This window comes from Salvelinus sp. IW2-2015, linkage group LG8, assembly GCF_002910315.2.
Source record: "Salvelinus sp. IW2-2015 linkage group LG8, ASM291031v2, whole genome shotgun sequence".
NCBI lineage: Eukaryota > Metazoa > Chordata > Actinopteri > Salmoniformes > Salmonidae > Salvelinus > Salvelinus sp. IW2-2015.
In genome coordinates, this window is record NC_036848.1 from 45,050,240 (window position 1) to 45,122,328 (window position 72,089).

The following is a 72,089-nucleotide window of genomic DNA, read 5'->3' on the forward strand; positions in this document are numbered from 1 at the left end:
TACAACTTTCAGATGAGACTGAATAAGATGACGATTAATGTTGACTGTCTTTAAGAGTTTATTCGGAAGATAACAAGCTCTATAAATATTATTTTTGTGGTGTCCCTCTCTAGTTATTACATTTACATGATTATCAATCAGGTAATATTAATTACGAAAATTATTTTATAGAATAGTATGTCATAGCAATTAATCTGGCATAGCCAAAGACACGACAGTACTATTCTGTAAGTACGACCTAACTGTTTAGTTGTTAGTAACACACACACACACACACACACACACACACACACACACACCACACACACACACACACACACACACACACACACACACACACACACACACACACACCACACACAACACACACACAACACACACACCACACACACACACACACACACAGTTCTGCTTCTTGCATCCTGTGAACTCTTCCCCTCTCATCTCTCTCCTGTTCTCCCCAGTTAAGACAGGGCTATAAACAACAGTTGTAGATCTGGACCTGACAAGGGTGTCGCTGCACTGCGCTATGTTTTGTGTGTGTGTGTGCGCTCGCGTGATTGTGTGGATAACACGTGCATAGCACAGTGGTTTTGTCGCAGCCTCTTATTTCTCCCTTTAAAACGGAGCCTACAACACAAGCATACACAGATGTTTTTGGTGTACCAGCCATATTAAAACCAACTATCACCAAGTTTTGTCACGTCTGCTCCCGCTCCCCCTCTCTGGCGCTCGAGGTCGCCTGGCTGCCTATCATTACGCACACCTGTCACCATCGTTACGCYCATCAGCGCTTCATTGGACTCACCTGGACTCATRACGTTATTAATTACCTCCCCTATATCTGTCACTTCCTCAGTTTCTTTGCCGAGTCAGCATTAATGTCGTTATGTGTTCCTTGTCCAGACGCTGTTCGTGTTTTGTTTCTTGTCTGTTTATTCCTTAAATATTCACTCCCTTTACTTGCTTCTTGTCTCCCAGCGTCTGTCATTACAAGTTTACCATTGCAGACATCCGTTTCCCTTCACACCAATACACATAAGKTGTTCATGTGATGTGACCATATTTATTCAATTTCATTTTTTTATCTCCTAGGAATCCTCTTTTATGCAGTGCTGGTGAAATGGGCAATCAAACATGTCAGCTGTTGCTTCATTGGATAATAACATTTCCATGCAATCTTATATCTTGTGCAATCTGTCCATATTTTTTAAAGAATGTGGATTGTTCTACATGAAATTCTCTGAAGGATGAGGAAGGAATCTAGCAGGTTGTGCTACAGGAAAATGGCCCTTGAATATGGGATATTATGCAGGATATATATTCTGCAGGATTCCTGCAGGATTGTTTTCCTGAAGGACTACCTGCATGATTCCTACAGGACCCTGCAGGAATTGTCCTACAGGAAAGTTGCCCCGGAAATCTTGTGGGATATCCTGCAGTTCTTCCTATTTCCTATACGGACACAACAGARCGCAAATAAGGGAAAGAGAAAGGGGGGATACCTAGTCAGTTGTACAACTGCATGCCTTCAACTGAAATGGGTCTAAAGGAATCCTGCAGGATATATATCATGCAGGATTCCTTTAGAATTTTTTGGTGCAGGATTCCTGTAGGACTTTTTTTYTAAGGGGATAACCCCATCAGTGAGGGCTTTGCGACCTCTGCATTTGAAAGCATCATATACGGTGCACTTCCAGAAGGACTTATTTGCGGTCTGTTGTTCCTGTCTGTAGGTGTAGTCTTCATGCGCCAGGATTTAAAAAAAACTTCTTATGGCTGCGATCCCGTTAACGGGATCGATATGACAACAGCCAGTGAAAGTGCAGGGCGCCAAATTCAAACAACAGAAATCTCATAATTAAAATTCCTCAAACATACAAGTATCTTATACCATTTTAAAGGTAATCTTGTTGTTAATCCCACCACAGTGTACGATTTCAAAAAGGCTTTACAGCGAAAGCACCACAAACGATTATGTTAGGTCCACCGCGCAAATCACAGAAAACACAGCCATTTTTCCAGCAAAGACAGGAGTCACAAAAAGCAGAAACTAGAGATAAATGAATACTAACCTTTGAAATGATCTTGCATCAGATGACACTCATAGGACTTCCATGTTACACAATAACAGTGTATGTTTTGTTTCGGTAAAGTTCATATTTATATCAACAAAATCTCAGTAATACATTAGCGCGTTATGTTCAGTAGTTTCCAAAAACATCCCGGTGATTTTAGACAGCCACATCAATTTCCAGAAATACTCATAATAAACGTTGATCAAAGATACAAGTGTTATTACATGGAATTTTAGATCCACTTCTCCTTAATGCAACCGCTGTGTCAGATTTCAAAAAAGCTTTACGGAAAAAGCAAACCATGCAATAATCTGAGGTCGGCGCTCAGAGCCCAATCAAGACAAAAAGATATCCGCCATATTGTGCAGTCAACAGAAGTCAGAAATAACATTATAAATATTGACTTACCTTTGATGATCTTCATCAGAATGCACTCCCAGGAATCCCAGTTCCACAATAAATGCTTGATTTGTTCGATAATGTCCATCATTTATGTKCAAATAGCTACTTTTGTTAGCCCGTTTGGGGAACAAATCAAAACTCACGAAGCGCATTCACTAGTTGCAGTCGAAATGTCAAAAAGTTCCGTTACAGTCCGTAGAAACATGTCAAACGATGTATAGAATCAATCTTTTGGATGTTTTTAACATAAATCTTCAATAGAATTCCTTTGTCTTCAGAAAAAGCTAATGGAACGGGAGCTACCTCTCATGTGAATGCGCGTGACCAGCTCCTGGCACTCTGCCAGACCTCTGACTCAATCCCCTCTCATTCAGCCCCCCTTTACAGTAGAAGCCTCAAACAAGTTTCTAAAGACGGTTGACATCTAGTGGAAGCCTTAGGAAGTGCAACATGACCAATATCCCACTGTATCTTCAATAGGGGCTGAGTTGAAAATCGACCAACCTCAGATTTCCCAGCTCCTGGTTGGATTTTTTCTCAGGTTTTTGCCTGCCATAGGAGTTCTGTTATACTCACAGACATCATTCAAACAGTTTTAGAAACTTCAGAGTGTTTTCTATCCAAATATACTAATACTATGCATATATTAGCAACTGGGACTGAGGCGCAGGCAGTTTACTCTGGGCACCTTATTCATCCAAGCTACTCAATACTGCCCCCAGCACAGAGAGGATAAATTAGGGTTCCATTGCAGCTTGTTCCGACCTTCTCTATGAATAATGAATGCTGAGGGTAGCAGTGCAAGATCTTTTTAAGCAGAATATTTAGATTATTACATATGAACGACTTGCAATTTGATTGCTGGACAATCAAAGCCACCCATCCAACCCATTTATTCAGATCCGGCAGTTCAAAGAGGATAGTTTCAAAAGTAATGAATTGGACCTAGTTATTGTCCATTAGCAGCATACATTTGCATTCATTCTCTTAAATACTGTATCTTAAAACAGCCTATAGTCTTCTTGTGCAATGTATAGCCTACTGTACTGTTTGTCTGTCTGGACTGTGTGCCTGTCTTGGTGACAATCTTAAGTTAATAAAATACTCAAATAGATTTCTTTAGTTTGTGTGCCTATTATTATTTTACATCTAAATATGTATTCCTAAAACTAGAACAGTCTTTTGGGCATCATGGAAATTTAACATTTTAATACATTATAATAACATTTTACATTTTACAAAATCATGTGACATAAAACACTTCCTTGTATACATGGCAGTGTTCTTTGTCTTCCAATATAATAAGCATGTATCTTTGAAATTAGACATTGAACTTGAACCCTGTATCAACAATCATCAGCTGATTCAGATTTTTTTTTCTCTGAATGACAGTGAAGTGATCAGCGGTTGTGATATATAGCACGCAAAGTTTTTCTAAAATGTTTTTATGTTTCATATGTTACGAAAAGGATAGTCCAAACTATACAGGCAACAAACGTAGGCTTATAGCATTTTAAAAGCAGGTTCAAAAGCTAAATTTTTTTATTTTCTTGTCATTTATTCTATTCTGTCCTTGCCAGGCAGGGTAGGGTAGCACTTTACAACATTCCAATGTTATATTATTTTTATTGAAAATGGGAACAATGGGAAGAGATAGACAAATACGGGTTTCGAAACAAAATGGACTACATTCTCATTCATATTATCAAGACGATGTGAGTATCAAAATGGTTTAAAAAGATGCCCTTGCCTTAGAAACCGTTTACTGCAGTGGGCTAGGCTAAATCAGGGTCACACAGAGTGATTCTTGGTCTTAAACAAATCTATTTTTAAACAAAAGTATACACCTCACACACATGATTATGGGCTTAAAAAAATGGAGACACCTGTACCATGTCAGATATTGTCACGGTCGTCGTAAAGAGGAGACCAAGGCGCAGCGTGATAAGAGTACATAACTCTTTTAATGAACGAAGAATACTTAACAAACTAAGAAAACAACAAAACGAACCGTGACGCAAATATGTCTAGTGCAAAACAGGCAACTAAACATAGAATAACAACCCACAACACCAAAATGGAAAATGGCAACCTAAATAGGATCCCCAATCAGAGACAACGATAAACAGCTGCCTCTGATTGGGAACCAATTCAGGCCACCATAGACCTACATATACCTAGACATACAAAAAACCCATAGATATACAAAAACCCTAGACAYGGCCAAAACACCTTGACAATACAAAAACTAAACCAACCACCCTTGTCACACCCTGACCTAACCAAAATAATAAAGAAAACAAAGATAACTAAGGTCAGGGCGTGACAGATATAGAGTTYAAATGTATTCAATATTGAGGTTGCATTCCAATATTACATGTTATATACATGACAGAAGACTGAAATATAACAAAACTGTTTGACATAGAAACACCTGATTTTRGTTGAGGTAATAAATTATCTTTATTAATGAGGAAATTAAGAAAAATATTGATAACAGTCCCCCCTTGAGGCCAAAGGGGGTGCTTTTTTGACTGCAGGAAAGGGCTACAGTTGAAGCTAGGTCTGTAGTATAATAGCTTATACAGTCAACTCAAATATGGTACTCTGTTCTTTTGAAATAGCCAACCATTTCTGGATCATAACGATTCCAAATGAAACAACATAGGCCAAATTGACATAGTCCTATTTTAAATTGACTTATTACACGTTTTATTTAAACATTGGATTCTGTGGTCCAAATGTCAAAATCCTTTTAGTTTTTCAGGTGTTTTCTGTTGGTAGGCCTAGCCAWGTCTCTCCTCACTTGGAAAGCCTGCTCATTGATGTCAATATGAAGGCTGATAATTGTGACTTGATTGAATTAGAATGATTGGAATGATGTGAATAATGATAATGATGATGATGGTTACTTTGTGCCTCTAAAATCTCAAATCACAATGTTTCCATTTTATAGTCATGTGACAGGGTGTTTTTTAATTGAAACGTCCAAATGTCGGCCTTTTTCCGCATGATAATGATATTCTGCCCATACGAACACATGTACATATGAACACATTTATTTCAGGTCATATAAAGAACAGCTATGCATGATTTAATGAAAAGCAGCAAACAGACACAACATTGTTTCACATTCTTTAATAAAAGATTCAAGGAAATTCGACGTATCTCGARGACGTTGAGTGCGCGAGGGGGTCTGTGRACTGCATAGCACCTTCCACAAAAAGTTTCTCGACAAAAAGAGACATACGCCTGGGGCCCAGAACCCACTGTGGTAACTGTGTATATGACTAATAAACTTTGATTTGAGGAAAACAGTTGGACTCTCAACTGATGGTTGGGAGTTTGAACTGAAGAATACCTAAGGTGCAATCTCGAAAATCTGTATTTTAATTTTTTATTTAGTTGTGATAATTCTGTGGTCAGCAATAATAAAATAATAAAAAATTAGAAAGCTCAGCAGCTGACTGTTCACTGACAGTTTGTTTCATGAACAGTGCCTTGATATTATTTTGGCGGCAAGAGGGGAGGCCCCCAACAAATCTTGCGTAGGACCCGCAAAAGGCTAGACATTGCATAAACCATGGAAACATTTCTAGAATAGCAGGAAGWAAGCTTTTTGCTTCTCCACCGCCATGAGGGTGCCCCAAAATGTTTTTGCCCAGGGCCCATGATGTGGTTAGTCCGGCCATGTTCATAAGTGAATTACAAACTCRACTGAAGTGTACTTGCCTTGGGGTCAATGCAACCTGGATCTCTCATGCTAAAGACGTTTCTGTGTGAAAAATGCAATTTCATTTTCCAGCGTTGTCTCTGTCGTTTACTGTAATGTAGTCCTTTCTTAAAAAACAGGGCTTGCAAACAAGTGAGAGAGAAGAATCTGATGGAGTGGTGTATGTGAAGGTTGTGTCTTAAGACAATGGAAAAGCATCATCATTGGCTGTCAGAGGATGGTTGGGGTCATGTCAGTGGGGAACACCTTACCAAAAGTTGTGCTGTGGATGACGAACATCTGTATTCTTACTGAACAAGTTCAGGTGGTAGTACYTCTGAATAAGACTGAACTCGACCCAGGACTCTTAGACTACTGTATGTCATCAGCAGAGATCAGTTGGTCATCARKTCCTCTTATTGATCAAAGAATAAATGAAGCAGGCGAATGCTTATGTACTACTAATCCTACTACAAACACCCCCGGCTGAGGAAYACATTTCTGAGTAACAGCATTGATTTACGGTTGACTTTGAGCATCTTTCAATCCCAGTGTGGGATTTTGGCTGGTGAATCGAGATGCTCCAATAATTCAAGGCTTTAGGCTCTCAACTGCTTCGGTATAATATCAAGGACATTAGTGAAGCTGTTTAATAAAAAATAAATATAAAAAGTAACATGTTACCATGTAAAGCTATCAGCAGTCTCATGGCCAATCCATCCTCTCAATGTCTACATGCAGGCCAGTCTGCTGCTCAGTCTCACAAGGGCAGATCAAGGGCTCCTCTTGCAATACATTTATCTTGAGCCATTACCCTATAATTATTATTCTGTGAAAGGGTATAGGCCAGGGTATGGCCTGTCTCTTATACACATCTAGACAGGGTATGGCCTACACCAAGTCCTTCTTGAGTGGTGAGGTCTGACTGTACCTGTGACCCTAATACCTACAGTTGAAGAGTCGGAGGTTTACATACACCTTAGCCAAATACATTTAAACTCAGTTTTTCACAATTCCTGACATTATATCAGAGTAAAAATTCCCTGTCTTAGGTCAGTTGGATCACCACTTTATTTTAAGAAATTGAAATGTCCGATAATAGTAGAGAGAATGATTTATTTCAGCTTTCATTTCTTTCATCACATTCCAATGGGTCAGAAGTTTACACACTCAATTAGTATTTGGTAGCATTGCCTTTAAATTGTTTAACTTGGGTCAACGTGTCGGGTAGCCTTCTCACCATCCACAATAATTTGGGGAATTTTGGCCGATTCCTCCTGACAGAGCTGGTGTAACTGAGTTAGGTTTTTTAGGCCTCCTTGCTCGCACACGCTTTTTCAGTGCTGCCCACACATTTTATATAGGACTGAGGTCAAGGCTTTGTGATGGACACTCCAATACCTTGACTTTGTCCCTAAGCCATTTTCCCACAACTTTGGAAGTATGCTTGGGGTCATTGTCCATTGGAAGACACTTTGTGACCAAGCTTTAACTTCTGACTGATGTCTTGAGATGTTCAATATATCCATATAATTTCCCCTATGATGCCATCTATTTTGTGAAGTGCACCGTCCTCCTGCAGCAAAGCCCCCAACAACATGATGCTGCACCCCCGTGCTTCACGGTTGGGATGGTGTTCTTCGGCTTGCACCTCCTCCTTTTCCTCCAAACATAATGATGGTCATTATGGCAAAACAGTTTATTATTGTTTCATCAGACAGAGGCATTTCTCCAAAAAGTACGATCTTTGTCCCCATGTGCAGTTGCAAACGTAGTCTGGCTTTTTTATGGCGGTTTTGGAGCAGTGGCTTTTACCTTGCTGAGCGGCCGTTCAGGTTATGTTATATAGGACTCGTTTTACTGTGGATATAGATACCTTTGTACCTGTTCCCTCCAGCATCTTCACAAGGTCCTTTGCTGTTGTTCTGGGATTGATTTGCACTTTTCGCATCAAAGTACGTTATCTCTAGGGAGACAGAATGTCTCGCCTTCCTGAGCGTATGATGGCTGCGTGGTCCATGGTGTTTAGTAAGGATGACGTGTACCTTCAGGCGTTGGAATTGCTCCCAAGGATAACCAGACTTGTGGAGGTCTACAATTGCTGATTTCTTTGATTTTCCATTGTCAAGCAAAGAGGCACTGAGCTTGAAGGTAGCCTTGAAATACATCCACAGGTACACTCCAATTGACCAAATGTGTCATTAGCCTATCAGAAGCTTCTAAAGCCATGACAATTTCGGAATTTTCCAAGCTGTTTAAACTTCTCACGAGTCACCAACCCTGATCCGGGAGCCCCCCACCACCCCCACTGGTAGCATAGCTAGCTAGCGTCACAGTAACTTGTAGCATCTAAATATCATTAAATCACAAGTCCAAGACACCGATGAAAGATACAGGTCTTGTGAATAAGCCACCATTTCAGATTTTTTAAATGTTTTTACAAGGAAGACACAATATGTAAATCTATTAGCTAACAGTTAGCAAAGACACGATTTTTTTACTCCCACGTTTTTCCTGCTCAGTAGCATCTCTAATTCGACTAATAAAAATATATATAGCCACTAACCAAGAACAACTTCATAAGATGACAGTCTGAAACATATTTATGCTATGCATAGTTTTTTTTGAAAATGTGATTTTCAGGTATAAATCACAGTTCTACATTGCAGCTGCAATCTGAAATAGTGCTGACCCAGCCAGAACAATTACAGAGACCAGTCATATAACGATACTCATCTTAAAATTTCAGAAAAATACACAGCGTACGATATTGGAAGCCCAATCTGGTGAATCAAACAATGTTGGATTTATTAAATGTTATAACGAAAACAAAGTGAGCGCTAAATTAGCAGCCTTACCAGGCAGATTCGGCTAGGCGCCACGGCAGTTCACATGCACAAACAGATATATAACATCGTAAATTGGTCTACTATGGCTGATCTTCACTCAGAATGTTGACAAAGTGTCCTTTGTCAAGATGAGTCGTTGGTTACGTTCGAATTGTTCCTTTCCCACTCCATTTAGCCAGTACTGGTCGAGTGCACGGATCTCTCAAACGTAATAAAATCAGACAACGAACACCACAAAACTCCCGAAAAATTCAATAATTGATTAAACTATATTGAAAAACATACATTACGATGATATGGCACATGTATCAAACAAAATTCGACACGAGATAGTTTCTTCCATACGCCAGCAAACAGTACACAATCGCATCTCCAACTCGTGCGATCAGAAACCGGAAGGTGTGCGTCACGCCAAAGAATAGGTCTTATTTCACGTCAGTACCAGATAAACAAGAATTTCTCTCTGACGTCCTCTTGACACCAGAGGAAGGCGAATGAAGTGTGTTCTGGTCAGGGTCTGACTATAGGCAGAGCGTTGAAGCGAGCATAGACTTCTTGCATTCTACTTCTTGTCTAGGGAAGTGCTGTCAATGACTTGTGTTCACTCAGAGACAAAATTGAACGGTTTTTAGAAACTAGAGATTGTTTTCTTTCCATGGTATTATTTATATGATATAGTAAGAGCAATAATTAATAAGAGGCAGTTTATCTGTAGAGCAAATTATGCTAATGGGAAATAGACCCCCTGCTATTTCCAAGAAGTTAAGAAAGTCAACTTAGTATATGTAAACTTCTGACCCACTGGAATTGTGATACAGTGAATTATAAGTGAAGAAATCTGTCCGTAAACAATTGTTGGAAAATGTATTGTGCCATGCTCAAAGTAGATGTCCTAACCGACTTGCCAAAACTATAGTTTGTTTACAAGAAATTTGTGGAGTTGTTGAAAAATGAGTTTTAATGACTCCAACCTAAGTGTATGTAAACTTCTGACTTCAACTGTATTTACTAACATACAGCCAGGTTCAGTGTAATAACAATGTAAGTATACTGTAGTAGCAGGCTACAGTTGTTGCGAAATAACAGTACTTTTTGACATACATTTTGGGGGTGGGGCATATGCTCCTTAAAATATCTCTCTATGTTCTCAAAGTAAAGTGTTTATGAGAGTTAAATACCAATACTGACAAATGATGTCAAACTTCTATGTAGCCAATTGCTTCCTACTGTGCCACATCAATGGTTTATTTGACAGTTAATGTTATGATGGTGACTCCACATGGGTCTGGAAATCCGTTGCATTATAGCCGAATCCAAATCCGTTAGTTTCGGATCGTCCATCTCACGTTTTTCTTGGAATTTTGATGGCATGTAATTGCCTGACTGACATGTGATTGCAATAAAATGCTCTCTTTTGCAGCAGTCCGTTGTGACTAGGCTAAATGAAATTACACACGGTACACACGGAAATTACACACTGATAGCCTATTKAAAAAAATTGCAATATAATATTGTAATTTTTAAGAATGGCCTTCAGCATATAGTTGTAATATATTCCCTAATGAATTACACAGGCTGAATAATGTAGCCATTTACAGATCAATATCATGACTTACGTGCTCCTAACTCACGGTGCCATTCCTTCACATGCTCTCTTTAGAATAATTATTGAAAGTGTTGCCATATTAGTCTATCAACAACCTGTTTCTTTACATTTACAGCATAATGTTCTACATTATCTAAAAGGCAACAGGTTCCTCTTMGTATCCCCTTTTATGGCGGGTTACTGTCAGTTGATTTTCCTATTAGCCTATCATGGAATTTACAAAGACTAACCTAACGGTAGGCTAGGCCACTYACCATCAGGACCATCAGGACACTTGTCTGGGAGCTGTAGGTTATAACAACCTGGGACTTGTTCTCAACTGGCCTACCTGGTTAAATAAAGGTGAAATACACTGCTCAAAAAAATGAAGGGAACACTAAAATAACACATCTTTGATCTGAATGAATGATATATTCTTATTAAATACTTTTTTCTTTACATAGTTAAATGTGCTGACAACAAAATCACACCAAAATTATCAATGGAAATCAAATGTATCAACCCATGGAGGTCTGGATTTGTAGCCACACTACAGGCTGATCCAACTTTGATGTAATGTCCTTAAAACAAGTCAAAATGAGGCTCAGTAGTGTGTGTGGCCTCCACGTGCCTGTATGACCTCCCTACAACGCCTGGGAATGCTCCTGATGAGGTGGCGGATGGTCTCCTGAGGGATCTCCCCCCAGACCTGGACTAAAGCATCCGCCAACTCCTGGACAGTCTGTGGTGCAACGTGCGTTGGTGTTGGCAGCGAGACATCGATGTCCCAGATGTGCTAATTGGATTCAGGTCTGGGGAACGGGCGGCCAGTCCATAGCATCAATGCTTCCTCTTGCAGAACTGCTAACAACTCCAGCCACATGAGGTCTAGCATTGTCTTGCATTAGGAGGAACACCAGGGCTTACCGCACCACATGATGGTCTCAAAGGGGTCTTGAGGATCGTCTCTCGTGTACCCAATGGCAGTCAGGCCTACCTTGGCGAGCACATGGAGGGCTGTGCGGCCCCCAAAGAAATGCCACCCCACACCATGAGACCCACCGCCAAACCGGTCATGTTGGAGGATGTTGCAGGCTGGCAGAACTTCTCCACGGCATCTCAGACTCTGTCACGTCTCAGTGTGAACCTGCTTTCATCTGTGAAGAGCACAGGGCAAGTGGGAATTTGCCAATCTTGTGTTCTCTGGCAAATGCCAAACGTCCTGCACGTGTTGGCTGTGAGCACAACCCCCACCTGTGCATCGCCCTCATCCACCCTCATGGAGTCTGTTTCTGACCGTTTGAAGCGACACATGCACATTTGTGGCCTGCTGGAGGTCATTTTGCAGGCTCTGCAGTGTCCTCCTGCTCCGCCTTGCACAAAGGCGGAGGTAGCGGTCCTGCTGCTGGGTTGTTGCCCTTCTACGGCCTCCTCCACGTCTCCTGATGTACTGGCCTGTCTCCTGGTAGCGCCTCCATGCTCTGGACACTACGCTGACAGACACAGCAAAGCTTCTTGCCACAGCTCGCATTGATGTGCCATCCTGGATGAGCTGCATACCTGAGCCACTTGTGTGGGTGTAGACTCCGTCTCATGCTACCACTAGAGGTGAAAGCACCGCCAGCATTCAAAAGTGACCAAAAATCAGCCAGGAAGCATAGACTGAGAAGTGGTCTGTGGTCACCACCTGCAGAACCACTCCTTTATTGGGGGTGTCTTGCTAATTGCCTATAATTTCCACCTGTTGTCTATTCCATTTGCACAACAGCATGTGAAATTTATTGTCAATCAGTGTTGCTTTCTAAGTGGACAGTTTGATTTCACAGAAGTGTGATTGACTTGGAGTTACATTGTGTTGTTTAAGTGTTCCCTTTATTTTTTTGAGCAMTGTATATATTTTTAACATGCTTGTTCCCTTGCAAACTTAACATGGCTTAGTGATTCTGTCTTTCATAATTTACAGAACTGTTGTCTGTATGCCTCTGGGACCAACTCGTATGACCGAAGGATAACAGTTTTAACAGTGTCATAATCTYAACTCTGGTCAAGATATAAAAGCAGGATACACTTTCGGAGCTTTTCCCACAAGAACACAGTGACCAAATGTCTCGCGGACATTTTAGGGATGTGGCAATCTGCTCAAACAGAGTGAAATATACAGAACATCCACCACCTTTTCATTTAAAGGCGGTATAAGCCGYCTGTTCCAAGATCAAACTCTTTTGAGGGTGCAGGATGGTCTGACTTGATTCGGAGTACTTCCGGATCTATCTCCCTTTGTCGCGCTTCCAGCTCCGTSTCTTTTAATCGAATGGCATGTGCACATTCTTCTTGTTCTTGTTCTAGTCTAGCTGTTATCTTTCTTATTATTGTTGCTGGGCTGCACGCTCATCTTGTCTTTCCCTGTGCTCCAACTCTAATTTCTGTTGCTCCCATTTTGCCTTTAGTTCTACCCTTCGCAGTTGCACCTCTATGGGGTGTACTCAACCACCCATAGGACCCTTTTCATCATCCTCCTTCTCCGGAAGGATTTCCTCCTCCACCTAAGCAGTATAGACTAACTCTTTGACTACTGCTTTTGAATCAGCATGTGCATCTTTGATGTCATAATGCTTTGCAATGATGAGCAGAATTGCCTTCGTACATTTATCTAGAATCTGCCATGTAGGCTTTTCCACAAATGCTTTCAACTTAAAGTCCATGGCTTTTTTTTATTAGCCTGTGTTTTTATGCAACTTTCTAAATTACTTAACAATCTTATAACCTCTGAGGGTGGATGTCAGTGACAGAAACTATACCACAAAAGTGTATTTTGAACACTCAAATATCTGGGCACAGCAGCTTCAGAGTAGGTGACTAGAGCGACTACCATACTCATGGGAAACAAGATTCCGGACGAGCCCCCCATTTTGTTACATTCCCCAGCAAGAGAACCAGAAATTGTCACTCAAKCCAGAAGMGGTTTTAGGAGGTGTTCTGAAAGACACTCATGGGGTGTCCACTGAAAGTTGGCCAGCCCAGGTGAAACACCTTCTCACTAACGAGATGACAAACCAACACATACTGATTAATGAGGTGACACCAATCCGTGTGCCCCACATGCTAACGTGCTAACGTCCAACCTCGAAATATAAATGGAAAACCAAACCCTGTAACATTATCTTACCTGATAATGACACACATGGCAAGCACATTCCCCACCAGACCAAGCACACACACGATAGAGTGAAGAGTCATGAGTATAATCGTGATGATCACTGGTGTCGAGTCTTTGGCTGGGTTATCYCTGAGATTCCGACAAAAWACACTATTGTTCATCATGGGTACATTTGAGAAATCACCTGTTGCATGAAGCTGTCCGGCTGAGGCGCTCAAGACAGGAATGATTTTCTCACCTTGCAGGCTGCACAGTGTGAGTTTGAAGGTGTTTTTGTCTCGCACTAAGTACCCTTATGCACGAGTTATGGGACCTGGATGAAACCAGCCTTGTCTCATAGACTAGACATAACATAGTAAGCGTAAATCCGGGACACTCAAATTAGTATGTTATGTTACCTTTGGTATGGTTACATAAGACAGGTTACTTAAATGACACCGGAGGGGTGGCTGTCATTTTACGGGCTCCAAACCAATTGTGCTATTTAGTTTTTTTTTTCTCGCATTCGTAACTTATTTTGTACATAGTGTTGATGCTACTGTCTCTTATGACCAAAAAGAGCTTCTGGATATCAGAACAGTGATTACTCACCTCGAACTGGACAAAGATTTGTTTTAATGAGTCTGATGCGAAGGACATAATGCTGCTCCCAGACAAGGCCCAAATCTTTGTCATTCGCATGAAGAAAAGAAGGAAATACAGCGGGCGCAGATCAGTGTACCTTGTGAGAATTCGTCTGCGAGTGAGTAACCCGCCTCTACCATCTGTTCTATTGGGCAATGTGCAATATCTGGATAATAAACTGGATGAGCTCCGTTCGAGACTATCCTACCAACAGGACATATAAAAATMTAATATCTTATGTTGGCTAAACYACYACACGGATAATATACAGTTGGCTGGGTTTTCCGTGCATCAGCAGGACAAAACAGCTACGTCCGGTAAGACGAGGAGTGGGGGAAATGAAAAGGAACGCAGCTCGCTCTCACGGCCGCGCGCCTGACTTAGCTCATTGCATTCTGCCAGACCCCTTAGTCAAACAGCTCTTATTCGCTCCCCCTTCACAGTAGAAGCCTGAAACAAGGTTATAAAGACTGTTGACATCTAGTGGAAGCCTTAGGAAGTGCAATATGACCCCATAGACATTGTATATTCGAAAGGCAATGACTTGAAAAACTACAAACCTCAGATTTCCCACTTCCTGGTTGGATTTCTCTCAGGTTTTTACCTGCCATATGAGTTCTGTTATACTCACAGACATCATTCAAACAGTTTTAGAAACTTCAGAGTGTTTTCTATCCAAATCTACTAATAATATGCATATATTAGCTTCTGGGCCTGAGTAGCAGGCAGTTTACTCTGAGCATGTTTTTCATCCGAACGTGAAAATGCTGCCCCCTATCCCAAACAGGTTATTAAGGTAGACTCAAGGTATTGCTCGCCTGAGGTAGAGTACCTCATAATAAGCTGTAGACCACACTATCTACGAAGAGAGTTTTCCTCTATAATTTTCATAGCCGTCYATTTACCACCACAAACCGACGCTGGCACTAAGAACGCAAACAAGAAATTGCTCATCCAGAAGCGGCGCTACTAGTGGCCGGGGACTTTAATGCAGGCGAACTTAAATCAATTTTACRTAATTTCTARCAGCATTTCACATGTGCAACCAGCTWCTTGGCATTGGCATTGAGGAGTACACCACATCAGTCACTGGCTTTATCAATAATTGCATCAAGGACGTCMTTCCCACAGTGACTGTACGTACATACCCCAASCAGAAGCCATGGATTACAGGCAACATTCGCACTGAGCTAAAGGYTAGAGGTGCCYCTTTCAAGGTGCGGGACTCTTATAAGCTTATAAGAAATCCTGCTATGCCCTCCGACGATCCATCAAACAGACAAAGCGCCAATACAGGACTAAGATTGAATCGTACTACACCGGCTCCGACYCTCGTTGGATGTGGCAGGGCCTGCAAACTATTACAGACTACAAAGGGAAGCACAGCCGCYASCTGCCGAGTGACARGAGCCTACCAGAAGAGCTAAATTACTTCTATGCTCGTTTCGAGATAAGCAACACTGAGGCATGCACGAGAGCATCAGCTGTTCCGGACGACTGTYTGATCACGCTCTCCGTAGCCGACGTGAGTAAGACTTTTAAACAGGTCAACATACACAAAGCCGCTGGGCCAGACGGATTACCAGGAGGTGWGCTCCGGGRATGTGCTGACCAACTGGCAYGMGTCTTRACTGACATTTTCAACATGCCCCTGATTGAGTCTGTAATACCAACATKTTTCAAGCAGACRACCATAGTCCCTGTGCCRAAGAACACTAAGGTAACCTGCCTAAATGACTACCGACCTGTAGCACTCACGTCCGTAGCCATGAAGTGCTTTGAAAGGCTGGTAATGGCTCACATTAACACCATTATCCCATAAACCCTAGACCCACTCCAATTTGCATACCGCTCAAACAGATCCACAGATGAAGCAATCTCTATTGCACTCCACAGTGCCCTTTCACACCTGGACAAAAGYAACACCTACGTGAGAATGCTATTCGTTGACTACAGCTCAGGGTTCAACACRATAGTGCCCTCAAAGCTCATCACWTAGCTAAGGATCCTGGGACTAAACACCTCCCTCTGCAAATGGATCCTGGACTTCCTGATGGGCCGCCCCCAGGTGGTGAGGGTAGGTAGCAACTAGGGCTGGGCGATAAATCAATATCAATAATTAGAGGTAATTACTTCCCTCAATAACGATATAAAAACGTTTAGATTCATTTTCGATAATGTCGATATAGAATAATTAGGTACAGCAGTCCATTTTACCTCTGTGACGCAGCAGGAACGTGCGGAGAAGTGACGATATGCAGGTGGAGAGGTATACGCCCACTAAAAACCACTTAGCACCTCGAGTGATGGAGTAGCCACTATTAACCAATGAAAAATGAGTGATGTAGGTGAAAACAGTGGCAGTGATAGCCATGGAGAAGGAGCAACTTCCAATGAAGAAATTATTGATAAAAAGGGTTAAACTGTTTCAGTAATTTGGAAGTGGTTTGGTTTTTTGAAGTCCGACAAAGAGCAGAGCAATGTTRGGTACAAATTGTGGRTACGACAGGTGGCTACGAAGTCTGGTAATACAACAAACCTTTTTCAACATCTGAAGCAAAATCACTTCTTTGGAACATGCAGGAAGTTTGAGTTTGTGCCACGGTATTGATAAARGTCCATCAAGCACCAGCCAATCTAGGGATGTTTGCCCGAAGCAGTCAACACTGACAGCGTTTATGCCCTACAAGCAAACATCGAAAAGACAAAGACATCACAAATGCTATTATGCATTGCATTGCTAAGGACATGCTACCAATTAGCACAGTCGAAAAGGAAGGTTTCAAGAGGCGTATCAATTTAATTGACCCCAGGTACGTGCTCCCTGGCCGCGAACATGGAAACATTTTCCTTCAAGTATAATTTTATGTGTAGCTCACATAATAAAAAAAAAAGTTACCTTTATTTAACTAGGCAAGTCWGTTAAGAACAACTTCTTATTTACAATGACGGCCTATCGGGGAACAGTGGGTTAACTGCCTTGTTCAGGGGTAGAACGACAGATTTTTACCTTGTTAGCTCGGGGATTCGATCTAGCAACCTTTCAGTTACTGGCCCAATGCTCTAACCACGGTTTTCTTGAGTTTGAAACAGATATTCACCCTTTAAACATTATTTGATTAATATCGTGATAATTATTCGATAATTATGATAATAGTTCGCTACACCCGCAATAATGTCTGCTAAACACGTGTATGTGACRAATAAAATGTGATTTGATTTGAAGCACACAGCCAAGACAACGTAGGAGTGGCTTCGGGACAAATCTCTGAATGTCCTTGAGTGACCCAGCCAGAGCCCGGACTTGAACCCGATCGAACATCTGTGGAGAGACTMTGGAGAGAAAATAGCTGTGCAGCAATGCTCCCCATCCAACCTGACAGAGTTTGAGAGGATCTGCAGAGAAGAATGCGGGAAATTCCCCAAATACATGTTTACCAAGCTTGTAGCGTCATACCCAAAAAAACACAAGGCTGTAATCGCTGCCAAAGGTGCATCATGAGTAAAGGGTCTGAATACATATGTAAATGTGATATTTCAGTTTTTTATTGTTTTTCCTTTTCATTATGGGGTATTGTGTGTAGATTGATGAGGGAAAAAACAATTTAATCACTTTTTTTAAGGCTGTAACGTAAAAAAATGTGGAAAAATTCATAAACATGACATGAATCGGAAAAAAAGATAAGCCATGAATGCTTATCTGAAAATAGACTTTCCAATTACAATGGGAGAGAGGGTCCTGTGTTGCTCATTTAATGTGTTTTTTGGGTAAGTGGTCATGTTTTTGGGATTCTCACAGTGTGCAGTTTTGTGATGGGACTGTGTTGCCATAGTWATGAAATATATGAAGCTGAGAGCAAGACAAATAATGTCAGAACTCCCGCCCCATTACATTTCACTCTGTTGTATTTGCCCAGACTAAGAGTTTCTTCGTCTCCAAGGGCACATGGAAGCAAAGGATGCATGTGTTGATTTTTGGAGAAACCTGACAACTTGTATTCATATACAGTATGCTCACACACTTCCGAGAAGAGATTTCAAGCCATTTGGGTCAATATTAGCCTACCCTGGTTGTCAGAATAAAATATTCTTAACATATTTCACAGTTTTATAGCTTTGTTTTATGCAAATGTATTTTATACTTGCAATAAAGACTAAATGATGTATACTTAATTGATAGAAATTGATGCAATTGGCAAGAAACAGTCATGTGGTCTTTATCAGAGGCAAACAGGTTCCTTGGCAACAACTAGAATGCTTAATATAGTGCATCTCTAACATAGTGCCGTTCTTCCAAGCTACTCCGTAACACAAGTATCTCTGGCTAAGTGCAGGACTAAATGCTGGACTAAGTGTGTGTGTGTGTGTGTGTGTGTGCATGCGTGTGTGTGCGAGCGAGTGTTGTGTGTGTGCATGAGTGAGTGTTGTGTCCCAAAACCACCACCAAGCCTACTAAAACTGCTGCTTCATCAGACAGAGAAAAGGCTAGATCTCTTACCATTCAGTTGCTTGTATTGTCCCAGAATCTTCAAAAAATAGTAATCATTGCCACCCACTGGCATAGGTAAAACAATAAAAACAAATGACCATGAATTATGAATGTGCTATCATGTCGTGTCTGCAGTGCTGCAGTGGTTGAGCGATGTTCCTAAAACAAGGTGGTTTCTTCAGCCGGCAGGCATGGAGCCAGTAAGAGGTATTATTGCAGTACCCTGCTATGACATACTGCTGCCTGTGACTTACTCCTTATTCAGCAGGTCCTCCATTTCAGCAGCGAAACAATGTACTGGATAATGAGATAGATACATATTCTGGACAGTTTTTCCCCAGGAATAAATGTTTGTTATTTGATGTTATTTAACTGTTTTACCCATCTCATATGAATATACTGTATTCCAGTCAAAGCTCATCCTATATAACTACTGCTGSACACACCTTTTCTATTCATATACTGTCTATAACGTCTATACAAACCATGATATACATATACATTTATATTCCTGACTCTGACATTACTCGTTCTAATATTTCTATATTTAAAAAAAAAAAATTGTGTGGGGGGTATGTGCGTGTATTGTTTAAAATTGTTAGGTATTACTGCACTGTTGGGGCTAGGAACATAAGCATTTTGATACACAAGCGATAACATCTGTAGAATATGTGTATGTGACCAATAAAATGAAGATAAGGCAGGGATCTAGCACAGAATTCCATCCAGGACCTTGTTATTTTCAACCTAGAAATAATGCCGGAACTATTACCTACCTTTTCTCAGAGTGATTGAGCAATGTTGGTCAAACAAGATGGTTTCTTCAGCCAGCTGGCACGTTGCCCCTTGGCTTCTTTAAAGGTACAATCTGCAATACTGCTGTTCAATGGTCATTGGAATTAGGCTAGTCGTACTGTATACCCATTGATCCTTGAAGAATTTAACAAAAAAATGCCTTAGAACATTTGTCTTACCCCATTATAACACAAAATATAAAGCCYCTTTTCTCCACAGTTATTTGTTGTCTTTTGGGGATTTATTTAGAATACAGCTTTAAAACTTTGTAACTATCAAATTGATGTCATGGACTGTCAGTCAATGGATCCATAGGATCCATCAAATTTGGAAGTGGTTACATTTRTCAATCSCCATCCTTCAGCTTTATAACAAGCCAGGTGGCTATACTAATTGGCATGAGGTTTTCCATGAACGAAATCCAACAAAGAACAGAATAGGTTGATGTGAGCCAAAACCTGGATGGTAACTTCCAGCCTCCAGACATCAATGGACAGACAAACAAACTGAAGCCTGTTGTCTGACACATTCTTTGAGGAACCAAAGGGATTACACTACTCACAAATCTTCAGAATAAACACTTAATTCATAAAGGTTGAGAAAATCCTATTTCAATCACTTGCAACCATTTTTWATTTCTTCTCTTTTCTTTGAGCCACTACAACAGCTTGATAGTCAACTGAAATGATCACTCATATCACCTACCACACAGCTCCCAACTCCACAGAGTCTATCTTCTCCCCGTCACACAGGCATTGGCATCCTAATGAAATAGGAGCCCACCTCTTTGATTCTGTTAAAACTTGACAGAGTTGGCATTCTGGGATAAGGTCTGCAGCAGACCATGTCATATTAATGYAAGGGCAAGCGTAACAACCTTCATTATCATTCAACTCGACAAGGCTATTCAGACTGACAAGTGACAACTAATAGAATCCAATATTTAGGCCTAATTCAGTCACTTCCTCTAGTCTGATGGCATTACACTCCTGTGTAATAATGTATTGGTAAACTGCCATGGTGGTGTATTTGTAAATTGTAAATACATATACCTCTCATAAATAGTCATAACCATGCATTATTCAGATTATCAGATTTCATTTTTCATTTGCTAACTTTTTATGGCCACTACAAAAGTCTAAGGAATGCATGGCAAATCAATTAGCACTGCAAATGACTGTAAAGAAATGCATTGATTTTACTTTAACGATGGATCTATATCTTTTCTTAATCCAAACACAAAAGCTGACTCAAATTTAATTTCCCTTAGGTAACACTGCAGAGAACAGTGTACAATGGGCATGAAATATTTGATTTCAAAGTATTACAGAATCAAATTATAGCCCCTCTACAGCCGGTGGTCCCATGTCGGGTAATAAACAGCCTGGCAATAACTGAAAACAGCTGCTGCTTTCCGGGGTTAATTTTGTTCCCAGGCTAGCTCTCCTGTAATGGAAGAGAAGAGGAGAGACTGACATCACACACAATGCTATACTCTGAATCAATAATTCTTACCTTATAAAATGCTGTCTCAAATTGTGGCCTTTACACATAAAACATGCATGACACATTGGCCTGTTGATACCGAATGTGATGCCAAGTCACAATGTCAAATGGTTTTACAACTTTGACATGACAAGTGGATCAGATGGGGAAAACTGATTTTTCAGTCATATGAAATCTAAAGTGCTTGATGCAGTCCATCTCAACCAAAACCTTTTTTGCTGCATTACAGAGAGAGAAGGTGTGGAGGTCTATTGAACATTTGTTGGATAAAATGGTAGCAACAAATAGGCTACACATAGATTCAATATTGTGGTAAAGGTAATATTSATTACAGTGTTTGATAGATAATGGTTTATTTGACTACTTACAAAAACATTCAAAATTCAGAATTGAAGTATATTTAGAAAAACAACATTTGCTGATTAACAACTTTATGTAAAATGTAGTATCATGCATATTTATCKTTTTAGATATTTGAGTGAAAATCACATACGCAGTTTCAAATTTACAACAATCATTTAGAAAGTACAATGTTCACCATGGTAACAATAAAAGCATCCACTGTTATAAGACAAATCAGAGATTTTGTAAAATACAAAGTCACATGTACATGTTAGTCTATGGTACAGTATATTGTCTTATCCCTGAAAAGATACACAGGCATAATGATACCATCATATACAACTTGAAAATAATACCATAATATACAGCTGACAAAGCCCGACGGCATCCCTATCTACACATACTTTCTAAAATCATTGAACGGACTGACATATATATATATATATTTTAATAATATATAAATATATCAAGCAAGTACAAGCAAGTTCCAACCTGGGTCCAAATGCTATTTAAGGGATTTAAATTACTTTCACATACATTTCAAAGTAAACATTTATTGTTTTTACAAATATAAGTAGTTGATTCAGTCCCATTATTTAAAAATACTGAAATACACCGAAAATATACTGTACAAAAATATAAACGRGACATGCAACAATTTTAAAGATTTGGCTGAGTTACAGTTCATATAATGAAATCAGGAAATTGAAATTAATTAATTAGGCCATAACCTATGGATTTCACATGACTGGGAATACAAATATGCATCTGTTGGTCACAGTTACCTTTAAAAATAAGGTAGGGGCATGGATCAGAAAACCAGTCAGTATCTGTTGTGACCATGATTTGCCTCATGCAGCGTGACATATCTCCTTCGCATAGACTTGATCAGGCTGTTGATTGTGGCCTGTGGATTGTTGTCCCACTCCTCTTCAAATCAAATCAAATTGTATTGGTCACARACACGTGTTTAGCAGAMGCTATTGCGGGTGTAGCGAAATGCTTGTGTTTCAAATGGCTGTGCGAAGTTTCTGGATATTGGAGTGAACTGGAYCACGCTGTCGTACAAGTTYATCCAGAACATCCCAAACATGCTCAATGAGTGACATGACTGGTGAGTATGCAGGTCATGGAAGAACTGGGACATTTTCAGCTTCCGGGTATTGTGTATAGATCCTTGCGATATGGTGCTGTGCATTATCATGCTGAAACATGAGGTGATGGCGGCGGATGAATGGGCCTCATTGTCTCGTCACGGTATCTCTTTYCATTCAAATTTCCATCAATAAAATGTAATTGTGTTAGTTGTCTGTAGCTTATGCCTGCCCATACCATAACCTCACCGCCACCATGGGGCACTTTTTTCACAACGTTGACATCAGCAAACTGCTCGCCCACACGACACCATACATGTGGTCTGCGGTTCTCAGGCCGGTTGGACKTACTGCCAAATTCTCTAAAATGAAGTTGGAGGCGGCTTATGGTAGAGAAATGAATATTCAATTCTCTGGCAAKAGCTTTGGTGGACATTCCTGCAGGCAGCATGCCAATTGCAAACTCCCTCAAAACTTGAGACATCTGTGGCATTGTGGTGTTTGACAAAATTGCAAATGTTAGAGTGGCCTTTTATTTTCCCCAGCACAAGGTGCACCTGTGTACTGAGTATGCTATTTTAGCTTCTTGATATGCCYCACCTGTCAGGTGGATGGATCATCTTGGCAAAGGAGAAATGCTCACTAACAGGGATGTAAACACATTTTTGCACAACATTTTAGAGAAATACGTTTTTTGTGCATATGGAACATTTCTGGGATCACCACTTTACGTGTTGCGTTTATATTTTTATTCAGTGTACTGTAAGTATTTAAAATAAAAATACTTAAAGAGATTCTCCAGTACTTTTCTATACTTTTTAGCCAGTACTTCTGAAAGTAGCGCTCACGAGCCAAAATAGTTTTCCTGAAAATTCTGCACTATGTCACATATGTGCAAATATGTGCACGACGTCATTGCTGTTTCCCTCTGCTCTGCTGTGGGTGAATCACATGCGTCTTGCTAGCTGTCACTCATATGGTGAGGGGTTGAAGCTCATTGGCTGAAACTTGAAATGCTAGGGGGCWGGCCCACGCGGGTGAAAATGTAGGGAACAAGGCGAAGCACAGCTTTCAGAAAATAGCCCCTTTCAAACTAAGGATTTCGTGGCTAACTGACGTAAAACAGTACTTCTGCTCATAGATMATGGATTATGCATTTATGAACTACACATTTGCAAATCCAGCCCAAACTGAGAYGTTTAAAAAATAGTAGTCACCAAAGTTCTGGAGCATGTCTTTAATTAAGCATGTATTTGAACCCAGGTCTGCCACAACCCAATGGTTAGGACTTCATCTCCGTAAACTCCGCACTGTAATATATCCGTTTTAAATATCAATAAATATTTCAGTTACTTGACGTTGATAAAGCAGCATTATCATGTTGATGGAACATTTTGCAGGTGAGCAAGTTGTCTGCCAAGCCCTGTTAAAAATGARAAACAGTATTCAATACAATATCTGATAATAACTAAATGTAATCTTCTTTRTTTWTTTTTTWWKTCTCTTTCAGTTTGGATATTTTGCAGGGCTACATTAAAGGCAATTCACATACACATACAATACATAACAATTTAGCACAGATCATATAGTATATAAAAGCAGCTATACACAGCTTTAAAGCTGCAGTCTGTGATTGGTAGGCTACATCCATTTTCTGACTTTTAAATTAATGATATATAGCCATTGACTCTTGAAACAAACAATAATGTAATTGTAAACAAACAACGTACAACTTCAAAACATGGCCAATTTATAATTTTCAGTAAGTTCAGTATGCCAGTCTAAAAGGATAGCCTACTGTATACATAACAGCTGATGTTGGTTCATTTCAGTGTTCAGCCCAAAGTTCAACATTTTAATAATGCTACCTGACAGAAAGCCTTACGCTGAGCGCTATTCTACATTCAAATATTTGTCAGCCTTGCCAGAAAGAGGCGACAGTAACATTGATGCTCATGCCACGTTGCATTTCAGCATCTTGGCGCATTACGTGTCAGAGCTTTGTGTCAGAGCACCGTGGTTACCTGGGTGACTTCCGAGCTCATGTCGTCGTTGGGCTGGCAGCGCGAGTCTAACGACAACATCTCCATACCTAGTCATACCTGTTGATTGGACCTCTCCACCGTGTTGGCGCTGGAGTGCTGCTCGCGCTGGTGCTGGTGGTGGTGGTGGTGGCGGGTACGAGAAGAATTCTGCAGCTCCAGCATCGAAGGATTCAAGGGGATGCAGAACTCGCGGAAGCAGCGTTTGAAGTTCTCYTCCAGGAAGGCGTAGAGGACCGGATTCAGGCAGCTGTTGGTGTAGCCCAGCGCGATGCAGAAGTGCCAGGTGACGGACTGCAGCAGGGAGTTGGGGATGTTGATAAGGGCTTTGATGATAACGTAGATGTGGATGGGCGTCCAGCAGATGATGAAGACGGCCACCACCACCAGGACCATACGGGTGATGCGGCGCAGGTTGCGGTCCTTCTCCTTGGAGCCGGACAACATGCGCACGCTCTTCAGGCGCAAGATCATTAGCCCATAGCACACGGTGATGATGAGGACGGGGATGATGAAGGCAAAGATGAAGACGCAGATCTTCAGAAGATTCTCCCAGTACCAGGATGGGTGGGGGAAGATCAAAGTGCAGTCGATGATTCCTGAAAATGTGAAGATTGAGTACAAGACACAGTTGAACGAATGTAGCATATGAGGAAAGCAAGCGCTTCACAGGAGTATTTTTCACAGATAAATAAAACTACAGTATATAGGCCCCAAAGCATTGCTCAAATGATAACCATAAAAGTCAGTTGTTTTCGTTTGTTAAACAAGCTTGTGCTGACTGCTTGTATTCCTCAGGCTGACATCAGATATATTTTCATCATGAGACTGCAAATAACACTATCTATTCTCCTCTAACCAATAACAAGAGCTAAGACGATTTTGACAGGCACTTGAAAACCTAATTCAGGAATCACACATCACCAATTTTGGTGACAAGTTTCTATCCCACTACTACTACTGCAATTATGCACAAACTTTCTGAAGATTATACATGGTGGTAGCTGCTAGTCTATGGCCATATATACCATCTTTAAAGCATAATATTGATGAATAGATTTGGAGGCCTACATTAAGACCAATTAGGGATGAACGCTTGCAAAACATAATTTAATGAGTTTGTGTCACATGTAAACCTAAATAAAGGATCTGAAAGTGTTCTTATTATATGATAATAAAAACATGCTTCATAGCTAACGTGGCACTCCATTTCCCTCTATGACAGACCCAGACCATGCGTAGAACAGCAAAGTGCTTCAATTCCGTTGGCTTTCCGTTCACTTCACAGAAATAACTATCAAACATAATTGTTACTCTCGCTGCTGTGGTATGCTCACGAACATTACGGATAGGATATCTAWAATTGAGGATAAAAGAAAAACAGCATGGGGAAACGTACTGTCGTACTTGCCATTATCGGTTACAGTAGTTAAGGCGGTGAACATGACAGGCAGACCGATGGCAGAGGACAGGATCCAGTTGCACACGTTGACAATCTTCGCGTTACGGGGCGTGCGGAAGTCTAAGGCCTTGACGGGGTGGCACACTGCAATGTAACGGTCAATACTCATTGTAGTCAAGGTGAAAATACTGGTGAACATGTTGTAGTAATCGATAGATATCACTATCTTGCACAGCACGTCTCCAAACGGCCAGGTCCCCATCAGGAAGTTGACACTCTGGAAGGGCAGCGTACTGGTGGCTAGTGCATCAGCCAAGGCCAGGTTGAAGATGTAGATATTTGTGGCGGTCTTCATTTTAGTGTATCTGGAAAGACAACATACAAAAATAAAAATTAAGAGACCAAATTAGGGTGTGCTTATCAGAAAACAAATAATCTGGACAGCAACTCGTCTATCGGAAAACCATTTAAAGGTAGACTCAGAAATATCTTTGGTTCACTCTGCCGTTCATGGCAACYTCTTACCACTGTGTCTCAGTTTCTCAGTCAAGTCATGCCTACCAGAACAGGATTACAAAATATTGCAATGGATTTATAAGGAATTGATATTAGAAACATACAGATGGATGGTGTATTGACACACATACACAACTGTCAATTAATTATAATCCAATTTCTCTTTACGGAGAGTTACTTACTAGGCTTATACTATTGCATTGCATGTCATGGGAGATTATAAAAATGTACACAAGCAGCTAGACAGATTCTGAGACTCTATATGTGCAACACCAGGGTTGTGGGTTCGATTCCCACGGGGTACCAGTGCTAAAAAAAAGTKTGAAAATGTATGCACTCACTKCTGTTAAATTGCTCTGGATTAGAGCATCTGCTAAATGACTCAAATGTAATACAACAGTTGCACATGTCTGTTAAAGTACTCAAATAATGTTAAATAAACAGATTATCATGGAAACGTCATTTAGTGGTCTGTTGAAACATTCTTTCCCTTAGAGAAAAGCCACATGATAGTTCTACATGTGAAATCAGAACACTTCACAGGTAATGACCTGCAAACAAGAATCTTTACAATACACACCCTGCTTTTAACATAGAGCATTTCCTACTTACATATTTGACACACAAGAATACATTATGTATGTTTATACAGTCATTATTATTTAACATATCATTATCTAGGATTTGAACTCACAAACTCTTGGTTCTTGGTTCCAATATCCTGCTACGCCACCATGTCTGTGTTAATAACTGATTTGACCTGCATTCCAACACTTTGCACTTCAAAATAAATCTCAGCCTTGTTAAAACTACACTCATGAAAAAACAATTACATTTMTCATAGTGATTCAGGAGTAACATTAAAACAGAATAATATTCCTCKKCAACATTAGACAACTATACAGAAAACCCTCAAATTGCTGAAGTAAATTAAATMAATGATAAGAGAAGAGTCAGAATAACTGATACCACTGCAGATGGTACACATTTGCTAAGTACAGATACAGTATGTATTATAGGTAATGAARGCTCAGGTGCCTGCAGCAGACTTTGTGGCGCAGCAGAAAGATCAGTTTACCTTTAATCCAGAGATTGTGAGTTCATATACCAGATGGGAACCATTTAAAGAACACTTTTTCACATGTGAAGTGTTCCAAAAACACATTTTCACACGTTTCACATTATAGGTAGCCTATTTAKGACAATCGAGAGTGCCCATCCCTGCCGTACAATAAACATTCTGCATAATGGCACAGCGTTTCATAAACTGTGGGAAAGTTGATATGTRGATATGCTTCAGTTTGCTGCCATATGACTGGTTTCACATTTGTTTCCAGCGATTATAAGGTAAAATAGATKAAAAATAATTGTTGGTTATATTTACAATTCCCTTATCCAAATGGWTTACTAATTTACCTACAGTAGCTTTTGTCAAGTTCTAAAATACAGTGCATGGAGAATGGTGTTATTTATATCCCKAAAAAACGAAGTAGATGTTTTTTCCACTTGGAACCGGTAGGTTCGCTCAACCTTATTAATGGTTTTCTCGCTCGTAAAAGAGGTGGAATTATTAGGGAATTAAGTCAAGGTTAGAATATGGTGTATCTGTAGACACACCTCCGCCACACCTTTATTTATTCAAGCTCCACCCCAGAACGAATAGCGGGTGAATAGTACGCTATTTTCATGCTTAAATTCAAGGTCAGAATACCCATAGAGAGAATAGTGCAGGAAAAGGGAATTTRGTTCCATTTACGCTCGCTTAACTCGGATCAGAATCAGCCCAATGTACACAGAAATTCCCAGTTTTATTTTWATTATTTTCAAGACCGGAAAATTAGGAATTGGAATTTAGTTTAAGCCAAACTTGCAATKTTGTGATAGGCTGCTGCTGTTACAGTATGCTGCCAATCAGCAAGTGATATGCATGTTGTCAACAGAAGAGTCAGTAAAGGCACAGTACGTTACTGGCAAGATTGCTATTGGCAGCAAGTGTCCTGTAGGTTACTGGCAACATTTTGCCAGTAAGTCATTATGACTTTTACAATAACTTGCTGACAATTACTTTCCAGTTGTGAACTGACAAATTCACAAGTTGCCATTAAGTTACTGGCAAATGCACAATAACCTCTTCACAGTGCAGCTCATTACTGACACATTATCTTACAAAGTTTGCAGAACAGTCAACGTTAAAGGAGACGCTCTACTTTTATCGGCATAACCGTCAAACACTTCCACAAATACACACATATTTGACCAAGTCCCCAACTATGCTAACGAGCCCCACCAGTACATTGTCCCTCCCCCACCTATATTTCAAACCGGAGTGATGATCGTGCCTTATATTCAAAATATTGGGTAGAAAAATGTCCCATTATACCTACAAGGTACCAATCTGTACCATGGAGTTCATATGTGTACCTGTGAAGTGTAACTTTGACGTTTTTGTACCCCAGGTAACAACACTGTAGTGTACCCTAACCATACCCATATTTTTTTCAGTGTGTTAATATACAGTATGTTCCAAGCAATTAGTATGAGCCTGGTGGCACTGCAGAAACATTGATGCACTCTCAACCAAGACATGGCAAGTTCAAATTCCCAAATAATGTATACTCTACGTCAGGACTCTTCAACCCTGTTCCTGGAGAGCTACACTCCTGTAGGTTTTCACTCCCACCCCAGTTATAACTAACCTGGGCCCAGTTTCCCGAAGTGATGGAACTTACGCTTACAAGTGTTCTGCTTAATGCATCTTTCCTACAACGGCAGAAGATGTAACATGTGTTTCCCAAAACAAGTGTCCTGAGAGAGAACGGTCACTAAGTGCGTCGTTGGAGCGTGTATCGATACTGATAGGAAAGGGAGTGCTGCTCTCGGATCAGCTTTCTCCATTCAAATCTTTCCTTAATATTATKATTATTTCACAACAATGACGACGGATCAACTCCTATAGAGATGTTACCACCTACTGCTGAAAATATTGAGTGATCTTATTTTAATGCTTACCTGATAAAACTGTACTAAATCGCCGATTTGGCACACCATTGCGCACAATGCAATTTAAATAAGAATACATCATGAAATATATTGACACAAATTACAGACAGTAGCCTACAAGTAGCAAAATAGAACTCAATTTAACATTAAATGCCTATAGCCAACTGTATTTATATTTGCAGTCATCTCGTTTTTTTATACGTTGCTTGTTTGTATCAATTGTGCAAAGACATTACACCTTTGTATGTATGTGTAGTCAACTTTATTCTGAAGTTTTCGGCAGTCACAGAGAGACAGATAAACCATGTCATTTTATATTTAGTGGAYATCTTCTGAGCGTTTTCAAGCGCAACGTTAGCAAAGATGGTTTTGGGAAACAGCTCCGAGATTTAATGATACTCCTACGCAGGTTCTAACGATGAACTTAGCCTTAAGATGCTTTTGGGAAACCGGGCCCAGATTCCGTTTATCAATCTTCCAAATATTAGAATCAGGTGCGCTAGATTAGGGTTGGACWGAAAACCTACAGGATGGTAGCTCTCCAGGAACAGAATTYGAGAGCCCTGCTCTACGTCAATTGTCCTTGAGCATTTCTAGTTTTACGTTGATGTTACYTGATAATTGGACAATTATTTACTTGATTCTGGGAAGCTTTTAGCAAAGAGGAGAAATGTTTTCTTGACAATAAGTCTGTGGCCATATCTCTTTCATGCTCACAGATCTGGTGGTGTAGCTGCACTGCAAGAGGACATTTCATGTTTCTAGCGAGGTTATGACTTCAAATTCCATTGAAAGCTGAGTCACAATTGTGGTCACAGTACAAGGTTTTGCAGTAATTTAAATAAGAATACAGCAGCATACTGTCATTTTCTAGAAAGCAAAGTGCAAAAATGTAGTCTAGCCAATATCCGTTATGTCCACAGACCTGGTGGTGCAGCAGGAACTTCAGATAGCTAGCAACTTTGAGGTTGTGAGTTTAAATCCCAAGTAAGGTTGTGTCCCAAGTAATCAGCATACTGTCCAATAACACCTGAATTTAGCTGTAAAAATACAGCAACTACAATAGTTGTAGATTTATTGTATTTTCAGCAAGTAGAAAAAAAACTCCAGGYGACCATGACACAATGTTCTAAAAACGCCCTTGGGGACGTCCRTGGAACAAACCGGGAGCTACGAAAAAATCTGCAGGGGACCATGACTGTTGCAATTGAATTAATGTAAATTATGCCTTTCAAAGTAAAATATTCTAAATTACATTTGATACTTAGGCTTTCCAAATTTCACCAAACAGTCAAACAGATCAAGAGATATAAACATGTGCCTGCTATAGCGCCACCGTGTGATCGATATTAATTTTCTTGCATATGATAAATCTTGACAGTGTTTATAACATGTGTACCAAATGTTGTTACAATACCGATATCCTTGACTGATTTATATCCATTTATGTACCATACCACGCCCACGGAATGTTTATTGATCCATAGCGGCCATGTTGTTTAAGATACTAGTCTGGGCAAAAATTGTGTTGAGACCTTTGTCCATAGTTGCCACATATCAAGTTTTGTGCAGATTGGTAATTCAGTGTCAGAAGAGTAGCACTTTAAGTGTTTTTCAAAAAATGCATCATGGCCGACGTTATGGGTCCCTGAGGCAAATGTGTTCCTTATGAGGAGAAGGACCTATGTACCAAATMTCATGACTTTTAGTCAAACGGGGTAAGGAGCATGCCCTTTCAAAGTAAGCATTTTCAATCTCTTGTTTTAGCGCCACCATTTGGCAAATCAGTGTAATTTTATAAATGCCAGATCTCTAATGCAAGACGCAACATTTACCCACATTTAGGCAAAATCGATCCAGTTCTGTCTGAAATATCGCATTTGACTAACGCACGAATGCACTAACGTACTAGAGGCTTTCACTGGTCCAAAAAGTTGGATCCGTTCCGAAATGGACATGGGGRTTTACCATCCGGACCCGATATGCATCAATATTTTTTTAAATATAGAGACCCGTCCCAAATGGACCCGAGGTCAACTAGACCAGTTCCGTATAGACCTGGCCGGATCCAGACCTGAGCCGAGTGAGGGAAGCAGCAGAAACTTCATTTTGTAAGCTACTTTATTAACCAGAYCTGATACAGCGCGAGGGAGAGGAGATAGATAGAGAGAGGTGATGCTCTAGCAGGGGCCGTGCTGTGTGACTAGGCTACTGTGAGTGTGAGRGAGTYACACAGGAACAGGGAGGAGGGAGGGAGAGATGAGAGACGGCAACCAAGCAAGCCGACTTCCACTAAAGTAGACTAATAGCTGCCATACTGTAGCTAGGTTACTTATCATCCAATATGATTACTTAGTACCTGTCTTGACTGCATCAACTCGGGCAATGGTAGTTAAGATAGCTAGCTAAGGGCCTCRCGAATAGCGCAGTGGTCTATGGCTGTGCCACTAGAGATCCTGGTTCGAGTCCAGGCTCTGTCGCAGCTGGGCCGCGACCGGGAGACCCATGGGGCGGCGCACAATTGGCCCAGCATTGTCCGGGTTAGGGGAGGGTTTGGCCGGCAGGGATGTTCTTGTCCCATTGCGCACTAGCAACTCCTGTGMCAGGCCGGGCGCAATGCACGCTGACACGGTCGCCAGGTTACAGTCACGCCCTGACCGTAGATTGCTTTGTATGTTTCTATTTRTTGTTTGMTCAGGGTGTGATGTGGGTGGGTATTCTATGGTGTATGTCTAGGTGTTTTATTTCTATGTTTAGGCCTGGTATGGTTCCCAATCAGAGGCAGCTGTCAATCGTTGTCTCTGATTGAGAACCATACTTAGGTAGCCGGTTTTCCCACTTTTGTTTGTGGGTGGTTGTTTTCTGTGTCTGTGGTTTCACCATACAGAACTGTTTCGATTTTCATTTCTGTCATTCACTTTGTTATTTTGTATTTTTCGTGTTCTGATATAATAAATGATCATGGACACTTACAATGCTGCATTTTGGTCCGATCCTTCATATTACTCATCAGACGAGGACGACAATCGTTACAGTTATGGTGTTTCCTCTGACACATTGGTGCGGCTGGCTTCCGGATTAAGCGGCATTGTGGCAAGAAGCAGAGCGGCTTGGCTGGGTTGTGTTTTGGAGGATGCACGGCTCTCGACCTTCGCCTCTCCCGAGTCCGGGAGTTGCAGCGATGAGACAAGACTAACTATCAATTGGATGAAATTGGGTAGAAAAAGAGGTAAAAAAAAAAAGGATAGCTAGCTAGCTAACTAGGCTAATTGAGGCTGCACACACTTTCTCATCCTACACAGTTACAAACTACAACTCAATTCAGAATATAAAGTAGCAGCCTACCTTTAACTTTTAATTACATCCTTTTCATTTCATCTTCCATTGAGTAGATATCTCCCAACTTTTGCCCCAAACGAAGGCTCTATGACTGTAGCCTATTGCTGTTTTGATGACTTATGATTGGCCAACCACAACAATAAGCTACACGCACCACTCTCGTGAAAAGCAAAGAACGGCAGCATAAATGATACCATTTCTCTCTCTCTCTTGCTCTCTCTCTCTTTCTCMCTCTACTGCAGAAGTCGCATTTGGATCTGCATTGGTCTTTCCAGACAAYTCAGAAAAAATTACACTTAAAGGTAATTTACACTTGAGCTGACATCCGCAGGGTTTACAGTCGGACATGTATGCCAAAATAAATTAAACTATTTTACTTTAAAAGATAACTCCTTTTATGTCAGCTATGTTTGCAGTTTGAGCATGGAGTAATGCATTGTYCATAAGCCATGGATGTAAACACGGAGCTGGATGCCTTGACCTTTAAGCATAACATTGTCTGCTAATGCACAGTCTGTGTCTGATGGATGTTTCTGAGGTGTTTAGGTTGATGTCATCAGTGAAAAAGCACAGGAAGAGCCAGGAGCAGGGTGTTTTGTATTGCACATTCTGGAACACAAAATCACTGTSTATAACAAGACCATAAAACACAGCTGGGGTGAATTGCTGATCATGTCTGTCTTCTCTGTGAAGCTTGAGTCTCCCTGACAAAAAAATTATGATTACCTAACAGTTCCAGTGAGATAAACTGAAAAGATGGCTCCCAATATAAGGGAAAATAATATAGGGCAGCAGCTAGTATTCCTGGGGTATAAACATAGAGGCACTTACATCACACAAAAAAACTAAAAAATCAAACAGCACATCATATAACTTTATTACGCCACTACATATCTACAATATAAAATATATAATACCACCATACAACAATATTACAATGTGAAAGGGAAAGGAGGACACCTAGTCAGTTGCACTCAACCAAAATGTGTCTCCTGCATTGTGTGTGTGTGCCTGTGTGTGTCTCGTCACAGTCATCTTTGTTCCATAAGGTGTAGTTTTATCTGTTTTTTAAATCAGATTTTACTGCATGCATGAGTTACTTGATGTGGAATAGAGTTCCATGTAATCATGGCTCTGTGTAGTACTGTTTGTTTACCAGAGTCTGTTCTGGACTRGGGGACTGTGAAGAGACCCCTTGTGGCATGTCTTGTGGGGTATGCATGGGTGTCTGAGCTGTGTTCTAGTCGTTTGAATAGACAGCTCGGTGCTTTCAACATGTCAATACCTCACAAAGACAAGTAGTGATTCAGCCAATCTATCCTCTACATTGAGCCAGGAGAGATTGACATGCATGTCATRGATGTTAGCTCTCCATGTATATTTAAGGGCCAGTTGTGCTGCTCTGTTCTGGGCCAACTGTAATTAGCCTATGTCCCTCTTTGTGGCACTTGACCATATGCCTGGGCAGTAGTCCAGGTGTGACAAAACTCAGGCCTGTAGGAGTTTTTTTGTTGATYTCAATGTCAAGAAAGAAGAGTAGAGCTTTATTATCCGATCTCGGCTACTGTTGCATCAATATGTTTAGACCATAACATCCAGAGTTACTCAAAGCAGTTTAGTCTCCTCAACTTGCTCAATTTCCACATTATTCATTACAAGATTTAGTTGAGGATTTAGGGTTTAAAATCAAATCAAATTTTATTGGTCACATACATGTTTAGCAGGTTTCTTCCAAATACAAGTGTGTACTGTATGACAAAGTCATAGACCGTTTCATCAACAGGAAAGAGAGGAGGACGGCATTGGCGTTTCTCTACAAGTAGGGTGAGTCAACATGTTTTTTTCTACTTGCACGAACACACACACACACACACACACATACACAGAGAAATCAAAACCATGGACAGCCACATCATATTTAGCTTACGTTGATTGGACTACATTGTTTTTGGTATCTTTTAGTTGTCACTGTAAAAGACTATGCATAGATGATTTGATGATGTTGAAATGTTGAAGTTGAAATGGTGCTGGAATAGTGGAGGCAGCTCCTGTTTTCTTTGTGACTTGCGGTAACTCTCTGTGGTTCTAAATCAATAGTTGTTTAGTCGCCCCAAAATGTCCGAAACATTAACTTGCTTGACCATGCGGTAGGTCATGTAACTGTTTGTTACATGCAATATCCTTCGTGGACTCTACCGGATAGATGTTGCTCTCAGGTTTTGTGATGAAACAAAGGTGTGGTTGAATTTATTCTGCCACTGTCTTCTTATTGTCTCTGCCTTAGGCCTACCTATCATGGTCGCAAATGAACTGACAGGTTATTATCCCAACACATAGGTTGTAATATGGCTTTTTTCKCGGCTTTTCCTCCKCAGTYATTTTACCCACGCACCACTACTGGCAACTTACAGGAGCAATTCGGGTTAAGTGCCTTGTACAAAGGAACAACAACAGTTTTTAACCTAGTTGGCTCAGGGATTCAAACTAGCGACCTTTCAGTTACTGGCCCAACATTCTTAACCGCTGGACTACCTGCCGTCRAGTAGGGGAGTGTGTAGGAGGGAGTAAAGGGAAGGAGGCCTCCTCCATCAGCGCTGTCTATAGTTAGCAGAGACTAGTTCACTATGAAAGAGGGAGCACAGTCATCAAAGCATCTGATAAAGACAGACAGCAGCTTAACACTAAAACACTTCAGCTGCCTCATGGCAGCTGCCTCTGGAATTACTGAGTGTGATGGTCCGCTTGGCTGGCAGACATGATCACAAAGGTGGCAGTTACCTCGAATCAAATAGAGCAGATATCCCTGCGCAGCCGGCTGTCTTTTCTGATTCCTCAGCGCCAGCAGAGGATGTCTAGTGGAACAAATTCGCAAATACTTTGGGATGTTCACCACTGACACAAGGCTTTTGTGCATGGCGTGTTGTAAGGCCTAATGCACATGCATAGTGACAGTAGACATAGAGTAGGCGTAAACATGCCTTTTCACGGACAGCTCCATCCTCAGAGCCACACTAGTACAATTTATGTCYTCACTATGAAAACATCTAGATTGTGTTTATAGGCAATAAATATACACAGCAACTCACTATGGCATCGTAAGCCTGTATACAAAACATTTGAGGATTTTAGGAAATTAATGACATGAATGGTAACCTAGTATAACCGCAGAAACAGAGCAGCAGAGTAGCCTATAGCAATGAAGGCTTGTTGCTAAGGAACAACCAGAACATGTCCTCTGACTTTGTGATTATCTTCTCCTGATACATCATTCCATTACATTCAGGCCGAGACAGTGTTTCTCCAAGATTGTTTTTCAACATGGCCCTCTTTAATKATTTCAATTGAAATCAATTTCCCAAATGCCTATAGGACCACACCTATATAATGGTACAGGAAACACTTGAGTTGAGTTCCTTTGGTACAAACAAGTTAAACTTCTAATGAATATTAAAATGTAAAGTGGGCAATGTATACTCTGACGTCTTTCCTTTATCCAGCATTTTAAAACAGAAAATCTTTGTCAAAAGGACAATACGTTATTCAGTTGGAAATGTCAAACAGTCAAAGACATGTTCTGTCAAAAAACATCATCACTAAAGCCACTGTTAATATAGGAGCCAAAGAAAGCAGTAATGAGTCTGATTATAAACTATTTTTTTTCTGTAGTGTGACATGTTTTGCTCCATCTCCTACACTGAATTATAATCCTTTGAGTGGCAGATAGAACAAAGACAAGAGTATATAATGAGTGGAGGCAAAAAAAATATCTACATGAGTAATGCATTCATTGACAAAGCTACTATCAATCATACTGTGAATAAATGTTTACTGTTCAGGAACAGGCCTATTCTTGTCCTCATCTTACCTTGAAGAAAGACATTCCTATGGGAGGGAGGCAATGGTGGACATAAAATTGTTCACCACTGATGACCTTTCAAGACCAGTGCTTGACTTGGGCAGGAGCTCACCGGAGCTGAGTACTGACACCTCAAATTGTCTACTGCTTGATCTCCTGTTCCGCTTCTAGAATATTATCTCAAAAGGATTATGAAGCTCCTGCACCTAAATACAAATGGCACCCAAAATGAGTAATGGTACCTATTTCAGATCAAGTCAAGCACTGTTCAAGACCAATATTATTAATCTCCCTTAATAAAGATGGAAAGTCATTGAGTATGAGAATAAGGGCAGTGCCCAGGAAACCAAATGTGTAAGGAATCACACAGCATGCTACATCCTGTCAATAGATCTCAGGAGTTAATCATAAGGAGAGCCAACATATTGAGTGTAACACAATGTGTCATAAACTGCCTGTTGGGGATCCATAGGAGGCTGAGTTACAAAGGACATCAATCATATGCATGTTATTTCCTGGAGTTTGAGAGGATGGAACTACTAAACTCTTAGAAAAAAGCATTCCAAAAGGGTTCTTTGGCTGTCCCCATTGGAGAACCGTTTTTAGTTCCATGTAGAACCCTTTCCACAGAGGGTTCTACATGGAACTAAAAAGGGTTCTACCTGGAACCAAAAGGCTTCTACCTGGAACCAAACAGGGTTCTTCAATGGGTTCTCCTATAGGGACAGCCGAAGAACCCTTGTTGGTTCTAGATATAACTTTTTTTCTAGGATTGTAGTATTAACCTGTATTTTCTGAGAGTAGTATTTCTGCTTAGAGTACTGTGTTGAGCCTATTCAAACACGTTTCTAAAACCGTAGTTATCCCCACAGGACCTCCAGCACATGGCGAGTAATCTTTGAAGTGGCTTATGAAACCTACTAACATCATGAAACAAGAAAGGAGAGATTTTATTACTAAAGGGTTGTTGAATGATGTTGAGTGATCGATCAGGGAACACTTAGAGAAAAAGAAAGCTAATGTTTTTATTTATTTATTATGTATCCCTTAGCTCAGAACCCTCCTTTATATAATAAATGAATTGGACCTGCTGTATTAGGCAGCCTGTGATAAGAGGACAAATAAAATGATACATCTTTATTAATCAATATAATTTTGTTTGTGCATAGGAGGGAAATTGTACCCTGAATCAATTTCCTTATCTCACCGAGCTTTGCACATTGTACAAAATTATGATAAAAAACAAGCACTAGCCTGACACTAGCCACCTTTTTGTTAATCAATGAACAAACATATGGCCATGAAGGGTACAGGTCCATCTTGAATGCATTGTTTGTGACCCAAAAATGTAAGTGTTAACAACAATTACGGGAATGGATCAGACGTGATGATTTATTGTACTGTAAGATAGGAAACACGCTCTGCTCTTGCAGGTAGGCTGACTGGGGGAAGGGATGGTCGGAGAGAACGCATGGGTGTCTCCATGACAACAAACAGCACTCTGCACTATTTCCCCTGCGGTTTCCTGCAGTTCTAGAATTGATTTATCACATGAGCGTGCAGATATCATTCTGTGGGTGACACAACTTGTCATTTGTTTGTGCTTGTGAGAGTTCCTGGATGTAAGCACTGATCTGGTGGAAGCTTGTGGGTGGGTCAGGTGTCGTTGCTAATGGCATGAACGTTATCCACCATGTAGGTGCTGACACTCAGCAAAGACCAAGAAAGGTTAAAAAGGTATATTCATTTAAGATAGTTTGGGTTGGTCTGTACTTAGGAAGGATCCAGTTTTGAGATGGGAATGATTAGCTTGATTTTGCGTAAATCATGCATTGATGTCAATGCAAGATTTGCACGAGTTATGAGCAAAGCTAATTGTCTTAAAAAAATGTTTTATCATAATGAATATCAGTTCAACACGCAGTGCTCATTGGTGCAGTGGCTTAGTGCAGTTTCGCAAGGCTCCCCGCAATGTCCGAGCAAGGTATCAGCTATCACACCATGTAAAGGAAAGACTTTAAAAAATATATAAATTGCAACTAACTGGATTTATGTCAACTCCGTCTCTAGTTTAGGGTGTGTGTATTGTTTAGGGGGTTTTGTAGTATGTATGGGGTTGTGTTCAGTGTAGGTGTTTAGAAAAGTCTATGGTTGCCTGATTTGGTTCTCAATCAGAGACAGCTGGTTATTGTTGTCTCTGATTGGGAGCCATATTTAAGGCAGCCATAGGCTTTAGGTGTTTGTGGGTAATTGTCTATGTTATACGTTTGTAGCCTGTGTGTGCACTACGTTCATAGCTTCACGTTTGTTTGTTTTGTTKGTTTTTTGTAAGAGTGTTTCTTTTCGTGTTACGTCTTCGTCATCAAAATTAAAGGAAGGAAGATGTATTTCTCACACGCTGCGCCTTGGTCCACTTCTTCTCCTCACTACGACGATCGTGACACAATTATTGTCCAACAAATGTTTAAAGGCATTGATTGTTTAATTCTAACATGAGCTATTTAATACAAATACAAATGTGCAAACTTTTTTTTGTTTTGTTTTGTTTTATAGCACTATTAAATCCTCCAGGGCTAATTTCGTTAGCATTTTGCCATAATTTTCTACATTTAGAACATAAAACAACATTTATACAGCAAACATTATCCCTTAGGTCTAGCACAGGAAATACTACAATTGTTTAAGCATATATTGCAGACCGGGGGTTAGCCATCAGTGATGGAGTTGACAACAGATACTCAAAGCAGACATATTTTTGCCTCTAAAAATAAAAGTTCAATACAAACATTTGTAAAATATGGAAAATTACTATTTTGAGAATCCCCAAATGAAAACATAACCAAAAATCTGACGGAGTTAATGTTTTACGGAGTTGACAAAAATAGCTTTTTCTTCTTCATTCAATTTTTTGCTTTATAACTTTTTTCAATTTTTTTGCTTTATAACTCTAAAACCTAATTAAATGTAACAAATTTTAACCAAAATGTACAGTGGGGAGAACAAGTATTTGAGACACTGCCGATTTTGCATCTGTCATTTTTATCATAGGTACACTTCAACTTTGAGAGACGGAATCTAAAACAAAAATCCAGAAAATCACATTGTATGATTTTTAAGTAATTAATTTGCATTTTATTGCATGACATAAGTATTTGATACGTCAAAAAAGCAGAATTTAATATTTGGTACAGAAACTTTTGTTTGCAATTACAGAGATCCTACGTTTCCTGTAGTTCTTGACCAGGTTTGCACACACTGCAGCAGGGATTTTGGCCCACTCCTCCATACAGACCTTCTCCAGATCCTTCAGGTTTCGGGGCTGTTTCTTGGCAATACGGACTTTCAGCTCCCTCCAGAGATTTTCTATTGGGTTCAGGTCTGGAGACTGGCTAGGCCACTCCAGGATCTTTGTTATGCTTTTTACGGAGCCACTCCTTAGTTGCCCTGGCTGTGTGTTTCGGGTCGTTGTCATGCTGGAAGACCCAGCCACGACCCATCTTCAATGCTCTTACTGAGGGAAGGAGGTTGTTGGCCAAGATCTCGCGATACATGGCCCCATCCATCCTCCCCTCAATATGGTGCAGTCGTCCTGTCCCCTTTGCAGAAAAGCATCCCCAAAGAATGATGTTTCCACCTCCATGCTTCACGGTTGGGATGGTGTTCTTGGGGTTGTACTCATCCATCTTCTTCCTCCAAACACGGCGAGTGGAGTTTAGACCAAAAAGCTCAATTTTTGTCTCATCAGACCACATGACCTTCTCCCATTCCTCCTCTGGATCATCCAGATGGTCATTGGCAAACTTCAGACGGGCCTGGACATGCGCTGGCTTGCGCTGCAGGATTTTAATTCATGACGGCGTAGTGTGCTACTAATGGTTTTCTTTGAGACTGTGGTCCCAGCTCTCTTCAGGTCATTGACCAGGTCCTGCCGTGTAGTTCTGGGCTGATCCCTCACCTTCCTCATGATCATGATGCCCACGAGGTGAGATCTTGCATGGAGCCCCAGACCGAGGGTGATTGACCGTCATCTTGAACTTCTTCCATTTTCTAATAATTGCGCCAACAGTTGTTGCCTTCTCACCAAGCTGCTTGCCTATTGTCCTGTAGCCCATCCCAGCCTTGTGCAGGTCTACAATTTTATCCCTGATGTCCTTACACAGCTCTCTGGTCTTGGCCATTGTGGAGAGGTTGGAGTCTGTTTGATTGAGTGTGTGGACAGGTGTCTTTATTACAGTACGAGATCAAACAGGTGCAGTTAATACAGATAATGAGTGGAGAACAGGAGGGCTTCTTAAAGAAAAACTAACAGGTCTGTGAGAGCCGGAATTCTTACTGGTTAGTAAGTGATCAAATACTTATGTCATGCAATAAAATGCTAATGAATTACTTAAAAATCATACAATGTGATTTTCTGGATTTTTGTTTTAGATTCCGTCTCTCGCAGTTGAAGTGTACCTATGATAAAAATTACAGACCTCTACATGCTTTGTAAGTAGGAAAACCTGTAAAATCGGCAGTGTGTCAAATACTTGTTCTCCCCACTGTATATTCTATTTTAATATATCTGGAAGATGGAGTGACAGTTTATGGTTGTGACCATGGTGATTCCAATATTGTTTGTCAAAAGTAGAAAACTTCACAGACTAAGAGTGGTCCTGTCGCACTACATGTAATGAGGACATGAATAAGGGGTCCTTATGGTATAGCTGATTCATTTAGGATTTTAGACCAATCTGACAGAGTAAATCAAATCTCTGAACACAACTTTTAGGAATCAAATGTAAATTAATAATATTTTGTATGTGAAAGTATTTAGAAAATTCCCCAAACAAATATTTTATTTTATAAAATGCCCCTAAATGTAAACGTTAAGCTCAAATAATGCAACAAAATAAAAAATGTCAACTATAAAAATAAGGTTTCAATGCCAGACAAAGGATTGTCCCGACATTCAAGAATACCTGAGCTAATTTCCTGCTATTATATCCTGCTGAGCTAATTTCCTGCTATTCTACACATTTTGCCATGAGGCTGTGAGAAGCTGAGACACCGTGTCTCAATCTTGGCACTCATTGTGCCATCATTGTAAAAAATATTTTGGAAGCTATAGAAATGCATTTATTAATGTAACCTTAATGCAAACATTTAAATTATATTTTGTGAGCTAAACATTAAAAAAAAGAAAAGCCCAAATATATTTTTTTAAATGTATAATTTTGAGAGATTACTAACATTACTGTCCCCACTACAACAAAACAATACTTAAATACATGTCATTCAAAAATTTAATTGAAATACTGTAAAATCCCATTAATAATTCCTATGGAGGACTGCTCCTACTGGTAAGTGCCAATATGGCCGACCGGTGGCTTCTAAGCAATCCAGGGTTAATATACATCATTGGCTACACCAGTGCATTGGGTTAGATGGAGGACTTTGTGAGTGTATTCTGAATTCCCCAAGGGAGTTGACTCTCGCGGTTGTGCTTACAGTAGCTTACATGCCTCAGGGTCATAGTGAAGCAGTGAAGAGTGGCAATATGGGGGGAAAACCATACCGAAACTTGTATTGTGGATAACTAATATCTGTATTCTTATTGAACAAGTTCAGGTACGTCTGAATAAGACTGAACTCGACCCAGGACTCTTAGACTACTGTATGTCATCAGCAGAGATCAGTTGGTCATCACATCCTCTTATTCATCAAAGAATAAATGAAGCAGGCGAATGCTGATGTACTACTAATCCTACTACAAACACCCCCGGCTGAGGAAGACATTTCTGAGTAACATCGTTGATTTACGGTTGACCTTGACCTTTTGGGATTTTGGCTGGGGAATGGCGATGCTCCAATGATTCAAGGCTTTGTTGTGTTTCTGACATTTTCCATCCCTCTCTAGCTCAGGCCGTTATCCCCACCTGCTTCAAGATGTCAACTATCATCCCCTGCCCAAGAAAGGGAAAGTAACTGAACTGAATGACTACTGACCCGTAGCACTCACTTCCGTCATCATGAAGTACTTTGAAAGGCTAGTCAAAAACTACATCACCTTCTCCCTCCCTGACACACTCGACCCTCGCCAATTTGCCTACTGCCCCAACAGATCCAAGGACGACGCAATCGCCATTGCCTTGCACACTGCTCTCACCCACCTGGACAATAGGGATGCATATGTGAGGATGCTCTTCATCGACTACAGCTCTGCCTTCAATACCATAGTGCTCTCTAAGCTCACCACAAAACTCACAGCCCTGGGACTGAACTCCTTCCTATGCAACTGGGTCCTGGACTTCCGGATGGGCCGCCCCCAGGTAGTGAAGGTAGGCAACATTACCTCCTCCATACTGATCCTCAACATGGGGGCCCCACAAAGGTGCATCCCCAGTCCCCTGCTGTACTCCCTGTATACCCACGACTACATGGCCTCACACAGTTCCAACTTCATCATCAAGTTCGCTGACGTCACGACAGTAGTAGGCCTGATTACCAACAACGACGAGACGGCCTACCGGTGCCAGGTAGGCCTACTGGTGCCAGGTAACCAACCTCTCCCTCAACATCAGCAAAGCAAAGGAACTAATTGTTGATTTCAGGACGAACCAGCTGAGCACGCCCCCATACTCACCAACGGGGCCGCCGTGAAGACGGTCAAAAATGTAAAGTTTAGGCCTCCCGAGTGGCGCAGTGGTCTAAGGCACCGCTGTGCCACTAGAGATCCTGGTTCAAGTCCAGGATTTGGCCGGCAGGGATGTCCTTGTCCCATCGCGCTCTAGCGACTCCTGTGGCGGACCGGGCGCAATGCAAGCTGACACGGTCGCCAGGTGTACAGTGTTTCCTCCGACACATTGGTGCGGTTGGCTTCCGAGGTTAAGCGGGCATTGTGTCAAGAAGCAGTGCGGCTCGGCTGGGTTGTGTTTCGGAGGACGCACGGCTCTCAACCTTTGGCTCTCACGAGTCCAAACGGGAGTTGCAGCGATGAGACAACACTGTAACTACCAATTGGATACCACGAAATTGGGGTGAAAAAAAAAAAGAGTCAAGTTCCTCGGCATACACATCTCCGAGGAGCTGAAATGGTCAAACCACATAAACACGTGGTGAATAAGGCACAACAGCGACTTTTTAACCTCAGGAGGCTGAATAAATTTGGCCTGTCCCAGAGGGCCCTCACAGTGTTCAACAGGAGCACCATCGAGAGAACACTAGTCAGCTACCTGCTTCCCACCCCTTCCTGCCTAATCCCCCCCTGGACTTGGCTGGATGTCCTTTGGGTGGTGGACCATTCTTGATACACAAGCGAAACAGTTGAGCGTGAAAAACCAAGCATCTTTGCAGTTCTTGACACACTCAAACCGATGCCTCTTGGCACTTACTACCATACCCTGTTGTTAATTGGATTTATATGTTTAAATTAATGATTCGAATACTCTACCCTGAAACCATATAATTGTATGAAATTGATTAGAATCATAAAGTTATAATTAATGATGTGTGTAGTTTTAGTCAGTAAAACAATATGTCTCTACAGTATCTTAAACACAGACTGTCTGAGCAAAATTCGGTGCCGACCTTGGCTAGGGGCCACTGAGAGATTTGGTCTCACGGCCTCCCCAATCTTGGGGGAGGACGGGGAGTGCTTCTCACGGTCTCTGTAATCTATGTCGGCTGGGTAGGGAGACAGTATGTGCGCAGGATACCTACTGTTTGTGTGGAAGTATGTGCGTAAGGAGTCTGTGTGTGTGAAAGTATGTGTGTAAGAAGCCAGTATAAAATGAATGGTTTTGTACAACTAACCAGCGCTCTCGTGAATAAACATTTTGACTATCATAGCTGGGGCCTCCGTCTGTTTCATTCGACCAGTATCTTACAAATTCTGGGTTGCAGACTGAGTAGTTAATTGATTTGGGTTATGAACATTGAGAACATAATTCTCGTGACACCCGTTGAAAGGAACTTAAATATTTTGTCTCGCCCATTCACTCTTGGCATTCTCTCAATCAGCTTCACCTGGAATGCTTTTCCAACAGTCTTGAAGGAGTTCCCACATATGCTGAGCACTTGTTGGCTGCTTTTCCTTCAATCTGCAGTCCAACTCATCTCGATTGGGTTGAGGTTGGGTAATTGTGGAGGCCAGGTCATCTGATGCAGCACTCCATCACTCTCCTTCTTGGTCAAATAGCCCTTACACAGCTTGTAGGTGTGTTGTGTCCTTTTGAAAACAAATTATAGTCCCACTAAGCGCAAACCAGATGGGATGGCTTATCACTGCAGAATGCTTTGGTAGCCATGCTGGTTAAGTGTGCCTTGAATTCTAAATAAATTACTGACAGTGTCACCAGCAAAGCACGCCCACACCATCACACCTCCTCCTCAATGCTTCACGGTGGGAACCACACATGCAGAGACCATCTGTTCACCTACTCTGCATCTCACAAAGACACGGCGGTTGGAACCCAAAATCTCAAATGTGGATTCATCAGACCAAAGGACAGATTTTCACTGGTCTAATGTCCATTGCTCGTGTTTCTTGGCCCAAGCAAGTCTCTTCTTCTTATTGGTATCCTTTATTAGTGGTTTATTTTCAGCAATTCGACCATGTAGGCCTGATTGACCCAGTCTCCTCTGAACAGTTGATGTTGAGATGTGTTTGTTACTTGAACTCTGTGAGGAGATTTGGGCTGCAATTTCAGAGGCTGTTAACTATAAAGAACTTATCCTCTGCAGCAGAGATATCTCTGGGTCTTCCATTCCTGTGGTGGTCATCATGAGAGCCAGTTTAATCATAGTGGTTGATGGCTTTTACGACTGCACTTGAAGAAACTTTCAAAGTTCTTGAAATTTTCCGCATTGACTGACCTTCATGTATTAAAGTAATGATGGACTGTCATTTCTCGTTGCTTATTTGAGCTGTCCTTGCCATAATATGGACTTGGTCTTTTACCAAATAGGGCTATCTTCTGTATACCTTCCCTACCTTGTCACAACACAACTGATTGGCTGAAACGCATTAAGAAGGAAAGAAATTCCACAAATTAACTTTTAACAAGGCACACCTGTTAATTGAAATGCATTCCAGGTAACTCCAGGTACCTCATGAATCTCAAATATAAATATATTTTACTTTGTTTAACACTTTTTTGGTTACTACATGATTCCATAGATGTTATTGCATAGATGTTATTTCATAGTTTTGATGTCTTCACTATTATTCTACAATGTAGAAAATCATAAAAATAAAGAAAATCCCTTGAATGAGTAGGTGTGTCCAAACTTTTGACTGGTACTGTATATATTATTATTGTTTTTTTATTGTTTCATTCACACCTGAACTGTTGGAGCTCGGAGCTTAAGTATTTCACTGTACACTGCAACACTATGCATATGCTCCTCAAAATATATCTTTACATGTTTTCAAAGTAAAGTGTTTATGAGAGTTAAGTACCAATAATAACAAATTATGTCAAAATCATATGTAGCCAATGTCCGCCAATCAATGGTCCCACATCAATGGTTTCTATGACAGTTAATATTATTGTGGTGACTCCACCGGGGTCTGGAAATCCATTGAGTTATAGCCGAGTCCAAACGCGTTCATTTCTGACCGTTCGAGGCACTGCAGTTGTCTGTGGTTGCAATAAAATGCTATCTTTAACAGCAGTCAGTTGTGACTAGGCTATATAAAATACATTACATTTGCAATACATTTGTTTTATGATGGCTTTCAGCACATACTGTAGTTGCAATGAATTCCCTTTAATTACAGGCTGAATAATGTAGCCATTTACTGGTCAATATCATGATTTACGTGCGCCTAACTCCCGGTGGAATTCTTTCACGTGCTCTGTTCAGAATAATTATTGAGCATGGTGCCATATTCGTCTATCAACAACCTGTTTCTTTCAATTTACCACAGAATATGGTTCCTCATGGTATCCCCTTTTATGGCGGGTTACTGTCAGTTAATTTGTCTATTAAACTATGAAATGTACACATACTACTAATCTAACCTAGAATCGGATTTACCATGCATCAGAACAATAGTGTCAGGGCAGTGTAGGCTATAAAACCTGGGATTAGTTGTTGATATCTTACCTGATAATGACATACATGACGAGCACGTTTCCCACCAGACCAAGCACACACACAATAGAGTAAAGAGTCGTGATTATAATCGCGATGATCACTGGTGTCGAATCTTTGGCCAGGTTGTCTGTTCTCTCACATTTGGCATCCAAACTCATGTTATCGCTGAAGTTCCGACAAAAAACACTATTGTTCATCATGGCCAAATTTGAGAAATGGTACGGATTGTTCGACGTGTTGCCACCGCTTTCCATGGTCAGCTGAAGCTGTCCCGGCTGAGGCGCTCAGGACAAGAAATCTCGCAACGATTCTCTCACGTTCAAGGCTGCACGGTGTGAGTTTTAAGACGTTTTTGTGTCACACCAAGTACCCTTACGCACGAGTTATGGGACGTGGATGAAACATAAATGCATATTACCAGTTCCCCCTATTGCGTTTTCTCAATTTATCAAGCAAAATGACGTCACTCCATGAACCAACCCCGAGGCACTGGCGTTAGAATGCGGTAATTGCCTATAGCGAAGCATTAGCCTTTAGAATTATTTAACAATATTGCGCTACAGTAGACTGCATACATTTTCAAACTCAGCCCTTACGAAAAAATATTTCAATCAGAGTGCAGTATAACTGCAGTACACAGCAGTATAACTGTAGTTAGAGTGCAATATAACTGCAATATGCGCAAATACTGATCCAAAATAACACAGTCTTTTTTACTTCAGTAATTTTGCAGTGTAACTGCAGTTAGAGTGCAGTATACGAACTGCAGTACACTGCAGTTATTCTGCAGTGCACTCATTAAGCACTCATTAAGATCAGGTGTGGCCAACACACCTGAACACACTTAACAAGATAGAGAATAGAGTTTTGTTGATTCTGAGAACGGAATGTTTTGGGCCAGCAGCATACCACCCTGCATACCACTGCTGGCTTGCTTCTGAAGCTAAGCAGGGTTGGTCCTGGTCAGTCCCTGGATGGGAGACCAGGTGCTGCTGGAAGTGGTGTTGGAGGGCCAGTAGGAGGCACTCTTTCCTCTGGTCTAAACAAAGATCCCAATGCCCCAGGGCAGTGATTGGGGACACTGCTCTGTGTAGGGTGCCGTCTTTCGGATGGGACGTTAAACGGGTGTCCTGACTCTCTGAGGTCATTAAAGATCCCATGGCACTTATCGTAAGAGTAGGGGTGTTAACCCCGGTGTCCTGGCTAAATTCCCAATCTGGCCCTCAACCATCACGGTCACCTAATAATCCCCAGTTTACAATTGGCTCATTCATCCCCCTCCTCTCCCCTGTAACTATTCCCCAGGTCGTTGCTGCAAATGAGAATGTGTTCTCAGTCAACTTACCTGGTAAAATAACGGTAAAAAAAAAAAAAATAAAGTATATGTTTTTAAATAACGTTCTTAGAATGTTCTTTGAACATTACTAATGTTTTCTTGTGTAATATTCTGAGACCATGACTTTAAATAGAACCATGAGGAAACCTGTAGGAAAAGTTTTGGGAAGGTTGTATGCAAAGTTAACACAGGGCAACCACTTTCTCACCAAGCTCTAAGAAACATATGGTTCTCAGAACGTTATGTGCTAGCTTGGTAAGCTACCAATATCAGAAAGATATAGCCTACAAAGATGTGGGGGTAGTAGTAGTGGTGGGGGTGATGATGAGGGCAGTTTGAGGTATTCTTATAGTCAATGTTTTGTGTTGCATTTTAATTGCATTATAAGTGAAAGAGGTCTGGTCCCCACAGTTCTATAATCCAATAGTCATTGATTTTAATCATGATAATGCAACCATGTGTTACACTACTATTTCTGGGAAAAGTTAAGTGGATCACATTTATTTGTTAAATGTATTGAAGGCCGAGTAACTTTGGTACAGAACAAAGCAGCTTGGAAAGGGGATCCCTAGTCAGTTGCACAACTGAATGTGTTCAACAAAAAAATGTGTCTTCTGCATTTAACCAAACCACAGTGAGTCCTACCTTGCTTTTGGGCAGAACAGCAAATTTTTCCATCTTTCCAACTCAGGAATTCGATCATGTAACTTTCCAGTTACTGTTCCAACGCTCTAACCGCTAGGCTACCTGCCATCCCAAGAGACACCTAAGATATTTTAAGTTACGACAATTGTTACAGTGAGTCCTATTTTTGAGTCATTTGCAAACATAGCAAGGCAGCAACACATAACACCACATGGTAGCAACACAACATGGCAGCAGCACAACATGGTAGCAGCATAAAACATGGTATAAACATTATTGAGCACAGACGTCATCACAAATGGCAAGTAAGAGACATATCTAGAGGAAAAAGAAACGCACACCTATTTAGGCGAGGTGCTGGCCAGCGGAGCGGAAAACCCGAAAATAAAGGAGAGCTGCACACTAAGAGCTCAGATGCAAAAATGTAATGTCCAACGTTTTGACAGGCAAGCTGTCTTCATCACGGTATAATCACAAACACTGCAGGGTGACTCGTTTATATAGTGTCAAAAGACATACACACAGGTGTCTGTAATCATGGCCAAGTATGGCCTAATATCATTGGTTAATTCTCAAATATTAAAATGACATTCAAAGAACAACATACAAAAAACAAATGGATAGCATACGATCATAGATTCAATTTAGACTACATAAGCCTACAAACAATTACAATGGCAATGTCACAATAATCACAAGAATGGCTTCAGATCAAAGTCTACGTTGAGACCGAAGGGAGCAAGGGTCTTTAAATTAAAGATCCAGGTAGCCTCTCGTTTTAACAATAAATTATTGAGGTAAGAGACAACAATACATCACGCAAAGCAGCCACAACTGTCAGTAAGAGTGTCCATGATTGAGTCTTTGAGTGAAGAGATAAAACTGTCCAATTTGAGTGTTTGTTGCAGCTCGTTCCAGTCGCTAGCTGCAGCAAACTGAAAAGACGAGCGACCCAGGGATGTGTGTGCTTTGGGGACTTTTAACAGAATGTGACTGGCAGAACGGGTGTTGTATGTGGAGGATGAGGACTGCAGTAGATATCTCAGATAGGGGGGAGTGAGGCCTAAGAGGGTTTTATAAGCATCAACCAGTGGGTCTTGCGACTGGTATACAGAGATGACCAGTTTACAGAGGAGTATAGAGTGCACTGATGTGTCCTATAAGGAGCATTGGTGGCAAATCTGATTGCCGAATGCTAAAGAACATCTAGGCGCACGAGAGCACCCTTGTAACGTCTGCTTCCAACTCACACTCTCAAACACATAGATCCCCTGAACGCAGCTCACTCTCCAGATCCCAATCACCTGAATTCTGATCACCTGTTCACACACCTGTATGTAATTTATGGTCACACACTATTTAGTTCAGGTCCTTGCACCCCATCATTGTGAGCAATTGTTTGTTTTGTGACACACTTTTATTCTGAGCTTTGTTTTTCCGTAATTTAATCGTCCTGTGTATGATAGTTTTTGCCTGCCGCACTAATGACGCCTTTTGCCTATACCCTGCCTGTACATTAGCCTATCTGATTTCCCAAGTACTTGTATGAGGTGACTACCTCAAGCTCTAAACCCTCAGAGGTAGTAATCACACCTGTGGGGAGAGGGGCATTCTTCTTATCAAACCACATTACATTTGTCTTGAAGGTGTTTAGAACAAGGTTAAGGGCAGAGAAAGCTTGTTGAACACTAAGAAAGCTTTGTTGTAGAGTGTTTAACACAAAATCCGGGGAGGGGCCAGCTGAGTATAAGACTGTATCATCTGCATGTAAATGGATGAGAGAGCTTCCTACTGCTTGAGCTATGTTGTTGATGTAAATTGAGAAGAGGTGGGGCCTAGGATCGAGCCTTGGGGTACTCCCTTGGTGACAGGCAGTGGCTAAGACAGCAGATGTTCTAACTTTATACACTGCACTCTTTGAGAGAGGTAGTTAGCAAACCAGGCCAAAGACCCCTCAGAGAAACCAATACTCCTTAGTCGGCCCACAAGAATGGAATTGTCTATCGTATCAAAAGATTTGGCCAAGTCAATAAAAATAGGAGCACAACATTGCTTAGAATCAAGGGCAATGGTGACATCACTGAGGACCTTTAAGGTTATAGTGACACATCCATAACCTGAGCGGAAACCAGATTGTATACCAGAGAGAATACTATAGACATCAAGAAAGCCAGTCAGTTGATTATTGACAACTTTTTCCAACACATAAACAGAGCAAACTAGAAATAGACCTATAACAGTTAGGATCAGCTTGATCTCCCACTTTAAATAAAGGACGAACTGTGGCTGCCTTCCAGAGAGGAGAGACAGGTTAAAAAGGTCAGAGATAGGCTTGACGATGATATGGGCAGCAACCTTAAAGAAGAAAGGGTCTAAACCATCTGACCCAGATGTTTTTTGGGGGTCAAGTTTAAGGAGCTCCTTTAGCACCTCGGACTCAGTGACCGCCTGCAGGGAGAAACTTTGTAGTGGGGCAGGGGAAAAAGAGGAAGGAGCATCGGGGCTAGTCACATTAGAAGGGGTGGGAGATGAGGAAATGTTGGACGGGCAAGGAGGCATGGCTGAGTGAAATAGGAATCATGACTTAATGAAGTGGTGATTAAAGAGCTCAGCTATGTCCTTCTTGTCAGTAACAACCACATCATCAACATTAAGGGACATGGGTGGGAGGAGGGTTTATTCTCCAGGTCTTTAACCGTTTTATAGAACTTTTTGGGGTTAGCCACACAGAGAGAGAACTGCTCCTTAAAGTAACTAACTTTTGCCTTCCGGATAGCCTGAGCACTTATTTCTCATTTGCCTGATCGAACGCCAGTCAGCCTGAGTATGCATGTGCCGAGCCTTGGTCAGGAGGTTTAAGCATGTCCCAGTTTAGGTCACCTAGCAGGACAAATTCAGACTTAGTGTAAGGGGTCATGAGAGAGCTTAGGGCAGGTAAGGTACAGATGGTGCTGATGGAGGACTATAGCACCCAGCAACAGTCAGCAAAGAGTTATTTGAAAGCTTAATGCTTAAAACCAGCAAATTAAATTGTTTGGGGACAGACTTGGTGGAGGCAACCAAGCACTGCAGGCAATCCTTGGTAAAGATTACCACTCCCCCACCTTTGAAAGATCTGTCTTGCCGAAAAAGGTTAGAACCTGAAAGGTTAACATCAGTATTCAAAACACTCTTTCTTAACCACATCTCCGTAATGACCAACACATCTGGATTGGAGCTGTGAACCCACACTTTCAATTGATCCATTTTAGGTAATAAGCTTCTAGTGTTAACGTGCAGAAACCCAGGCTTTTACGAGAGCAGAAATCAGTGAAGCAGATATCAAAGCACAAGTCAGAATTGGGGCTAGCAACAGTAGATGGGCCAGGATGTACATGCACATTTCCAGATATCATCAGCAGTAACACAATCAAGGCATGGCAGAGGACAGGGAGAGCTCTGCAGTGCTTATTTATGACATTTGGATGTGCATTAGATGGCAACAAGATCATATTCTACATAAATTTTATCAGGTACATGTTAGGTACTGTACTGTAAAGGGCAGATTTTTGTCCCATATTATATTACTATCTGATTAAGGTTATACATTGTGTAGAATTCAGGCAAGTAGCTGGCATCTTATAGTTAACAGATATTTTGGTTCTGGACTATTGACTTATTCCTGTTATGGGAAGAACAAATTCTTATTTCCAATTACGGTCTGGCAAAGGATGTGTTCGGATAGCCGTAGTCTAGCTGTGAAGAGTGTTGGGCCAGTAACCAAAAGATTGCTGGTTCACATCCCCAAGGTGGAAAAATCTGATGTTCTGGCCTTTAGGAAAGCAGTAAACTCCCTGGGTGCTGTAGATGTTGATTCAGAGGGGTTGGGTTGAATGCATTCAACTGTGCAACTGACTAGGTATACCCTTTCCCCATACTGTCTAAAGAGATTGTGTTGTAAGTATGACTAGTGTTTGAGGTGAATAAAGAGGTACTTTCTGTAACATTACTGTGCAGACCAGGATTCGAGTTTTATTGTGTATACTTTACCTGCATTTGATTGAGCTTGCCTGGTGCAATGGAACCAAAGCTGGATCTTCACAACAAGAGGGCTCAATCTGTCCGACCTGGGTTCAAATAGTACATATTTCAAAAACGTTGAAAAGGTTTGATGAAGCCAGCCAGGAGTGCTAAATGGGCGGGAAATGTACTTTTGGGACTATATCTTTGCACCAGAAAAGCTTCATCAAACACTGAAGGTATATGAAATAAAATGTATTCTATTTAAACGCAGGTCTGTCAAACAGAGCCCTCTTGTAGTGAAGATCCATTGAAATTGTAATTACTGTATTTCTTATGGAGATGTACTTTTAGGAGCTTCAAAAACATGCCTCAAGCATCAGCTTGGAACTGTGGTCTCCCTTAACAACATAGACCATAATGATCTCTTGACATTTCAACTATCGTCTAGTAATACATTCTTATTATTTGCTGTTTGATGTTTGATATATCTGAGACATCAAAAGGAGACTATTGTCCATTTTCTTTTCAGATCATGGAAATTTGTTTTTTCTTTTTACATTTACATTTTATATTTTGTTAATTTATCAGACACTCTCATCCAGAGCGACTTACAGTCAGTGCATTCATCAAAGGTAGGTGAGATAATCACATACTGTATCACAATGGCTTTTAAACCCAACTCCCTGAAAAACACACACAACCTGAGCAGTTGAAAGCCAAGGTTAATTTTATTTCTTTACATTTACATTTACATTTAAGTCATTTAGCAGACGCTCTTATCCAGAGCGACTTACAAATTGGTGCATTCACCTTATGATATCCAGTGGAACAACCACTTTACAATAGTGCATCTAACTCTTTTAAGGGGGGGGGGTTAGAAGGATTACTTTATCCTATCCTAGGTATTCCTTAAAGAGGTGGGGTTTCAGGTGTCTCCGGAAGGTGGGATTGACTCCGCTGACCTGGCGTCGTGAGGGAGTTTGTTCCACCTTGGGTTGCCAGAGCAGCGAACAGTTTTGACTGGGCTGAGCGGGAACTGTACTTCCTCAGAGGTAGGGAGGCGAGCAGGCCAGAGGTGGATGAACGCAGTGCCCTTGTTTGGGTGTAGGGCCTGATCAGAGCCTGAAGGTACGGAGGTGCCGTTCCCCTCACAGCTCCGTAGGCAAGCACCATGGTCTTGTAGCGGATGCGAGCTTCACTGGAAGCCAGTGGAGAGAGCGGAGGAGCGGGGTGAGTGAGAGAACTTGGGAAGGTTGAACACCAGACGGGCTGCGGCGTTCTGGATGAGTTGTAGGGGTTTAATGGCACAGGCAGGGAGCCCAGCCAACAGCGAGTTGCAGTAATCCAGACGGGAGATGACAAGTGCCTGGATTAGGCCTGCGCCGCTTCCTGCGTGAGGCAGGGTCGTACTCTGCGAATGTTTAGAGCATGAACCTACAGGAACGGGTCACCGCCTTGATGTTAGTTGAGAACGACAGGGTGTTGTCCAGGATCACGCAAGGTTCTTAGCACTCTGGGAGGAGGACACAATGGATCAACCGGATGGAGATCATGGAACGGGCAGTCCTTCCCCGGGAGGAAAGAGCAGCTCCGTCTTGCCGAGGTTCAGCTTGAGGTGGTGATCCGTCATCCACACTGATATGTCTGCCAGACATGCACGAGATGCGATTCACCACCTGGTTATCAGAGGGGGGAAAGGAGAAGATTAATTGTGTGTCGTCTGCATAGCAATGATAGGAGAGACCATGTGAGGATATGACAGAGCCAAGTGACTTGGTGTATAGCGAGAATAGGAGAGGGCCTAGAACAGAGCCCTGGGGGACACCAGTGGTGAGAGCACGTGGTGCGGAGACAGATTCTCGCCACGCCACCTGGTAGGAGCGACCTGTCAGGTAGGACGCAATCCAATCTTTATTGGATTTTTTCTCTTCAGCTCAGTGGACAGCAATCAAGCTATATTAGGGACTTTTCCCAAAAAATATACAGTTCCAACATTGTAATAGAAAAAAGAAAATTTAATGAAACTGTAAACAAGTGCCTTGCTCAAGGTAGATGGCATCTAAGATACAATTGCCATCAAAACACTCCCCACCAGATTTTCCCTTCGGACTTGGGATCTCTATCCTCTAGGCTAAATACACTGTAAAACCATGAAATGTGACAAGTTTATAACCTACACGTCAGTGTTTAAAACTTAAACATTAGGCATTTAGATTTGCCAATATGTGGTCTCATCTTAAACACAGGCATTTAAAATGCAAGATTAAACATGACAGTCAATTTGTCCAGTCAGATTCCAACCAGGAGAACACGTATATCTCCTAAGTATTCTGATTTTAAACACTAGTGCTTACTTTAATTTCATCCTGTTTAGTGTGCATTTAGTCGTTAGAAATGTATGTGACTTTCCATACCTTTTATTCAGATCAGTGTTAGGAATGTCTGTCACCTTATCTACATTTCAGCACAACTGAACAGGACATTTGATTCAATAAATTGTTTCAATCGCGTTGTTGTTCCTCGACTGTGTTGAGTTAATTTCATTAACTCTCTGAGTGAAAAAGATGTGGGAGGGCCTCATTATCATATTTCCCAGCATGTTTTGTTGCAGGTTGATTTTTAGAACGGTTTGTTTTACTATATGTTTTCTTATGCACATTGATTGATTAATAGATCTTATACTATACAAAGATAAATAACGTACATTTTTCTAAACTAATTCAATCTGTAAGTGGTTGACTTATTTCACCCGTTACTGAGATGGTTGTTTTAGTTTTGATCTATTATGACAGGTAGTCTTGTTTGTTACACCCTTCACCATAGCGGTCATTCTGAGTGCAGGTTGTAGATGATAAAATGTTCAAATTATTGGATATCCTCTCCCTGGATGGATTTCAATAGGAATTACTAATCACTTCTCAAAACAGTGTATTGTGACTTGCAGGTTTGGTGTGGCTCATGAGCCAGGATTTTCCAACCACAATGTCGAGCAGGGCCGGCCCGCCCATAAAGCAGAATTATGCGGCAGATTGGTGAGGGCAGCATGAGCTAAACTGACCTAGATGCACCTCCATCAACAAGTGAAACAGCACATAATTCTACAATGGGCAGAATTTCTCTCAACCAGTGGTATATAGGCTTTTTAGGTGAGCACTGATGCCGTCCTGTGATAAGCAGTGACCACTTTGTCAAAGGCAGGGGCTCAAAATCTTTCACCATATTCCCAATGCGCCTCTCCGGGGTGTTGTTGGAGATGCATCACTACGGCGCTCCACCAAAGTAAGAAAATAATAATCCAACATAAATCATGTAGCAAATATAGCCGATGGTAGAAGGAATAGACTATGTGGCCTTTTCTGTAGTCTACAGGCTGGAGATAAAATATATGACAACGTAATGAGATGGACACTTTTAACATCATGCGCGTTTCTCCGATTAAATAGCCTTACCTAAATGGCGCCCAATCAAATAAGAAAATGCGCTGACATATTAACAAACACCATACACTAAAAATATGACAGTTCAAGGTAAAATGGACAATATGGAATGGACAATCCCTGGATTCGGCACTCTTGCGGCCCGGGTTCGATTCCCGGTCAGGGAACTACTCTTGGACTCACGAGTGGAGCAGCATTCTAAGGGACTGCATCTCAGACTGTGATTGGGAGTCCCATAGGGCGGTGCACAATTGGCACAGCGTCGTCCGGGTTTGGCCAGGGTAGGCTATCATTGTAAATAAGAATTTGTTCTTAGCTGACTTGCCTAGTTAAATAAAGGTTAAATAAAAATCAGGTTACTTACAACTGTTGTCTAGAAGTTTCACCCCGTGGACTAAATTGTCATGGTCATTGGTTTGTATCTGTACATTTTTGATGAGCTGATCGTTGCGAAAAAGAAAATCCTTCTGCATTTCCCACTGTGTAAACAAATTGATTCTCATTGCACATAGGCTCATATTGGTAAGCTGATATTCAGTGCTTAAATAGCCAAATTGTGACAGGAATCAAGACTAATAAATCCAATAGAACTGCCTGTTTTACAAACAGATCAAGTCAAGAAACCACATGGATGGGCATTCATAAAATTTGATTGCAGGCTGAAACTGTAGGCTATATCCCAGTAAGTACGGACTGACACCAACATATTTTTTTCCTTTCGGCCATCTCATTTTGATGTAGTCCGGACCGGCCTTGATTTCCACGTCCAAGGACGTAGATTTTTTGGTAGGAGCTGGACCAAATCTGAACCAATCATAGACATCTATGTTTGGTTCAGATTTGGTCCGGTCTGGACCAGCCTTGATTTGGTCCAAACATAGATGTCTATAAGTGATGTATTTTCAACTTTCATTCCAAACCGAAAATGAACCTGATGTCTTGAAAATACATATTTTTCAATATCCGGAAAATACATATTTTAAATATTCCGAATTCAGAAAGTAAAATGAACCTAACTTCAACATCTGGAAAAATATATAAATAAATAACGTATTTCTTCTTACTGGGACTATTCTATTTTTGCAGAGAACAAGAGGAGGGCAGAGATATTGGGGGGGCCTAGGGTGGCAGAAAGGCCAGAACCTGGTCTGATGTCAGGAATAACTAGGCCAAAACTAAAGCCCTTATGAAATGTACACTAAAAAAATATATAAACGCAACATGCAACAATTTCAAAGATTTTACTGTGTTACAGTTCATATAAGTCAATCAAAATAAATAAATTAGGCCCTAATCTATGGATTTTACATGACTGTTAGTCACAGATATCTTTAAAAACTGGTAGGGGCGTGGATCAGAAAACCAGTCAGTATCTGGTGTAACCACCATTTGCCTCATGCAGCGCCACACATCTAATTTTCATAAGGTTGATAAGGTTGTTGATTGTGACCTTTGGAATGTTGTCCCACTCCTCTTCAGTGGCTGTGTGAAGTTGCTGGATATTTGTGGGAACTGGAGCACCCTGTCGTACACGTCAATCCATAGCATCCCAAACATGCTCAATGGATGACATGTCTGGTGAGTATGCAGGGAATGGAAGAACTGGGACATTTTCAGCTTCCAGGAATTGTGTACAGATCTTCCCACTGAAGTCGGTTACGATGCAGAACTGCAGTCAAGTCAAGACCCTGGTGAGGATGACGAACACGCAGATGAACTTCACTGAGACAGTTTCTGACAGTTTGTGCAGAAATTATTTGGTTGTGCAAACCCCCAGCTTCATCAGCTGTCCGGGTGGTTGGTCTCAGATGATCCCACAGGTGAAGATGCCAGATGTGGAGGTCCTGGGCTGGTGCGGTTACACATGGTCTTCCGTTGTGAGATCAGTTGGACGTACTGCCAAATTCTCTAAAACGATGTTGGAGGCGGCTTATGGTAGAGAAATGAACATGCAACAGCTCTGGTGGACATTCCTGCAGTCAGCATGCCAATTGCACATGCCCTCAAAACTTAAAACATCTGTCATAATGGGTTGTGTGACAAAACTGGACATTTTAGAGTGGCCTTTTATTTATTATCCCCATCACGAGGTGATATGCCACACCTGTCAGGTGGATGGATTATCTTGGCAAAGGAGAAATGCTCATTAACAGGGATGGAAACAAATTTGTGCACAACATTTGAGAGAAATACGTTTTTTGTGAGTATGGAAAATATACGAAATATTTTATTTGAGTTCATGAAACATGGGACCAACACTTTACATGTTGCGTTTAAATTTTTGTTCAGTTTATATGTGTGGTCATGAAGGGTTTACTTTTAATTTAAAGGCATTCACTTACGCAGTCACTTGGTGAAGGCTTCAGGAATGTAAATAATTGAATGAAACAACCATGTCTCTGTCACTAATAAACATAGTCATGGTTGTGTATATCTCACATTTACTTGAAAGGCTTGCTGGGAAATATGCAAATATGGCTTTACACCCTACAGTGTTAAAACAACACTCTCAGTGTTTAGTGTTTGAAACCTAAACGCCTTAAACTAGGGCTGGGGAATTGATAAGGATCTCACAATACGATATTATCACAACACTTTGGTGCCGATGGGATATGTACTGCGATTCTCATGATTCTATATGTATTTCGATTCAATACTGGGATTTTATTGCGATTCGATGTTCCAAACATATTGCTCACCATATGTCTGCTGCGGAGGGACGAGAGATTTTTTAAAATCAGTCATGGAAATAAAAGTGTGGAAAACAAATTGGCTCCCTATTTAAAAAGAAGGAAAGGATGGAAGGAAAAATACTGGAGCTTTGGTGCAGTTACTGCCAACTAACGCAAATATAATATTGCAATATTGTCAAAACAATACGATATATCGTCAAAAACAATATCCCGATATGTAACTATCGATTTTTTCCATCACTAGAATAAATGTGTTCATGTGTTTAAAAAGTGTTAGTGAATAAACATGTTCTGGTGTTTACAATCTAAAAACTGACGTCTTTTCATTGAAATTCAAAATGCCTTGACACATTTGAAATGTGTAACAAAAGTATTTATGTGTTCAGATCCTAAACACTTGGTTTTACAGTTTATATACTTAAATTGAAACCATTTCAATTCCCAATTGTTACTCTCGTATATGCTACCTTGGTTATCAGCTATTCTGTACTGTACTTATAAATATATAGAATGTAGGCCTAATACATTACTTAAAATCTGAAGCAAAATATGCACTTAACATTTCCAGTTAGACAACCATAAGAGACTCCTGACCAGGCTATAGTTCATGTGGTGTAATTGAAATGAATGTCAATTACAGATATTATTCTGTGACGTGTTATCTCGAACATGTTCCTCAGTTATTAGGCCTGCAGGCAGAGGACTTGGACTGTTACCAGGCAACAGTTGGAAGGGTCCATACCTGCAATAATGCTCATGTGTTCTGCCTCTGTCAATCAAAGCTAATTATTTTAAATGCTGTGTTTTACTCCCTCTGTGCAATGACAAAACAGAGCAGATTCACAGCAGTACCCATTTTGTGTGGTGGTACAATCATGAATGACAATAAAGGGTTGTTGGAGCTCCACGCACTGTAGCCCTTTGTTTGCCATCCTGTGAGTTGTTGACTATAACTCTACATCTTATGAGCTCACTCTGCATACCAGCTGTTGGCATAGAGAGGCTTGGTGAAGTAGCTAGTCATCCATAAATCAAAGTCTTACAGATCTCCTTACAAACCATGCAACATGGTACTGTGGCCCTAACCATTAAAAGTCAGTCATCTTTTTCTCACCTGATCTGCAGTACTTCAAACACAACTTTGCTGTTGCCTTTGTTGTTGCTTTTGTCCCAAAAAATGCTAAAAAGTCAATTAAAATAGAATTAGACATGTTAATGCATTCAATAGTTCGTCTTTTATATGCACTGATTGTATGTGGAGGTGTCTTGAGACAAAGAAAGTGTAAAAGTCTGTAACAGAGACGCTGTGACTCGAGAAGCAGGTGAACCTTTTAATAAAAATATGAACCGAGACACCATACCAGCGGCATTTACCCATGAACACAGGAACAACACTGACTGAGGAAGGAACCCAAGGGAGTTAAAGATATAGGGGAGGTAATGAGGAAGGTAATGGAGTCCAGGTGCGTATCATGATGATCTGCAGGTGCGCGTAATGATGGATGCCAGGTGTGTGTAATGATGGACCCCAGGACCGGTAGTTAGTATACCGGCGACGTCGAATGGAGGGGAGGAGCGGGAGTAGACGTGACAAAGTCTAATGGGTCCTAGTCAACCATGAATAATAGAATGTGTGCTCATGAAACATAGTGTCTTTTGTTGTTGACACCCACCCAGTTTCATCTTCTCTCCACAATTCTTTTTTAATACTAGATATTCAGCACACATACTTTGAACAAAGCTATTAGGGTTCTTATGTTATTCTCATTACAGTATTATATACTGAGCTGTTATGTCTGAACATTTAAAGTAAATTAAATCTATTTTCAAGGTCCACAAATTAAATGATCACTTTGCCCAAGTTATAGAAAAAGCTATCTTAAAAAGTTGGTCTTCAACCATGTAGACAAGATTTACAATCTATCTGTGATTACTTCTTGATTATTCACCAATTGGGACACTACAGTTTTAAACTACAATGGATGATAGCTACTGTTTGTCGGTCTGCTGTGTTATAGCTTTACCATGCATCACACAACCCCTTTGGTAATATTCTGCCCTGGGTTCTCATTATTACCACTGTCATTGATTTCACAGGTTAAGTTCAGCAGGAGCAGCAGTCCTGGATACGTGTTAGTGCTAACGTGTTAGTGCTAACAGACTTTCCATGTTTACGGTTCACAGAAAACACAGCACAATGCCCTCGTTGCAACATTGATCCTCTCACCTGCTTTTAAAACCCTTTGAGGTGAATGCATTTTGGAATTGGTTGGATGACCAATTAGATGCTAAATTAATTCTGGTGCCATTTCTTTAGTTTCCCCTGTGAACGTGACAAGAGTGACAGATAACAGTTTGACATTCTTCCATTCCACATTGCTCCAAACAATCTGCAGACTATGTTCTGAGTTTGCTCATCTTGGACATACGCCTTTCCGTTGAAGTAAATATTTAGCTCTCAAACACACTCAATTACACAAAAGAAAGGCTGGCGTAGTGACTAGATTATTTTTCATGTTCAGTGTCTAAATACTGTCAAACATTTCAGACAACAGACTAACAGACCTGTAATGACCTTGCATAAAATCTCCTGAACTTCCTTGTTTTTAAACTCTATTCTTGCTCTATTTTAACCAACTAAATGGTGCTGCAAAAGTTTTGTTGCTATTTTTATTGCTGGATTCATATGCTGTCATGCTTCCCCACCTACAGTATAATATTGGACAGTAATGGGAACCAGCACTTCAGAACGCTTCCTTTACATGTAGGATACTGTATAGTATAACCATAGGTCAGTATGTATAGGACACTGCCTTGGTGCAGTGGTAGACAAATTGAAGTGTTTTTCCCTAGCGGGTGCATCAGTCTTCAGTGCTCTCTTTTGTCACTGCTGTGCTGCCTGGTTGAAAATATTCAATCCAGAGCTCATCTAAAACAGACAGACCAGGGAAAGAGGACGCTGCACTTCAGAGTGTTCGATGTGCAGAAGAGACTTCACACTCTGCACTGCTTAGAGAAACAATCATTTTGATCTAATGGATGGTCAGTCCTTCCATCCATAGCCGTGTCGATGAATTTGAGTGCGGTTACACTTCTTCAACCCAATGCCTCAGTGTTTACCAAAACAGTGGTGGGATGGTCGCTTTGCTGTTGTTTGACCTGCATATTGCCCTTTTAATGATAGATGGTTATTACAGTATTGACATTATGCATTCATGACTTGCACAACGGCTAAATGCGTCTTAGTCTGATTATTTCAATCTTTAGCTCAATGTCATATGAATTAATCTCATGCCTTTGAGATACCGCTTGATCCCAGAGAAGAGGATATTAATTAAAATGACATTTTGGGATTATTATTCATTATTTAAGATTACAGTAATACAGAGAGTTAAGTTATTCAGCAACACAGAATGAAATCTGTAGGCAATATTATGGACAGTAACCACAGCACAGATCCAAATCAAAGGGAACTGGCAACCTAATCTGGCCAACTGTACCAATTAGATTACGTGGATTGGGTCCCTGATCAGCCTGCCAGCCTTAGACTAAACTCACATATGTAATTTTTCCTATCACAACAATCAGATGAGTGATGATAGTGTTGTTCTGGTTGGCCGTTGTAAAACATTGTTCACCCTGCTCAGAAGCAATTTATGAACGATGAGTTCTTGTTTATTTCTTACATTTAGCTACAGTATATATCACGAAAATAGCACGTTATTATTTCATTTTTTAAGTTAGCTATATATCACAAAACCATATGAATGGAAAGTGTGTGTGTTTTGGGGGGGGGGGGACTTCCAGTAATGGCACAGTGATTAGAGTAATGAAGATGGAGGACATTTGTAACTCAAGTAATGAACACATGGCACGCATGCACACACACACTCACACAAATACAACGTCACTCATTGATATGTGTCATTGGAGTCTGTTAGATTCTGAGTTGAACAGATTTACAGAAAATCCATGCAAATGCAACCAATTTCTTTTTACAGCGCTAACAAAAAATGAAGTCTTTGTCAGTTTAAGGCCATGTCTGCAGAAGGTAAAAGGGGTGATGTGGCAAGGCAAGCAGGTTGTTAGCTTCTGACAGTTAAAACATTTTTGTTGTCCAAGGTTGTTCTACATCATGAAGCAACAACCATGCACATGTTTTAGTTTTGGTTTTGGTTTCAAAATGTGTTATTTCTGTTTCATTAACCTGTACCTAACCCATACCTTGACCATAACCACACAGAGTATATTATCTAACCTTAACCCTACACGGTTCTTGCATCCTTGAAGTCCTAATTTTGTTGAGTGAATGTGATTATTTTTACAAGGCATGTCTCCCATAAAGAATGTTACATTTCCACATAAAAAAAAAAGAATATCGTCAAGAGCTTGTGAGATCAAGCTGCTCTCAGAGGATTCTGCTGTTGTAAAGCAGAGAGCACGACATTTCTAATTTATATTTCTTTGTGTCTTTTTTTATACTGATAATTAGACTACAGTAGTTGTGTAATACTTGGATTCAGCCTCTGGGATTTTTCTGTGTTGCACTATTGGATTTGAAATGAATGGTTAAATAAAAACCCAAGGCTCCATCTTGAGTATTTAGCATGGATTCTGAAATTTAAATGAAAGAGGAAATCAGAAAAAAAGTGATGATGCACTAATCAGTCACGCTCTCATTTCTCCAGTGACACAGGCAAGAAGCCCTTTTCAAGGCCAATGAGAGAAATGGGAGAGACACTTAAATACACCATCAAGATCACCTTGGGTGCGTTTGACAGGCTAAACCTTTTGCTACTTGTTGCAACTGCATGTACAGAATATCACATTGTCCTCAAATGGTGAGCCCTTTAACAGTCTTCGAGGTATGTTTACCAAAATAAAGTGACTGGGCGACTGTTTTGTTGTCGTTTGAATTACAGACTGCAGCGTTAAGATTATAAAGTGCGACCCTTTAGAATTCAGGATAGTTTCACTAATAAGCATTTTCATTCGAGCAAAGTTTGCCCCTAATATTTCAGTTGGGAATAACAAACAAAGCGAATGGAACAGTCTATTACTCCTCATTAAAAATATCAGCACTTGCACTTCCCAATTAAAAGGCCTGCACTGTGTTTTTCTTTCTCAGCACTGAATAATCTGAATACATTTGGGGGAAGCCATAGTCTGTTGAACAAGAAGGATACAAGGGGGAAAAGTATAGAATTACACACCATAACAATATTTGGGCCTCTCCAGTGTTCCCTCCTAGGCTTCTAGATTCGGACTTAGTATAATGCACCCACCCTTAGCAGCATTGGTAGAAAGCGGGTGTTTCCGGTTTTCAAGGATACAGTATTTTCAACCTAACTTCCCTTTCCCCTGAAAAACGGATGTGTGGACTCAGCCCATGCTTTTACGCCTGCTACGTTAGGTTAAGTATTATGTAATGATACAGGGATCCAATCACATCTACCATGCTGTACGGACCATTTTTTTGGCAAATGGGATTATATACATGGAAATTAGCCTCCCCATCAATTACACATTGCTCAGCAATTTAAGAGCCCCCAGGTTCGTCTAGTTTTATCACCATGGAAACACTGCAGTTCATTGCACTCATGTAAATACATTTGAAATGTAAATAAGATGAGTATAATAAAGCGTTTCATGCTTTCTAGGAAGCATCCTTATGAAGACAAATGCATGTAATGGGTAGCAGATGGTCTAGTAGTAACTTTACAATAGGTCTCCTGCACACACTTCAACAGATGAGGCACTCAATTAGACAGTCTGACTGGTGAAGTTGTCCCTTGTAAACTGTCAAACTGTCAATTTGTGAGGGAACCTATAACTTTGAAGAGGAGACTTGAGATTGAGGATGGAGCATCTTGATCTATCCACCAGGGGGAGACAATTAAGACCTGTCCTGATGTCCTCAGAAAGCTGACTATGGTCTCACTCATTGAATCTCAATGAGTAATCGTTTTTCCTTGACAGAGAAACACCAGCCAATGAAACATCCCCTACCGTTGGGCACTTGGGCAAGGCACTTAACCCCAAAACACGCTCTCCATTCAGCGGCGCTACACTGCCGCTTTACCGTGTGTGTGTGTGTGTGTGCAGGATTCTCAGAAAGACATTGTTATGAGTTCGATCAGTATTCTATTCCATGGGTCCATTCAAGTTTGACATTTTTTAATATACCCACATGGCAGTAAGACACTGAAATACATAGGTATGGACTAACATCAATAAATACAAAATTACATACAACAATTACACACAACTTAGATGAGAAGACTCAAAGAGTATTATGGGGGATTTCTTGTATCTCTCAGTGCTGGCATGTCGAACAGAGGAGGTGGGTGCTGCGGTTGGTCTTGGAAGTCGGACTTGTATATATAATATTGTTACTATTCTATGAGGACATGTTCATCTGTATGGTTGGACTCCCAGTGAGGCATAGATTAGGTAAGAGTTTGAGCAAACCATGGAAATGCCGTAGGGGATAGATCCAGAATTTCCTCAGCCCCTTATTGCCACCTAAATCATCTGTGTACCGGAGGGTGCTTCCTGAACTCTTCTCCCCCATAATCACAGCCACACCCATCACCCACTTGAGTGGACTACCCCGTCTGGCAGTCATGGCCCACATGGCAGTGCTGTCTTGGACTCTTAACCCCCTTAGCATCACCACAACACAATGTACACCATGTCTCAGGGCTGCTGCGCCTTCACCCGTAGGGCACCTCAAAATGCTCAAGGACAGTTCGGACATGCTGGGTCTTCATAGAGAACAATAGGGGAAAGCTCCATCTTCAGCCCTGCCACTCCCAGGACTACCAGACTACATAGGTCATCCTGTAGGGAAACAAATGTCAAAAGCAAACAAACTACTCTACTCCACAACTGCCCAGTCAGTGGCCCAGATCCTGCCGACTACGCCAAATGCCAAGAGGTGGAAAAGTGACAGGTTCTTTTGGATTTGAGTTGAGCAGGCAGAGTGAAGTAGAAACCAAGGACCAGTTTCAGCATTTAATAAATAATAGGGAATGGTTTACAAGTTCACCTTTATAGCAGTGGCCATTCTCACTGGCCCAGGAACATTCACAAACCATGCAACAAACAATCAAAGTAACAAAATGGCACAGGAGGCGGTGCAGCCCTGGAGGTAAGCATCCATCTTGTTACCCTCCTCAAACTAACGAGAATCTATTTCCCCCATACTCCCGGAAACCACCTTACCTCTGGACTGCATCACCTCCCGTGAGCAGCCGCCCCTCAAACAGAAAGAAACAGGGGTTTTATATACTGTAGGTCAGGAAACATATTAACCAATGAGATTGCTTTGAGAGTTAGCGAGGCAATCAGTCACACCTGCGGCAGTACCCTATTCCCTATATAGTGTATTCATTTTTTCCAGTGCCCTGTCAAAAGTAGTGCCCTACATAGGGAATAGGGTGCCATTTGGAGTGCAGTGTATTTTATGGAAGGTTACCGTCTGACTTTACCAAGGGAGTAGCAGCATCATAAGAAGCGTTCTGTTGACTGAATCTAGCATTGTGAAAAAATATAATTTCTGAGCCATTTCTCTAAGTTCGTTTGCCTGGCTACACATCCACATCGCTCCAGCCAAACGCCACGCCCACGAACGTTTCTTTTCAACCGTGAGTTTGGATTTGACTCCCTCCCCGACGACTTCTGGAATGCGAACACATTCCGACCGTTCTGATTGGTCCCAGAAACTGATGGCCTGGGGAAGAGCCAGCCTACATGATGACGTTATCAACTTTGATACTTTGATTGGTTAGATTTGTTAGACAACCCAATTGCTGATACATTTGTTTTGTACAATGCCCCTCGTTTTAACGTCACAAAAACAACTATGATGGCAAATTCAGACTGAATGTATGTAGCGATGAATAGAGCAGCGGAATTAAATTCAGGTTGGGTCATCAGGCAATAGATTTGTAGCATTCAGATACATAATGTCAATTCTGATATCATCAATGGTGTAAAGTACTTAAGTAAAAATACTTTAAAGTACTACTTAAGTTGTTTTTTGTGGTATCTGTACTTTACTATTTATATTTTTGCTAAACTTTACTTTTACTTCCCAATATTCCTAAAGAAAATAATGTACTTTTTACTCCTTACATTTTCCCTGATACCCAAAAAGTATTCGCAAAATGGTCTAATTCTGTCACGTCTACTCCCGCTCCTCCCCTCCGGCGTTTGACACTGGTCCTGGGATCCATCATTATGCACACCTGGTATCAATCATTGCGCTCCTGCATGTCATCATCAGACACACCTGGACACCATTACCTCACTTATTACCTCCCCTATATCTGGCACTCCCTTAGGTTCTTTCCCCAGTCAGTATTGCTACTCGTGTTGGTTATATTGTTTGATGCTCCGTTTATTATTAAACTCACCAACTGCACTTGCTTTCTGCCTCCCAGCGTATAAGTTACAAATTCACACACTTATCAAGAGAACATCCCTGGTCATCCCTACTGCCTCTGATCAAATCAAATGTATTTATATAGCCCTTCTTACATCAGCTGATATATCAAAGTGCTGTACAGAAACCCAGCCTAAAACCCCAAACAGCAAGCAATGCAGGTGTAGAAGCACGGTGGCTAGGAAAAACTCCCTAGAAAGGCCAAAACCTAGGAAGAAACCTAGAGAGGAACTAGGCTATGAGGGGTGGCCAGTCCTCTTCTGGCTGTGCCGGGTGGAGATTATAACAGAACATGGCCAAGATGTTCAAATTAGAGGTCGACCGATTATGATTTTTCAACGCCGATACCGTTACCGATTATTGGAGGACCAAAAAAAGCCGATACCGATTAATCGGACGATTTTTTAAAATGTATTTGTGATAATGACAATTACAACAATACTGAATGAACACTTATTTTAACTTAATATAATACATCAATAAAATCTATTTAGCCTCAAATGAATAATGAAACATGTTCAATTTGGTTTAAATAATGCAAAAACAAAGTGTTGGAGAAGAAAGTAAAAGTGCAATATGTGCCATGTAAAAAAGCTAACGTTTAAGTTCCTTGCTCAGATCATGAGAACATATGAAAGCTGGTGGTTCCTTTTAACATGAGTCTTCAATATTCCCAGATAAGAAGTTTTGGCTTGTAGTTATTATAGGAATTATAGGACTATTTCTCTCTATCGATTTGTATTTCATATACCTTTGACTATTGGATGTTCTTATAGGCACTTTAGTATTGCCATTGTAACAGAGTATAGCTTCCGTCCCTCTCCTCGCCCCTACCTGGGCTCGAACCAGGGACACATCGACAACAGCCACCCTCGAAGCATCGTTACCCATCGCTCCACCAAAGCCGCGGCCCTTGCAGAGCAAGGGGAACAACTACTCCAAGTCTCAGAGCGAGTGACATCACCGATTGAAACGTTATTAGTGCGCACCCCGCTAACTAGCTAGCCATTTCACATCGGTTACACCAGCCTAATCTCGGGAGTTGATAGGCTTGAAGTCATAAACAGCTCAATGCTTGAAGCATTGCGAAGAGCTGCTGGCAAAACGCACGAAAGTGCTGTTTGAATGAATGCGTACGAGCCTGCTGCAGCCTACCATCGCTCAGTCAGACTGCTCTATCAAATCATAGACTTAATTATAACATAATAACACACAGAAATACGAGCCTTTGGTCATTAATATGGTCGAATCCGGAAACTATCATTTCGAAAACAAAACATTTATTCTTTCAGTGAAATACGGAACCGTTCCGTATTTTAGCTAACGCGTGACATCCCTAAGTCTCAATATTGCTGTTACATTGTACAACCTTCAATGTTATGTCATGATTATGTACAATTCTGGCAAATTAATTACAGTCTTTGTTAGGAATAAATGGACTTCACACAGTTCGCAACGAGCCAGGCGGCCCAAACTGCTGCATATACCCTGACTGCTTGCACGGAACGCAAGAGAAGTGACACAATTTCCCTAATTATAAGGAATTCATGTTAGCAGGCAATATTAACTAAATATGCAGGTTTCAAAATATATACTTGTGTATTGATTTTAAAGAAAGGCATTGATATTTATGTTTAGGTTTGGTGCAACGACAGTGCTAAATCATCACCCGTTTGGCGAAGTAGGCTGTGATTCGATGAGAAATTAACAGGCACCGCATCGATTATATGCTACGCAGGACACGCTAGATAAACTAGTAATATCATCAACCATGTGTAGTTATCTAGTGATTATGTGAAGATTGTTGTTTTTTATAAGTTTAATGCTAGCTAGCAACTTACCTTGGCTTCTTGCTGCCCTCACGTAACAGGTAGTCAGCCTGCCACGCAGGCTCCTCGTGGAGTGCAATGTAAGGCAGGTGGTTAGAGCGTTGGACTAGTAACCGGAAGGTTGCAAAAACGAATCCCCAGCTGACAAGGTAAAAATCTGTCGTTCTGCCCCTGAACAAGGCAGTTAACCCACCGTTCCTAGGCCATCATTGAAAAAAATAAAATAAAAATTTACCCCCTTTTTTCTCCCCAATCTCGTGGTATCCAATTGTTAGTAATCACTATCTTGTCTCATCGCTACAACTCCCGTACGGGCTCGGGAGAGACGAAGGTCGAAAGCCATGCGTCCTCCGAAACACAACCAACCAAGCCGCACTGCTTCTTAACACAGCACACCTCCAACCCGGAAGACAGCCGCACCAATGTGTCGGAGGAAACACCGTGCACCTGGCTACCAGGCTAGCGCGCACTGCGCCCGGCCCGCCACAGGAGTCGCTGGTGCGCGATGAGACAAGGATATCCCTACCGGCCAAACCCTCCCTAACCCGGACGACGCTAGGCCAATTGTGCGTCGCCCCACGGACCTCCCGGTCGCGGCTGGCTGCGACAGAGCCTGGGCGCGAACCCAGTCTCTGGTGGCACAGCTAGCGCTGCGACGCAGTGCTCTAGACCACTGCGCCACCCGGGAGGCAAGAATGTGCTCTTAACTGACTTGCCTAGTTAAATAAAGGTGTAATATAAAAAAAAAAGCCCTAATTAATCGGCCATTCCGATTAATCAGTCGACCTCTAATTCAAATGTTGATAAATTACCAGCATGGTCAAATAATAATAATCACAGTAGTTGTCGAGGGTGCAACAAGTCAGCACCTCAGGAGTAAATGTCAGTTGGCTTTTCATAGCCGATCATTGAGAGTATCTCTACCGCTCCTGCTGTCTCTAGAGAGTTGAATACAGGTAGCACGTCCGGTGAACAGGTCAGGGTTCCATAGCCGCAGGCAGAACAGTTGAAACTGGAGCAGCAGCACGGCCAGGTGGACTGGGGACAGCACGGAGTGATCAAGCCAGGTAGTCCTGAGGCATGGTCCTAGGGCTCAGGTCCTCCGAGAGAGAGAAATAAAGAGAGAATTAGAGAGAGCATACTTAAATTCACACAGGACACCGGATAAGACAGGAGAAATACTCACAAGCAGCAGGCACAAAGGCAAGACAGAGCTACATGCCCAGCAGCAAACCAGCAAGAGAAGAAGCAGCAGACAGAGACCAGCAAGCCACAACAGAAGAGCAGACAGCACAAGACAGAATAGACAAGAGGAGAACAAGCAGCACCTCAGTAAGCACCAAGGCAGAGTCACGAAACCCAAGAGAAGCAACCCAGAGAGAGGAGCAGAGACCAAAGAGCCCGCAGCAGCCACAGTCAGCACACAGAGAGTTAAGGCAGACCCCAGACAAGAGACAGATAGAACAGAGTCAGCAATAAGTAAGAGGAAGAAAGCGACAGCCAGCCAGTAAGTCACAGACCAGAGCAAGAGAGAGGAAAGAAGCAGATGCAAAGACAGAAGCACCAGAGCAGGCAGAAGCCAGCCACAGCACAAGCGAGAAAACAAAGGCCGAGACAGAAGAGCCAGACAAAGAGGAGCAAGGAGAGCGCCAGGCAGAGAGAGCAAGAAGCAGAGGAAAGACAGACAGAGAACACAAGCCAGGACAGAAGAAAATCAGGGAGGACAGGCAAGCCCAGAAGAACGAGCAACAGAGCAAGAGAGAACAGACAGAGGCAAGGAGTAAAGCAGAGTAGACAGCGAAAGAACAAGCAACAGAGAAGCCAGAGCAAACAGAGAGCAGACACCTACCAGCGCGCAGGCAGAAACAGAAACACAAAGAATGACCAGAGAGGCCAGCCACAGAGAAGAACATAGAGAAGACAAGAGAGCCAGACAAAGAGAGAAAGGGAAGATCCAGAGGAACGCCCCGCAAGCACAACCAGCGAGCCCACAGAAGAGAGCAGGAGCAGAGAAGCAAGCAAGCAGCCAAAGGATGAGACACAGCCCAGCACCCCAGAGCAAAGCCAGAAAAGAGACAGCAAAGTCCAGCCCCAGCAAGAGCAGAAAGAGAGAACACAACAGCAAGGAGCAGCAGCCCCACAGAGAGCCTAAGAGACACCCAGAAGAGCCAGAGCCAAGAGATAAACACCCCAGACACAGCTACACAAGCAGCAAACCAGTGAGAGACACCACCAAGAGACCACTAGCCCATCCAGCCACTGCAAAAGCAGCCAGCAGAGGCAGCAGAAAAAGGAAACAAAGGTCCAAGGAGAGCCAGAGCAGAGAAGAGTGCCGCACACCAGAGAAGAAGTAAAGCACAAGAGCACACACCCCCCAACTCGATAGCAAAGAGCAGAAAGTAAGCGAGAGGCCCACCTTCCCCCCCCATCCCACAGCAAGGAAGCACCAGAGCCCACCAGAGCCAAGCAAAGACAGGCAGACAGCCCCAAGAGCCAGGAGCAAGCAGACACAAGAGAGGAGAGCAAGCAGCAGCAAGGAGACAACAGAAGAGATCAGACACGAAGCCAAGTCAAAGAACAAGAACAGAAAGAAGAAGCGAACACAAGCAGAAGCAGCAAAACAAAAAAACAGGCAGAGAAAGGAGAGAACACCACAGAGTAAGACAGAGCAACAGAGAAAACAGCCAGCCAGACCCAGAAGAGCACGAACACCAAGAAGAAGAGCAGAGAAGACAGACAGAAGCAAAGAAGAGACCGATCAAGCAACCAGAGATGCAGCACACAGAACGCAGAGCAGCAGCAGCACAGCACAGTCCAAGCCAGAAGA

The 72,089-nt window shown here is 41.4% G+C and overlaps 2 protein-coding genes across 3 annotated transcripts in view; one reads left to right on the plus strand and one right to left on the minus strand.

Annotated features, from left to right (window-relative positions):
* Positions 1 to 21,533: 21,533 nt before the first annotated feature.
* On the minus strand, positions 21,534 to 47,328 carry oprm1 (opioid receptor, mu 1). 2 transcript variants are annotated; one of them, XM_023993512.2, is made up of 3 exons: positions 46,881 to 47,328; positions 26,075 to 26,442; positions 21,534 to 25,274 (listed from the first exon to the last, which is right to left on the minus strand). In XM_023993512.2, exons 1-3 carry the CDS (start codon positions 47,123 to 47,125, stop codon positions 24,730 to 24,732), a joined length of 1,158 nt encoding a protein of 385 aa, XP_023849280.1. In that variant the 5' UTR covers positions 47,126 to 47,328; the 3' UTR covers positions 21,534 to 24,729. The 2 variants fall into 2 exon arrangements, with proteins under 2 accessions (XP_023849280.1, XP_023849281.1); XM_023993513.2 differs by having other exon boundaries at positions 26,087 to 26,442; positions 46,881 to 47,327.
* Positions 47,329 to 71,142: 23,814 nt separating this feature from the next.
* Positions 71,143 to 72,089, plus strand: part of LOC139028181 (splicing regulatory glutamine/lysine-rich protein 1-like) — a 1,128-nt gene continuing 181 nt past the window's right edge. Inside the window, exons 1-2 of the mRNA XM_070445041.1 lie at positions 71,143 to 71,612; positions 71,703 to 72,089. The exon at positions 71,703 to 72,089 is cut by the window's right edge and continues 181 nt beyond it. Of these exons, the coding sequence (XP_070301142.1) occupies positions 71,143 to 71,612; positions 71,703 to 72,089 (857 nt within the window). The remainder of the gene's footprint in view (positions 71,613 to 71,702) is intronic.